Source organism: Humulus lupulus, chromosome 2 (genome assembly GCF_963169125.1).
Source record: "Humulus lupulus chromosome 2, drHumLupu1.1, whole genome shotgun sequence".
Classification (NCBI taxonomy): Eukaryota; Viridiplantae; Streptophyta; class Magnoliopsida; order Rosales; family Cannabaceae; genus Humulus; species Humulus lupulus.
This window is the reverse complement of record NC_084794.1, coordinates 249,109,017-249,181,105: the sequence shown is the minus strand read 5'-3', so window position 1 is coordinate 249,181,105 and position 72,089 is coordinate 249,109,017. Positions and strand designations below refer to the sequence as shown.

Below are 72,089 nucleotides of genomic sequence, written 5' to 3'. Positions count from 1 at the left end.
ACTTTGGCTGGGCTGGACTCCCCCCAAGCCTGGTTGGACGGGAGCGTAAGGGGAATATTGGATTCCTAAAGCCATGGGGCCAGGCGTGGTCGAAGTGGGAAAGGCGACGGGTACTCCGAATGCCCCAATCTAGGCGTCATCTCAGCTGATATACTCATGTGCTCGACGAATAAAGTCGTCGAGTTGTCGACATCCCATCTGCTGGAGGTCATCCCAAAGCGGGGACCCCACACGGATGCCAGCCTGCAAGGCCATCAACTGTTGGCCATCATCAACTCTCTTGGTTCTCGCCACATCATCCTTGAAGTGTTTGATGTATGCCTTGAGAGTCTCGAAGGACCCTTGTTTTATATTGGCCAAGGCATGACCTCGAAGCTCCCCTTCTGAGCTCCTATGAATTGTCTTCGGAAGGCAAACGACAGTTGGTGCCATGATTGAATGGATCATGGCCAGTGTTTCTTGAACCACTCATCTGCCGATTCCGTTAGAGTGATTGGAAACACATGACATTTAGCATTGTCGGAGACACGATGTACCGAAATCAATCTGTTGAACTTAGAAAGGTGATCTGCGGGGTCTCATCCGCCATCATAGGGCGGCATGGTCGACATCTTGAAGCCCTGCAACAGAGGGGCCTCCACAATGTGAGGAGCACAGGGCTCCCTACTTCTTCCTCTAAGTTTGAGTCGTGGCCTTGCCACATGGCCACTCTGAGCATGATTTCAGACTTTCTAGCTTCGCGTGGAGTGGGTCACGATCTCGGTTGATGCTCTACGCCAGGTTATCTCTTCTTCGGGCATTGAGAGTGCCCCGTAGGTCTGATAGACCTCTCCTGGCGTGCTCACGCCCATGGACCTTATTGCACCTCTGAGCATTAAGGTTGTCTCGTAGGTCAGCCTGACCTCGGGACTCAACGCTATCCTCGGGTCGAGCCACCTCGGTCTCACCGCCAAACTCGATATTCTCATCATTTACCGATACACTGATGCCACATTCTCGGCTCAGTGAGACGTTTCTTGGGTTGGCCCCCAAATCGTTGTTCTTACGGGGTTGGCGAGGCCCCGAGGGGACACCACCTCTAGGCCTCGCACGATCTGTATGGGCGCGTCACAGTGGAATGCCCCGAGCTCCACTGGCACTGACAGGCTGGCGGTGTGCTCGGGCCCCTGGGCCATGATCCTTACCAGTTTGCTTTGGAATCTGGTGGTCCTCGAGATCCTGACGAGCCTTCTTTTGCCTTGGGACATGATTCTCGTCATCTTTTCCTTTGCCACGATCTTGTGGCGGCACTGGGGTTCCAAACCTTTTTCGGTGCTTTGTGGACACTCTGGTTGGCAGATCTTGTGCCTTTGCAGCCGGGTGCTCAGAGGGCACTTCGACTGTATTGATAGGTGGCACTCCAATATGGTGCACAGGTGGCACACCAATTGGGTGCCCAGTTGGTACGTTACCATTGGGGTCCACTAGTAGCCCTTGGGCTACAAGAGTGGCCTTCATGGCTAGTACCATCTCCTGTAGGGCAGCGATGTTACCCTCTCGAGCATCGATTTTTTGCAGTTGGGTGGCCACCTGCTCACGGAGCACCACCACCTCCGGTGTCTCCTCCGTGTCCATGGGCTGAGAGTATTCTTCCTCATAATACTCCTGGTCGCCACAGTCGTCTTCGTCGTTATACTCGGCATCTTCGTCATAATCGTCCACCATCTCAGGCATGTCCTAAGGTGGCTGCCGACTGGGTTCCCCTCCTTCAACTTCGGGAGGAGGGAGCACGTCATCTGTAACATTTATTCGAGTGGTTACCATGGCTATAAGTTTTCTGAATGCTTTCTTCAATCTCTCAATGAAAGCACCAAAATGATGACTACCTTGTCTGCTATCAACCTTAAAACGAGAGATTAAATAAATAAACAACAAGAACACAAGTTTTTACATGGTTCAAGATATAAAAGAGCCATATTCCATGAGTCTCTGGTATCAAGTAGGTTGGAAGCTTGTTGAGGCAAGCTCCAATGGAGTTTTCTCAGGCAGCGTTTAGATTGCTCTAAGTATAAGGTCTTTCTCTCTCTAAAAAACTGAATCATTTACAATGAGACTCTCATCCCTATTTATAGAAGTTGGGGTCATTAATTCTAATCATCTGTAATTAATATACATTCTTCCCGTGATTGGGGGATTAATACCATTTTAATGCATTGGGCTGCATTGAATAGAGACCACGACCTAAGCGAGATCCATGGGGCCCACTGCAGAATGGTACCTGCTTTATGGGGAACATGCCCCAGGTACTGTCAGGGCTTGCACACACTTCTCCATGTCAGACAGTGTAGTGGGAGTGCAAATTGTCGAATCGTACAATTGACGGCATTGTGGACGGATCACCAAAAAGTTGTCACACGATCCTCTGGCGCTGAACACCTGTATTGGCTGACACCTGGCATCTATCTTAGGTCCGAGAACCAAAACCTCGAACTTGGGGGACGACTAAGGGAGGAGAGTTATTTTCGACGTTACTTCACCTAGAGAACCCCCAACTCTGAGGGCAGACCTCAGAGGGTAATCTACCTTGAAGGCACTCACGACCTACCAGCTGGCACAAACAGGTGGCCTCATCTAGAAGAACCCTCACCCTGAAGGTAGACCTCAGGGGGAGGTGGGGTAACATACCCCGAAGATGTCTGCGAATGTCCGAGCCAGTCACTGTGAGTTTCCACGTGTCGGGAGGTGAAAATACGGACAATAAAACTCATCTCTCATTGGTTGGAATCATCATTCCATATGGCAAAAAAAAATGAATTTAATGCTAAAAAAATAAATATTCTTGATAAAAAAAATGAATCTTTACTTGTCGATGACTTGATAAACCAAGTCACTATATTGCCATGTCACCATATTTATGGTAACCATCCATGGGTAATAACCATTGAGAAGTCTTCTATATATATATATTTATATCTTGGGTATTTTACATTTATATACCTAAAATTTAAAGTATTTACAAAAATGCCTTCAACTAAATTATTTACACAAATATATGTGACACGTCAACACCATATATCAGTGGCCAGACAAGAATTTTAAAGTTGGGAGAAGAGAGAGAAAGAAATAAGCTTTTTATCCTTAAATAAATTGATGGCAGTATTTTTGTAATTAAAATGGAATTTTAGCCCCGAATTGTAATTAACTAAAATTGTGTATGTAACAAATTCTTAGTTTAATGTTTTTTATTATTTTTTTAACTAGAATTTTAATAATCATATTAATATAAATTTAAATATTATAAAATATTATTATAATAATATTTAATATAAGACTAAATATTTAATAATTATATTTATATAAATTTAAATATGATAAAATATCATTACTATAATAATATTTAATACATTATCCTCATTTTTTTATTATTTTTTGAATTTGTATAAGTTAAATTTAAATTTTAAATTTAGATAAACACTTAGATGGATAATTATTAGACAAACCTAGATAGAAAGATTCAAATTTGATATTTTCTTAATTTTCAAATATATGATTAATCTTATCTAATAAAAAAATTAGACATTTAATATAAATTTAATTAAATCACAATGATTCTGAATTAAGTGATTAAAAATGTTAATCGATAAAATATAATTTTCAAATATATAAATAAAAAGTTTTTTTTTAAATTAAAAAATACTATTATTAATGTATATTGTAAATATTTTAAAGTTTAAATAGATGAGATATATTTGAAGCTAACTTTTTTTAAAACTATAGATAACATTTTGGTTAAAAATTTTCTTTTTTTCTTAAATGTGTAGATGTCATATATTATAATTTTAAAATTTATATAAAAATTATAATAAAAATAAATTAATGCATTTTTTAAATAAAATAAAGAGCATTACATCTTGGTTTTACCTTGTATTATATCTTGGTTTTACATTGTATTATATTTATAGGGAGCGACTACAATGCATCACTTTTTTTTGCAACACCGGTGCATCCTTTTTCTATTTCGACTCTTGGATAGATATAATCCCAATTTTTTTTATATGATGGTATACATTGTAGGTATTTAGAATATCCTGCAAATTTTCAAGAAATTCTGAATAGTTTACGAAGCCGAAAACAGAGTTCAAACTGTCAAATTTTACACGCTACACAAAAAAACAGGCACGCGTGCAACTGACAGTTTAGACCCTGTTTCGGTACCATAATTTATTCAGAATTTCTTAAAAATTTGTAGGATGTTCTAGATAGCTATAATGTACACCATCATATAAAAAAATTTGGAATTATAACTATTCAAGTGCCGAAATAGAAAAAGAATGCACCGGTGTTGCAAAAAAAGGGATGCATTGTAGTCGTTTCCTATATTTATATTTATATTTATACCAACAAACAAGAAGAAAATGTAGAGAGAAAAATGGAGGTGAGCTAATAATAATATCGTAACAATTCCCAATAAGAAAAACAAAAGCCATTGATTGAAAGTGGATCACTGTATGAAATAGTAACCTGAGTTGCTATTTTTCAGATAGGCATATCAGAGATACAACTTATAGATTTCATTACACTGTTTTAATGAAACAACATTTGGAGTTTTGTTTTTTGTTTTTCCTCATAATTCACTTACCTACCTACCTAGCTTTTTTGCAATAATTTTGTTGTTTCTATTATATACTGTTGGGCCCAAAATGTTCGGCCCAGAAGTCGTATCCATTTTAAGAATATTGAAACTGTGCGTTTTGGTCAACAGAGGCTCCGGAGGCAGAAGTCGCGGGTCAGAGGCGACCTGCGCTTCTGCCCTCTGAACGTTTAGTCGAATCAAATACTTTTTGGGAGGAAATTCAGTTATTTCCCCCATCAATCTTGGAGTTAGTTTAACAAACTAACCTCCTTTCATTTTTTCTATAAATACTAAACTCTTATTCAAATAATGGGATTGAAAAAAAATCTGACTTAGGCATCGGAGTGTCTTTCTTGCAGGTAGCCCCGATGGATCAACGACTGAATAAGCGATCATCGTCATCGGAAAGGGATCGGAAAATCAGTTATCGTCGGAAAATACCTCCAAATATAGAAAGGCAAAGTTGTTGCTTCAACAAATTGGCGCCATCTGTGGGAAGCGAAATTCCCTTTTTAACCACATCATCAAATCAAGAACTCTTTCCTTGCAACTAAAATCCACTCGAACCTCGGAGCCATGCCACCAAAGTGCAATGGAGTGTCAGGTCCCGTCGCCCAGGTCGTCCCACCAACGGACGTAAGCGACCAAATCGACAGGATGTGTCGCCTATTGGAGGCTAGCTAGCAGAGATCCGACGAAGCCATTAAAACGCTGACCGAACCTCAGGCCAGGCTCGAAGCTGAGATCACCGAATTGCAAAAAACCAATGAAGCTACGCGCAAGACCCAAGACAACAACAATTCTGACCTTGGTAGACCTGAAGCTCCGATCGTTCAGATCAACTCTCCCCGGAGAAGCGCAATCCACGCCAGAGAAGGGTCCCAGGGTCCCCTACCATCCTCCCCGGCCCATCTTCACCAAGGAGGCAAGGAGAGGAGGACGGAACACTGTGAGACACATACGCGAGCCGGCGCAGAGCCCACAAGAACAACCCAACCAGTCTCTGAGAATGGGCCCCAGCAGACCCCACAATGGGCCGCGCGAGCCTCACCTGCTGAGGATTGTACCCCCTCCATCCGGTTCTTGGACAATTGGAAAGAAGAGATGATGCGAGAAATGTTACAGAAGTTTTCGGATGGAAGGTCCACTCACACCACTAAGCACATGGATTTGGCATCAAGAACCACGGAGAGGTCGCGCCTTTGCAGAGTGGATTCAGAACTAGCCCAAACCGCGGGACTTCGTAATCCCTCCTCTACCCGTGTTTAATGGAAAGGGAGACCCACTCAACCACCTATTCCAATTTCAACAAAAGATGGCCCTAGAAGCCAACAATGAAGCCATACAGTGCAAAGTTTTCTCCACAACTTTCTCTGGGCCAGCCCTGCTAAGGTTCAGGCAGTTGAAACCTGGTTCTGTCAACAGTTTTGGTGATCTCCGCAGAGCCTTTCTCCAACAGTATAATGCTAACCGCGAGGCACCAAGAACGATGATAGATCTTTATCAAATCGAGCAAGGGGAAAATGAACATCCAAAATCATACCTGTAGTGTTTCATTGACCTCGTACACCTGATCCACGATGTCGACTCAGTCACCGCAGCTAATCTCTTCATCAAAAGCTTACAAGTGGGATCTCTCTTACACGAAAACCTCACCATGACACCACCTTATGACATGGCTGAGATTCAGATCCGTTTCGAGGGTGTCTTCAGGGTCTTGAAATTTTGAGAGCATGCACAGAAGAAATCCGCACTTATCTCCGCTCCACCAGCAAATAACCCTCCTCCCCCACCTGCAAGGGATGACAAGAGGAAGAGACAGGAAATGGATCACATGAAAGGAGGTAAAAGGCCAAAGCCAAATCGAGACCCACCGTGATACCCCTCTTTCGAGTACACCATCCCTCAGGAAGTCATTTACGAAGAAAAAAAAGACAAACCCATCTGGTGTGAGCCATACAAAATTACCACTCCCCCTGAAAAAGTAGGTTCTGCCTCTTCCACAAGGATCATGGCCATACAATCGCCGAATGCCACAACCTACACAATCAAATCCAGGCCCTCATGAGAAGTGGATGCCTAACCCAGTATATTAAAGAGACAAGCAGACCCGGCACCTCACACCCAACACTGCTTTTGTCCCAGCACCACCAGTAGCAGACTCCCTGCATACGGCCACCGCGAGCTCACAAGAGCCCCTCAAGCAAATCCCCATGATACACGGGATCGTGGAGCTCACCGAGGAACAAGAGCAGGCCACCAAAATTCACAAGAGGATGGAAGAACAGGTAAAGAGATACAGATCATTAGGCCACACAGTCAACCTCGTCACTTCGGAGGAAAGACGCTATCCAGCCTTTGCAATCACCTTCACCGAAGATGACTTGCGGGGAGTACACCTGCCCCATGACGATCCTCTAGTTATTTCACTGCAGGTCGACCATTGCCAGCTGGGAAGAGTTCTAGTCGATGGGGGCAGTGGGGTTGACATTCTCTTCTGGGAAGCCTTCCAGAAGATGGGACTCGAAGAAAATCAGATCAGGACCTCTACTGCACCAATTTTGGGATTTAACAGCCAGAGGGTATACCCGAAGGGCGTTGTTCAATTAACCGTGATAGCCGCAAAACGCACCTTGCTTGTGGACTTCCTCATCATGGATTCCATCACAAGCTATAACGCCATCATGGGAAGAAGTTGGATCCACCGAATGGTCTCGACTTTGCATCAAGTTATGCGGCGCCACTCACCCAATGGACGGTATACCATCGACATAAAAGGATGCCAGAAGCAAGCCAAGAAATGCTTCCTTACCCTGAAAGAAATAAATGATTCTGGCACCTCCCCTCCTGAAGACAATCCCAACAAATAGCAATCACATTGTGACTTACCAGCATGTCTCAAAGGCCTAGATCTAGAGGAAGATCGCGAAAAGCCCCAGACCACACTTGATGATTTAGAGGAAATCTGTATAGATGATGCTAACCCATCCAAAATAGTGCTGGTAAGTATCAAACTTCCTGAAAAAGAAAAACAGACCCTAATCCAATTCCTCAAAACCAGAATTGGAACCTTTGCCTAGTTTCCGCATGACATACCAGGAATAGACCCCTCTGTCATGAGTCACAACCTCAACATATCGAACAGTTTCCCACCCGTCAAACAGAGGCAGAGGAGGTTTGCTCCCGAAATCAACCAGGCCATCCAGGAAGAGGTACAACGGCTTCTGAGCATAGGATCAATCGAAGAATGCCTGTATCCTAGTTGGCTAGCCAACCCTGTAGTGGTCCCAAAGAAAAATGGGAAAAAGAGAGTGTGCATAGACTACACCAACCTTAACAAAGCATGTCCTAAGGATAGCTACCCTCTCCCGAAAATTGATCAAATGATAGACACCACGGCAAGTTTCGAAAGAATGAGCTTCCTCGATGCCTACTCAGGATACAATCAGATCCCAATGAAGGCAGAAGATCAGATCCATACAGCTTTCATAACAGAATGTGGCTTGTACTGTTACAAAGTTATGCCCTTCGGAATAAAGAATGCAGGAGTAACATACCAGAGGCTGTTGCACAAACTATTTTCTTCATTGCTTGGGAGAAACATGGAAGTATATATCGATGACATGGTCATCAAATCTCGACAAAATTCTTCACATGTGGACGATTTAACCGAATGCTTTGACATCCTCGACACTTATAAAATGAAACTAAATCCAACTAAGTGCGCCTTTGGGGTGTCCTCTGGGAAATTCCTAGGATACGTGGTCAGCTAGAGAGGCATCGAGGCCAATCCAACCCAGATTGCATCACTTTCAGAGGTCAAGGAACCCAGAACCGTCCGGCACATCCAGGCTCTGATAGGCAAAATTGTAGCATTAAGCCGGTTCATATCACGCATGTCCGATCGTTGCCAGCCCTTCTTGCAATGCATCAAGAAGTCTACCAACACCAACTAGGGGACAGAACAAAATAAAGCGCTCGAAGAACTGAAAGCCTATCTGAGTTCTCCTCTTGTACTGAGTTCCCCCATCCCCAACGAAGACCTGTTCCTATACCTGTCTGTCTCGCACTTTGCCGTGAGTTCTGTGCTCTTTCGAGAAGACGCGAGCCGACAGAAGCCAATGTTCTACTGCACTAAGATGCTACTAGACACTGAAACCCACTACAGCATGATGGAAAAATTGGCACTCGCACTCATTACAACAAAGAAGAAGCTACGATAGTATTTTGAAAGCCATACCATCATTGTATATACGGACTACCCACTGAAGCAAGTGTTGAACAAACCCAATCTCTCCGGTAGATTATTAAGTGGGCAATTGAACTCGAGACGTATGATATACGATTCTCACCACGGAAAGCAAAAAAGGGCCAAGTAGTTGCTGACTTCCTAGTTGAGATACAATCTTTTACCCCATATACCTTACCTGAACTGTTGGAATTAGAAGCTGACTAGGCATGGACAATGCATACGGACGAAGCCTCCAATTCTCAAGGAGCCGGGATTGGCATCGTATTGGAAGCACCCTCCGGGCTAAAAATTGAGGGAGCCATTCAGTTAGAAAAATTTGCCACGAATAATGAGGCTGAGTATGAGGCTCTGATTTATGGCTTAGAACTAGCACGAGACATGGGCATTAGATGATTGAAAGTCAGAGGGGATTCAAAGCTCATGATAGAACAAGTGGTCGGGAATTTCGACACCAAGGCACCCCACCTGACTAACCTATTACAAAAGGCAACTGACTTACAGTCACAATTCCATCAGTTTGAACTTGTGCAAGTGCCGAGGGAACAAAATCAGAAGGCCGATGCCCTCGCCAAATTAGCTTCTGCAGGGGAATGTTCTCGGCGCTCCGCCATATACACAAGCCAATCACCGAAAGCTTTGGAAGTTTTCTCAACCTCATCAGAACCTGAGTGCTAGATGGATCCAATCATTCGCTATTTGTCTAAGTCTGAACTGCCAACCCATCCAAAAGACGCTAAACTTCTGCGTCTTCGAGCTCAATGCTACTCCATCATCCGTGGAACGTTATACCACAAGTCCTTTAATGGTCCCTATCTTCGATGTTTGCGTCCATCAGAAGCTAAAAAATTGTTAGAGGAAATCCATGAAGGAGCATGTGGAAACCACACTGGGGGCCGAAGTTTGGCACACAAGGCACTTACAGCAGGGTACTACTAGCCATACATGATGACAAAAGCACGCGACTATGCCAGAAAATGTGACAAATGCCAGCGATTTGCACCCACCATCCATCAGCCCGCTCAAGCTTTACACTCCATAATTGCTCCTTGACCTTTTGCAAAGTGGGGGATGAACGTGGTAGGGGAACTGCCTAGAGCTGTTGGAGGAAAACGGTACGCTCTGATAGCCACCGATTACTTCACTAAATGGGTCATAGCAGAAGCATACATCACGGTCAGCAAAACAGACACCATGAGCTTCGTGTGGACGCACATCATCTGTCAATTTGGGATACCATGGGAGATAGTCGTTGGCAACGGAACCCCATTCCAAAATGCCAAAGTACAGGAGCTGTGTGACACATACAAGATAAAACTGAGTTTTGCTTCTGTCACATACTCACAAGGCAACGACCAAGCAGAAGCTTCCAACAAAGTCATTTTTGCCAACATCAATAAAAACTTGGAAGATAAAAAAGGTGCATGGGTAGAAGAGTTACCAAAGGTGTTATGGGCATATAGAACAACAAAAAGTTCCTCTACGGACGAATCTCCCTATGCCATGGTGTATGGAACAAAGGCTATCATCCCAACAGAGGTGGGCCTGCCTATGCTTCGAACAGAGCTAGCTTCTGATCTGACAACAAACAACATACAGTTGACACACAACCTCGACCTCTTGGAAGAGTTGCGAACAATAGCACAAATAAGACACGAAAATTACCAAAAGGCTGCAGAACGCTACTACAATAAAAGAGTCCACTCACGCACGTTTAAGAAGGGAAACTAGGTTCTGCGTAAAGTCACTGGCAACCCAAAGAAGCTAGAGCCAAACTGGGAAGGACCCTCTGAAATCATGGAAGTACTAGGGCGAGGGTCTTATACTCTTAAAAATGTACGTAGTAGGAAAATCGTCAATCGTACTTGGAATTCAATGTCTTTGCAACAATATTATTGTTGATAGTTGTACTGTATAGTTCAAAAGTAATACAACAACTTTCCTTTTTGCATTATTTTAGTATATTTTACATACTCAGCTTTTGCTGACACAATTTTGCATATGGAATCCTTACTATCATAACATAAAGAGGACACACATGTGACAACTATCAGTTTACTCACTCCGCACTGAGAGATACTACCAAGCACATATTTTAATATATCCTTACCTACCCATATGAGAAACAACATTATTCACGTGCACTTAAAACCACCTACCACTTCTGCTATAAAATAGCGACTATCAGGACATTTTTGGTTATCATTTTTTCATCCGTTTAAACATTCAGCCAAGATACAACAAGAATCTTTAATCCCAATGTAGCTGTTTTCTAAACTTAAGGGTCCCTTCTAACAAAAAGAGTGTTTATTAGCATACGAAAGGTAGTGCATGGTAAGATGCAACAACTCGTTTCACACACGCAATATGCATACACAGGCATGTCACCTCTGCCATTACACTCGATATTCTGCCCACAAAATTTTGGGTTTCACCTAAAAGCATTCTAATATGACTCGACTAAGCTAATGGGGAGCTATGGCCAGCCATTTCGCAGACTAATCTGGCCTGACTATGCGGATTTGGCTGTCCATCTAGGGTACACTCCACCAACTACCCTGCCCTCTTACCCTGATAAGAGGGGCCCCGCCGTGTAGTTTAATCTTCCCTGACTACTGCAGCAGAACCAACAGACACCCCACCTCGGGTTCACCCCCCAGTGTGCACTAACTAGTTTAGCAATCCAAGGCTGGGAGGAACTTTTCCCGCAGTCGCACCCGCTTCCCAACAACGGCTGCCTCTGTTGGATCGAAAGACTACCCGAGCAAGCCTTGCCACATACACCTCGGTATGGGTGCACTGGAAAGATGTCTGATCCAGGGTTCTACCTTTCTCAGCTCTGCCTCGACGCCCAGCCTTGCATGCTGCGTTCTGCGGCCGAGCTGAACCTCACCGCCCCCTCTTGCAAATGGTAATGCATCTGCCTTGATTTTTCATGCACTCAAGGGACTGACTCAGATTCTATTACACATACAACACGACTCTCTCAAGGAAAGCAGGTTCAACGCAAAACAACAAAGAACACTTTACAGAGTACGACACCCTCGCGATTATGATCCAGTTCAATAAATGAAAAAACGGGGGACTACCTACACACTCGACTCTCTTAACCATAAAAGCACGACGACAATGCTAGATTAATCATAAGCCCATAGATAGTCAATGATAGCAACTAATCATAAGCTATTATTTATAAACGATGTTACATTAATAATGATTCCCAGTTATATATAAAATATTACTTTCTTTACTATATACAAGGGTTATCTTGGGAATATCTAATCCCATTCAATACGACGCGTATATTCTGCCATCGCACTCTCTAGCTTCAGATGGCCTAATCCATAACGCTCACATGATATGTAATACGGAATACCACTTCTTACTAATTCATCCAACGCCCAAGTTGAGTATAACCACTACGGCTTATCAAAAATTCGCCTAAAAACGACACGTTTACCCACTCACGATGTTCACCTGCAACAGAAATATCATCAGCACAAACCAATCACCTCAACACTAAGCAAAGTCGCTCACACAATACTTAACTGGACATTCTCTCCCACCATCTGTACGGCTTCTTACTGTATCCCACACGCAATGGCATAAAGGGTCTATGAAGCCTCTTATCAGCATACGTCAACTGACTCTCACCTGCTGCAATACTTCAGTTATTATAATCTCACAAACAAAGATAATAAAGTAAAACGCACATTCACTCACAAACAAGACAACTAAGGTGAAAAAACCCTCCAAGATTGTATTAATAATTTCCACAGTACATCTACACATATCCAAGCACTAAAAAAAAAGGCAAGGAACGCATATACAATCACCAAAAAACAAAAAAAACAAGAACTGTGTCCATCATTCTATGGCACCTCTTTCGCCAGCTGGTCTAGCCTATGCAACTGGAACAGGCTCTATCACCATCTGTTCGGAAGTCTCTGCCACATCACCTTCTTCCACCGGTTCCCCACTGGCATTGTAAACTGAGCCCAAAGCGTCGCCTTTCAGCTTCAGTTTTTCAAGATGATGTGCTGGGTAGATGATTTGCAGATCCCCGAGCTCATTCAAATATTTATCGACATTATATTCTCCCATTTTCACGCCGATGCTTTTGCAGTACATCTCCAATTTAGCCCATTTCTCCTCTGGGGTCTGCTTCTTATTACGGAGTGCCAGATCCAGGTATTTTGCAGTGTCCACCTCGGCAATCCTCACGAACTTCCGTTCGGTAATCTCATGATCTCGGATGCGCTGCCTCATGGCTTCCACTGCCGCCTCTTCTGCCTCCTACAAAATAAATCCATCACTTCATCAAAACATGCAACATATTACTCAACCATATTTCCATTATACCAATGAATACAGAAAAAACGCATACCTCAGCCATTTCCCTTAATTTTCTCTCGGTTTTCATGACAACCTCATCTTTCTCCTTCAACTTCTTTTCTAACTGGAGTTCCATCTCCAGCTTCTGCTTCCGCGCATCTGCGACGCCCATTTCCAGCACCTCCAATTTCTGATGTAGCTATTTCTTTTCTTTCTCCAAAATCTCTTTATCTGTCTGCAAAGATACTACATCTTCCTGCAAATCATTTATCATGCTGTCAAGCATCTCCATCTGGGCATCGTGCTGTACGCAGAATTGGCTCTTCTCCATCCATTTATTGGTCATCACCAATAGATCCACTTTCAGTTTTTCACGTTCCACCTCGAGTCCAACAGAACTTACTAGCTTCTCCTTTGTGGCTACAACCTTCTATTTCACCTCTGCCAGCTGCGTTTCTAACTTCTTGATGGCCTCCCTACCCGCTCTTCTTCAAGCATGACCGCCTGCTCCTCCAGCTTTGTGCTGTTCTGAACAGCCGCTGCATACTCCCTTCTAGCAGCAGAAGCACATACGTAGCTCTGCAAAACATTAACTACACTTATCACCCATCAAACAAGACACGTACCACACGTTACTCACTCTAGTACATATTTGAAAACCATGCTCGTTTTCAACAAACTTACCATCCATATATGGTCTGACACTTGTTGCAGCAAGTCACCTTGCCCACTCAACGACCCGATAGCTTCCGCAGGAAGATGAGGTCTACTTATGCACAGTATCTCCTCCATCACCTCTGTTGACGCAGAAGGTACATATTCGGGCACATCTCCCGCTCGCTCGCTTGCTTCTCTTCCTGCTAGTGCAACAACATAAACGGGGGCAACCAGCTCCCCACCTCCTACTAGCCTTGACACCATAATACTATCAGATGTCAATGCGGTCGTTCCCACTCCAAAAAGATATGGCATAGAAGGGCGTACAAGTAACCTATCTCCAACTTCTTCACCCAAGTCACTTGGCATATACACTGGTGTCTACACTGCAGAGGACGTTAGTTGCTCCAAAAAAGCACTGGGAGACTCAAAATTACTTGTACCCTTCGGGGATACAATGATGACCTCTCCTAAATGAGAATTAGAAGTCGCAGTTGATGTTACATGAACGTCAACACTTAAAATATGATCACCTACGACCTCGGTAATCCCCGATTTTTGACATATAGAGAGAGTCTCAGGAGTAACAACCTGGCCTGCGTCAACTGGCTGAGAAGGACTGTTCATAGATTCAAAACCACCCCCGAAAGCATCCTCCAAAAGACGGTTCTTACGGGAGGCAGAAGAAGGGCGTCTCCCCTCTGATCCTTGCCTGTGACCAACATCAGAGCCCCCAGCCAAGGCAGAAGCAGAGAGCAATGCCTTTGATGATCTTGCACAGGCGCTAGGGGATCTCGCCTCAACTGGAAAATCGCCTTGCACACCAGTAACAGTCGCCGCCTTTGACGGTTTGGCCGATGTAGGGGATAGAGCCGTAGCATGCGTAGCGCCTTGCGAACCTGCCTCCAAGGAGGATCCAAGTGCAGGTGAAGAAGAGGATGATGTAGGTAAAGAGCCAACGGGGGCAGACCCCTGAGGCTTCTTGCACAATGACAAAGCTTGCCCAGTCGGTAACTTCCCTGGAGTAAGCTTAGGGATTGTTAGAGGAGAGCCTCTAGCGGCAGAAGCAGACCCCCTCGGGATCTGAAGCTTGGACGAAATGCATTTCCCATCGTTCGAGTCTTCATCAGAAGACTCCTCTCGCGACTTCCTCTTCCCCAGGGCATCCTTTGGTAGAGGCACCTGTTGGAGAGGTTGAATCTGCAGAGCGTCAGAAGGCGTAGAGGATCGTCCGTGTATACAAGAAGACCTGCGTGCCAAAGCAGATTTATCAGGAGGCGATTCTATAACAGGGGTTAAACCAGAGCCATCTCTCTTCTTATTTTCAGGGATCCCTTGACGCTTGGAACATGCAAAAAAAGTCTCAGAGCACGCCCTCTCGTACTTGGTCTTTGATAATGTCAAAGTTGAAGGAGCGGGGGGGGGGGGGGGGGGGGGGGATTTTTTCAAAAACACTCCCAACTGCTTCGCGCAAGTGGCTGTGATTCTGGCAAGGGATATGTCGCCCCTCTGAGTCCTGACTCACAAACCACCAAGGTCAGTTCGGTCCATGAAACAAAGCCGAGTCATGATCTGCATACAGTAGGGGTTCATTACGCCTTTGGTACTGATAGCGCTTTCTTTGGACTCATGAAGGAGCCCTTTCTCTGTCAGCAGGCTCTGTCGTTCAGGACTCATACTAACCTGAGGCCACGCGAAATCTGGTGCATGAAATAAAATAGCAATGCATAGGACTAGGTTAATGGATGATCATTTAAACACAATATGCGTGCACGAAAAGAGAAAGAGAGCAAAGCAATGTTAGAACTCACCTTTGATGAAAACCCTGGCCAAGGGGAAAATTTCTTGTGGCAGAAATTCAGGATACCACGCACCTCCGATTGCGAAGAAGTACTTGTCCCAATTCCTATGAGAGCTGTCGAAGTCAGTGAAGATTGTTCGGTCTTTTTTGGGGGAAAGATAGAAGGTCTTCCAATGTTTACCTTCTATTGCTTTATTAGTCGACTTGGTGAAGCATGCGTAGATGTCGTCTGATTGGATTTCAACATTCCTAAGGGCTCCAATCATCTGAGCCCCGACTATAGATTGGATAGCGTTCAGAAGGAATTGAGAGATGTGAGCTCCAGAGTTTGAAATTATTTGCACTAACAGAGCAGGGAGAGGAAAACGAAGCCATTCAAAGTGCCTCAGACTCATAACGATTTCGCTGGGTTTGACCACATCTCTGAATCGCCATTCCTTTAGTTTAGAATCTGTGAGTATTCGAACCGTGACATTGTCTGGAATATCAAACGACTTATGTATGCGTTCGTATGCGGCTTTGTATCCTTCACGATCCACAGGCTCAGGAGATGAATGAGAAGACATGGTCGGGAAAATTGGGAGGTTTGCTGTAAGAATTGAAGAACAATTAGTTTTAGGGTTTTTTCTCTCTTAGTTATTCTCTGGAAAGCTAAAATGGAGTTTCAAAAAGTTTGAAATGAGAATATTTGAACCAGACCGATTAAGTGGGAAACAAAATGTCTAAATCAAGAGTAGTACTCGATAGTTGGGCTTGCATTCAATTCCGAATGACGAATGGCAGGAGTCTATGTGATCGTGCGCCTGCAGGTAGCCTCGATTAACGGGAAGTGACGGTTTTGGGCGAAAACTTTGGCACTGAAGAGTCAGCCCAAGTCTCGAATGAATAGGCATGCTTCATCCGATCGAAACTTGGGCCGGGGGGGGGCATCTATTGGGCCCAAAATGTTCGGCCCTTAAGCCGTATCCATTTTAAGAATATTGAAACGGTGTGTTTTGGTCAACAGAGGCTCCGGAGGCAGAAGTCGCGGGTCAGAGGCGACCTGCGCTTCTGCCCTCTAAACGTTTAGTCGAATCAAATACTTTTTTGGGAGAAATTCAGTTATTTCCCACACCAATCTTGGAGTTATTTTAACCAACTAACCTCCTTGCATTTTTTCTATAAATACTAAACTCTTATTCAAATAATGGGATCGAAAAAAAATCCGACTTAAGCATCAGAGTGTCTTTCTTGCAGGTACCCTCGACGGATCAACGACTGAATAAGTGATCATCGTCATCAGAAAGGGATCGGAAAATCAGTTATCGTCGGCAAATACCTCCAAATATAGAAAGGCAAAGTTGTTGCTTCAACATATACATACATATATAACAACTCCAAATATTTCAATTCAATAATTAAGAATGCATGCATGCTGCCATAAAATGAAAGCATACACTAGCTCTAGCTTTCTAGCTTTTTCTTTTTCTCATAAATATATATCTTCAATATAATAAGTGTGTAGATAACAATTTTTTTTGTTTTAATGGTTTTTTTACTTTTTTAATGTTGATTTTAACAGATTATTCTTATATTTAACGATAATTTATAAACACTTAAACTTAAATAAAATAATATAAATAATTAAAATAAGATATTTTTGAGATATTTTACAATGATAATTATTTATAAATAATAAATAATTAAACAAATTAAAATATGATATTTTTCAGATATTTTACAATGATAATTATTTTAAAATAATAAATAATTAAACAAATTGAAATATGATATTTTTGAGATATTTTACAATGATAATTATTTAAAAATAATAAAATCATACATTTTATAACTTAAATTAAACTTAAACTCACTTATTAGAATAATATCATATTAAACATCTTATATTTAGCGGTAATTTGTAAACACTTAAACTTAAATAAAATAAATAATTAAAAAAAATGATATTTTTGAGATATTTTATAATGATAATTATTTAAAAATAATAAATTCACACGTTTTATAACTTAAATAAAAGTTAATTAAACTTAAACTCACTTATTATAATAATATCATATTAAACATATAATATAATCTACCGTGAATTAGTAACAAATTGTTTTTTAAAAAAAACTAGCAAGAAACTTAAATTTAAAATCTACATATAATATTTAATATTACATTAAACATATAATATTTTATCTCTTATTGTCACTCTCAAATTCAAAAACTAGAACAAACATAAACTTAAACCAAAATAAATAAATTATTTAATTAAAATAGGATATTTATTTCAAAATGTAATGACATTAATATTAATTTAATAAAAATAATTAATAAATTCTATAAATAAAACTAAATAAATGTGCATATTGCATATATCTAATATATATATGTATTATATATAATGATTTTCAATTTTTGTGTATGTAGTACTTTTTGCTGATGTTGCAAAAGCAATTTTGGTTTTTTCAAAAAGCATAAATTGCTCGAAGTTAATCTTTTCATAAACGAGATTTTCTACTCACCTCTTTTCTTGCTCCCGATGGTTCCGAGACCCTCCAAGGGTGATGTTCCTTAAACTTTCAAGCTTCATTGTATATAAATAATATAATAGATAAATGTGAAAAAATGAGTTTGTTATATTTTGTAATATACTTTGAGAGTTAAAATAAGTGGACACATGTATTTTGTAACCATTTGTAATTTCCAAAAATATCACCTATTAATGTGTAAAATGAGAATTACACATTTCTAAAATTGAATCTCATGAGCTATTATGTTGAATAGTTGTCGGATATATGTTTTTAACTCTCAAATACGTGAATGGAGGTTACAAAACATGTGTGAAAGATTTGGGACAAGCAAAGAAAACTGTGACTGCCTAGTCATTGTGCGTCGCACCAACCATTGTGTAGCACTGTGGCGCCCAGGTGCGCTGCCAAGCAAGAACGATTTTCATGCATTTTGAACATTGCAAACTTTATAGTAACTCTCAATTCCTCCTTTTAATTCCATAAGCACCCAATTTAACATTGGTAACAACCAAGGGAGTTGGTGGAGTTTGAAATTCAAAAGTGCCTCAAAACTCTATATAAACGGAAGCCTAGTGCTTACTTGTTTGACACACCATTTCTATCCAGAGAGCTATTTTCATTTGAGAGTTCCCTTAGTGCTTAAAGAATATGGGAAATAAACTTTTGGAGAAAGGTCTTAAACTTTGTTCAAGTTGGTAATCCCACTACTCCACACTTAAGGTTGTGTGAGTGTAAGAGTATTCTATCTTTCTTCTTTGTTCTTATTTCTTTTAGTCTCTATATTTACTTATATTATTTTGTTTTGAGTTGTATATCTTTTCTTCTTATTTACTTGTATTTTGTAATAGAGTTGTATCTTTATTTAATCAATCACATTGTCCATTGTATCCAGTTGTCTAGAGTTGTATCTTGTTTTCTTTCATATTTCCATTGAAATATATATATATATATTTCTCTAACATTTACCACTCATATAGGTTGATACACTAATTGTTGATTATTAGCCTCTTTGCGAGCTGACTAATCTTACAGTGTATGTTGTAGGGCCTCCTCCACTGTAACTCTTGTTTTATCTTGTTAAACTCTCACACATTGAAGTTCTTCCTCGTCCTTAGCTAGGGCTTGCTGCACCTGCTCAATGCCATAGGGGGCATCAATAATGAGTTGGTCGAATCTTATTCTTTTTGCACAACTGCTGGCTTATTCCCTAGTCGTAGTGAGGGTTCTAGAACTCCAATATTGGTCGTATAAATCTTTAAGAAGGCATCCTTCAAATTACACCGTAAATTTTTTTTAATCTTCTCAATAAAAGCATCAAAATCTTTTCATCGACAAATGATTTAGAAAATGACAGTAACTTCATGTTTATGGGAATTAAATATTTTAGAAAAAGAAGTTTATATAATTCGATTCTAAACAATTGACATACGTTTAATATTTTATTGATCTTCCTCTGGGTAGAAGTTTTTGAAGCATTTTGGCATATAAACAATATTAGTCCCTTTGTACACTGTAGTAAAAAAGTCTAAAACTAATTCTCCTAATATCAGATAGTTACTCATTTGTTAATATCAATTCAAATTTAAATTAAAAAGAAAAAGGTGATTGACGATGAAAAAACCTAATTTTTTTATAGCTAAAATATCTTCCGTCAACATTTTTCGGAAGTCGTAAGTACTGGCCAGTTAAATGCATGCAAATGTGGCAGCACACAATTGGTCCATAATATATTTTTTATTTTTTATTTAAAAAAAAAATAAAAAATCATTTAAAATCCAATAAAAAACTAAAATTATCTAAAATTAATTTAATTTTTTTTAAATATGATTTATAATTAAAAATGAAACCCATTTTTCTAATTTAATTAAAATAAATTTTAACAAATTATTAAAGTTAGATTAAAATTCATATAAACAATTTTAATTGAAATAGTAAAAATAAAAATAAAAAATACGTAGGAACTTTTCTTAAAAAGGAACTTAGTATTATTTCAAATTTAATATATAAAAATTTAAATTTAAATGAAATAAAAATCTAAATATCCAAAATTAAATACATTAACTTAAATTTAGTTTCTTTTTTTTCAAAAATAAAAAATTATGACCAATAAGAGCATGCTAAGTATATATCTATTTGAAATTTAACAACATGTACCTAAGTTGCAACACAATACCTAAGTTGCAACAAAATGTTGACTTAACATATATTTTTTTTAAATAAAAATTTGGTATTAATGTGCTACAAAGAGAAAAACTTAGGTATTTTCGCCGCTAATTATCAGAAGAAATATCTAATTATGTTACCTAAGAGAGTGTCTGCCTCATTATTGATGAGTTACATCGCCTATGTGCTAGATTTTGGTGGGGTGGTGATATTACTACTTGTAAAATGGATTGGTGTAAGTGAGACAAATTGTGCTGGCATGATAAGTAGGCATAGGTTAAGCTTATTTCCTCTCCATAACTCATATGGAGATACATTGTTCTTTTTCATAGGAATTCGATTTAATATATAACACACAGAAAGCAAAGCTTAACCCCACAAATTGTAACACAATTTAGCATGTAAAAGCATAGAGCTAATTGTCTCAAGATAAGTCATATTCTTTCTTTCAGCTATTCCATTTTGTTGTGAAGTGTATGGTGTAGCGCATTCATGTATAATGACATGTTGTTCACAAAACACATTGAAATCATTTGAAAAATACTCACCACCTCTATCACTTTTAAGAGTCTTTATTCTCCTTTCTAATTGATTTCCACTTCAGCTTTATAGGTTTTTAATGCATTCAATGCATCATCCTTACTCTTAAGTAAATACACATAAGTATATCTAGAGCAATCATCTATAAAAGCCATGAAGTATCTATTTCCTCCTCTAGTCAACATGCCATTCAATTCACATAAATCACTATGTATTAAATCTAGCAAGTTTGAACATCTATCAACAATTAGAAAATGTTTCTTTACCATTTTAGATTTAACACATAATTCACATTTATCATGCTCATTCACATCACAATTAATCAATCCACATTTAACAACTCTTTTAATTGTGCTATAACCTATATGAGCAAGTCTATTATGCCACAAAGTAATAGAATTAGAATTACTCACATTACAAGATTTAGATGTCATATTATTATTGTCATTATCAAGAGTACATAGTTTGATCATTCCATCACATGAATAACCCTTTCCCACAAAAGTGCCCAATTTAGTCAAATTGAGTTTACCGAATTCAAACACCATTTTGATAACAAATTTACTCAATAGACTTCCACTCATAATGTTTCTAGTCATATCGGGAACAATGATTAGAAAGTTGTAGAAGATGAACCAATTTCCCTCATTGTTGATTATGAAAAAAAACAAAAAATGAAAGTAATTAGAATTAGAGATTTTGATTGTTGGGAATATATGGCTTTACTCTTTGAAAATCAACAATTAATAATAGAAATGATACAATATTCCAAACCCTAGATGTTAATCAAGATCCAAATTCAAAGTATGAATTGAAAATTTTGATAATCAAATAAGCATGTTCATGATATGAATATTAATCTTGAATATTAAGATGAACTTAGATAAATTTAATCTTCAACACTAACAATGAAAACATAATTGAATGAAAAAATACAAGATTAGGGTTAGATTTGTATTGAGCAACTTGAATCTTCAAACTTGGGGAACTTCTAAGGCTTATACACAATAAGAATATTGTTGTCCAAAATCTCTATTCCAAGTCTTCCCTTATTGCTTGAAGCTTCAACTTAGTAGAATGAGATTTTGGATTTAATAAGCCTTTGAAACTCATGCAAGTCAAGCAAAGCTTGATGAGTTTCTTAGAGAAAACTTTGGTCTTTAGAAAGCTAGAGAGAGAGAGAGAGTTAAAAAGTGTGATAAAGACTTTTCAACTTCAATAACTCATATATATAGTGTAGGCATCATCGTTAGTCTAACCAATAGGATTAGACTATTTAAAACACATCATTTGGAGCATTTTACGTAAACTATGCGACCTTAAAGGACTGCCCAGTCAATGTATCGCCTGCATGCTAGCTGTTTACCGAGTTTTTCGGAAACTAGAATTATGAAGGATTAGAGAGCGTAAAAGAAAGGATTTAATAAAATTAAACAAGATTTTTACGTGGTTGGGGCGTTAATGAGCCTTAGTCCACGAGACAGTTGTATTAGAGCTTAGAGAACTTTTGACAATGGAGTTTTCTACAAGTTTGAGCAGAGTAACTGCTTACAATCAAAATCTCGGATCCCTTCCTCAGTGCACCACTATTCGTATTTATAGGCACATGAGTGCACTGGGCTTGGGCCGGGCTAATCCGGGCCCAATAAGGGTGTAAGTGCCATTGGCTTCTCTGATGGGAGCCCAATTCAAAGGATTGAAATATGAAACATACATTAATCAAAGCCCATTGGGCTAGCCCAAATCATATCTTATTCTAAGACATGCGACAAATTGGTGTTTCAATCTGGGTGCTATGGGCTGAGGATGATTAGGGGGACAAGATTGGTCAGGGTAGTGGCGGCGCAGTTCTGAATCAACGGCGTACAATCTCGAGGTAGTCTCTTCTGCAGGATAAGCGTGGGAACAACACCCCATGCTTCATGGAACGATGTCAGTATCTTGGACACTTTATTGCGCCAAACTCGGACAACCCATCCAGGTCCATTTACCAAGGTCCTCCTCCATTCACCAGGGTCTCGTTTCATTTACCAGGACCCGGGTTCCTCCACGGAGATCCTGGTCCAATCTTGGATTTGGGAGCCGCGACCTCCTTTACCGTATCTCAAGGAACATCCCAGTACGCGGTCCCGGGTTTATACAACTTGCCCTAATGATGGTCCCAGCTTAATCTCCCGGTAGCCCTTTGAGCCTTGCCGAGACTTGGGCTGCCAATACCCATTTTCCCTTCGCCTAATGGGCCTGGTATAGGCCTTAACTCCCAGGAAAGCGGCCCATGGAATTACAGTGTGGATCCGTACATGGTGGAAGAAACAGGGATAACGCTAGTGATGTATCACATATCAAGTGATACGTTGCCTACTAGCAGGCGATGCATCGCCTGCTAGGGCTTTTGAAGCTTTCACATTTTGGCGATGCTACACCACTTAGGGGGCGATGCCTCGCCACACCCTCTGACTTTGGGCCCCTCCAATGGTTATAAAATTTCTCTAAATGCTACCAAATTTTTTGGGAATGTTTGGATACCTCATTGTATCACTTTAGACCCATAAAAGTCACTTTTAGATGCCTTATACACAATCTCATATTTTCACTTCTCTTTAAGGGAAAAACTGTAAAGTGTTTTGCACCTCAACGTGTAAACATCGTAACCATTATATTTAACCAATCTCATCACCCATAACTAGAATCCGGAAGAATTATCTTCTTGAAATATTGATATATCATTGGCATTGTCAATCTCATCGACATCTATGTCTGAAAAATCTCACACATTCCTTGCAATATAAGTGTTTACCAATCTCCAATCATCCCCGTTTTTGTCATCTTTTAGATAATATACCAATTTTTCTTGGGATGCAAGTATGAAAGGATCACCCTTGTAACATTCATCCTTCATGTGCATGCTTGTGAAAATTGGATCTTCTATTGTTCGGCTTGTGTCAAACCAGTTACACTTAAGAAGTATAACGCTACAACCCATCATGTACTAAAATTCGATTATTTCATCCAACAATCCATAGTAAGTTACAATCATCCACACTTGGGACCATAATACTATTGTTCTGTGTTTTTAGCTTTAGATCCCGACTATGAACAACATATTTCACCCCATTCACCATATACCCAGATAGAAAAAGACGGTAGAACTTGCTTTGTTTGCAAGAGCGTACAATTCATCGGAGACCTCTGAAGGCATTGACTGTCGTAGTTGATTGATCGAAAAAAATAAAAATACTATTAAATTGATAAATATTTATTAATCAATATAATTATAAGAAACTGCTGAAATACTAACTCGAGTTTGCAAGAGCGTACAATTCATCCACAGGACTGATGCACACATAACGAATAATGAATTATTGTATGCATCTCGCGTCTTGACACTATCCTCCCAAAATTCTTTCAACTCGTCAACTAGAGGCCTCATATACACATCAATATCTTTTTCAGGTGAAGTAGGACCTGAAATCAATAGTGACAACATTAAAACTCTGGTTTCATGTACTTCCACAGTGACAAGTTGTATGGGTCTAGGATAACAGGCCACATACTGTAAGAGTTTCTCTGGTTACCAAATGGATCGAAACCATCTGTAGCTAAACCAAATCTCACATTTATGGGTTCTGATGCGAAAGTTGGGTACGACTGATCAAACTGCTTCCAGGCCTTACTATCAGCAGGATGTCTCATCACACCATCTTCATTAGGCCTCTTAGAATAATGACACCTCATATCCTCTGTAATATATCGAGAGTTATACATCCTCTTCAGTTGTGGTGTCAATGGAAAGTAATGCAACACCTTATGGGGAACTCTCTTCCCTTTCCCACCAGAATCTTGCCAACGATATTCACCATGTAACGACCCGGATTCTCAAGACTCGATAATGCGGAAATATAAATGTTTTCATTTAACAAAATGTCTCAAAAACCAGTATAAAAAAAACTTTTTAAAAATTCGTATGGCCATACTTAACATTTAGTTACAAACATGTTTTATAAAGATTAGAGTGAGCCTAGTTTAGGAAAATTACACAACATTTCCAAAAATAAAAAGGCTTCCCAAAAGGTCGGTCCACATGTACATTTGCAAGGAAGACTCCAGCGCTCACTGCTCTGCCTTGCCCTTGCTCTTACCTACAACATGAAACAACTAGGTAAGCGAAAACGCTTAGTAAGATCAACTTTCAAACAAAGCAGGTAGAGAAATAGGGATCCGGACCCTACACAATCAATTTCAAGAACGCCAAAGCGTCCTGGCAAACTTATGGTCATGCCTGATAACCAATGATAAATTAATTCATAACTAGATAAAAATCCTGCACTCAGAAAAATCCCAGAACAAGCAGATATATTATATCACAACTATATCTTATCAACAATTATATCCCTGCACTCAGAAAATCCCAGAGCAAGCAGGTATATTATATCACAATATAATTCGAGACCAACGCTCGACAATTTCCCACAATTCATGCGTAATGCGCCCTTCAACATAATTGCTAATCTGTAAAAGAGAACCGAGTCTCCACACTAAGATCTAGCCAATAAATATTCTCATCAAGGGTAACTATCGTGTTACCTAGGGCATCGCTACTTATCCAAGAGTGTAATCCAATTTACACGGTTTTACGGAGACATCTATGTTAATCAGTGGTGCTGGTGAGCAGTTGCCCCTAGGGTGTTCAGCCTCACTCTATCTTGGCAACCCCTAGTATCTCTAGGCACTCTCACTGAATGGCCAATATTCACGGCTGCTATCTAGGAATAACTTATCAGAGCACTTGCTCGGATTCTAACCGTCCAATGATTAAGTAAGCATGAGGGCCCCTAGGTCCCATTTATCTTGGCGCCCCTAGGTTTAACCAGCTTATCCTCATCTCATGGCCACCCGTCGCGGTAATGAACCGGACATAAATAAAATCAAGCAGTGTGACGGGGATCAACCGTCTAGGATATGACAGACTTCTACCGTTCATATTTTCTAAATCAGCACTCACTAGACTAACGTCTCTAAGCAACTTTCTATGACAACCTATATATATGCATGTATCCCTATACTAACATACAAGACAATAATCATTTCATGTTGCAGCCATACAATATAAGTTGACTTACTTGGAGTCCTTAGCGCTCAGCAGGTTTTCACCCTCCAACGTTCAGTCCAGTTACGCTTAGCCAATACTGTAGTTATCCATACAGTATACTCGGATTAATTATGGCACTCATAATTCATTATTATTATTTTGGGCAGTTTGGTCATTTTAATAAAAGTCATTTGTAAGGATTTATAATCCTTATTTGGTTTTAAACCTATTAAGGAAAGTTATACAAAATATTCGAGACTAAACCCTAAGTCTCGGGGAGACCTATCCTAAGGTCTCGATACCTAGGCTCGGGTATCACAATGGTATTTCCCCACAACCCGCTAAAAATCTTATTCTTTCAAGGTATCGCTATTAACCCGCACTTTCGACTAGTCGGTTAAAATATGTAAGATTTTAGCCGGTATTACATCCAGAAAATACAAATAAATTCCTTGATTGTTTTTAAAGAAAATAAACCCTTTAAATTTTCCTTTTAGTTTTCTTAAGGTTTTAATATCTAAAAACCGATTTAAGAAAATTGCCTAATTTGTCTTAATTAGGAAAACCGTTATAAATTTCTCATCTTGTCTAATTAACTTCCAAAATCAATTAATCAATTTTACTTACTAGAAAAATAATTCATTTAATTATTTTCTCAAAATATAAGGTTTTAAACCCTCTTTTAATTTATTAACTATTAATAAATTAAATCTCTTATTTTTAAAAAGAATAAAAACTCTTTAATAAAAATAATTCATTTAAACTCAAAGGGGTAATTTTAGTGAAAATATGATTTCAAGACTTACCATTTTATATCTTGAAATAAACAAAATTTTACTTCTTACCTTATGTTCCAAAATCTCATTTTTACACTAAGTGTGAAAAGCCTATTTTTTCACATTTTTAACTACATACTTCCTTAGTTCATAACTTGAAATTTACTTACCCAATTGTTACCAAAATTTCCCAATTCCATTTTTGTTATGCCATTTAGGTCTTTGTAAAATCTTAGGTCAAAATGAGCATTTTTGATTGGTGAAATCATTTTCCAACAATGAGGTAAAAATGACCTTATTTTCAAGTCCTTATTTTTTTCCAAACTTTGACAGTTAATAACTTTCAAACCGTTCAATATTTTCTTACAAAATTTTACAGTGGAATAATAGGTTATGCCAGCAATATGTCCACACAATTTTAGAAAAAATTGGGTTCATTTTCCCTATACAGTGGCTGTCCAAACTTGGTTCCGAAAATAAGAATACGAAAAAAACTGTTTTTTACCTAAACTTTGAAATAGCATAACTTACTCATTTCTAAACATTTTTTAGTGTTTCAAAAGCTCAATTTTATGTACTCAATCTCAACAACATCACAGTACAATTTAATTTTACAAAACCAATATACAGTGGCTGCTTGACCCCTTGGAAGTCACAGCTTAAAACATGTTTTGTTTTAGGGTATCCTACAAAACCCTTGGGGGTTTTGGTTCCCATTTTCAAAAATCAATACACATGCATCATAAAAATTATTAAACAACTACCATAACCTTATTACATCACCAACAAGAAACTTTAAGCATTAAATATACAAAATAATGCTTAAAACTAAAAACCCTACAACAAAATCATCAAAAGTAAACTTTTTACCTTTTTGGTGTTCTTGCTTAAGGTTTGGACCTTCCTATTAGCTTTGGCTCCTCCAAAACCTTTCAAAAACCCTAACCAACTTCCCCCAACAACATAGGTAATTAGCTATTTGAATCTCTATGATTAAAACTTTACAAAAGCCTAGATTAGTGAAACTTTACCTTAGGGAAAAATACTTCCTAGACCAAGAATTAGCCTCCAAGTTTTCCTTGGTGTTCTTGAGGTTGAATATTGAGAGAACACTTTGAAAGGTCTTCAAAAATCAGATGAGTGAATGATAGAGGGAGAGTGGTCGGTTCTTAGTGTGGGAATTGCTCACAAAACTCTTCAAAATATCACAAAGTACTTAAGTGCTTTTCTACCCACTTGCCCACTTGACTTCTTCATTAAATGGGATTTAATCTTTATAATATTGGGTTCACACCACTCTAAAATACCACATGGCCGGCCACCCTCTTTATTTTATCTATGTTATATATAATTTTTTTTTTTAAAGGTTAATAAAGGTTTCATAAGAAGAAAAGTCCAAATTGGCTTTTGACACATTTTTCACTCTTATTAAGTTTTAATCACCAAACTTAACATTAATTAATTAATTTAAATGTCTCTCACATTTAAATTAATTGATCACATAATAAAATTTAACCTAAGGTCCATTCATGGAATAAAATTCTCCATTTCGGCAAAATTAGGCATTTACCACAAAATGCCTTAAAATTTCCATTTTCTTTTAGGTTTATTATTTTTGACCAAAATTTAACTTTTATGAATGTATTTTATGCCCAAAATATAATTGCCATGATTTTTCGTTTTATTTTCCGAGATTTTTACCCGATTAGGGTTTTTGTGTCGGTCCAGGACCGAAAGTCTTATCTTGACTTTTAAAATCACAAAATTCATATTTTGGCTAGCAACAACTCATGGAATACTTACAAACAAAATATAATATTATTTAAAATAATATTCTTAACCCGGGGGAAAAATCCCGACCCGAGTCGTTTAAAGGTACCCGAAAACGTAGGACGTTACACACCACATATAGGAAAAAATCCCAAACTCAAATGCTCTTTCCAAAAGAGTGCACAATCATGTTTGCAAGCATCCATCGTATCGTATCCTAATCCAAGACTTTGCAACTTAGCTTTGGAATAGTAGTGACTCTTAGGTAAGATTGTTCCCACATGCATTGCATCAATTAATAATTCGAGCAAACCATAAAAATAATGGTTGCTACACTTATTAATCACTTTCAAATGCATGAGCTTCACTAAAAATTTCAATGTCGAATACTTTGTACAACCAGGGTATAACTCACTTGACATCTCCTTGAAAAAATTATTGCACTTGTCACGATTATTGTTATCATCTGGGGAGGGGGTCATTAAAGGTTCCAGTTGGAGAGGTACTTGGCTCTCCATCGGTGTCGTCTTCTGCTAAAATATCAGCCAACACATTTGCCATCTCGTCACCGTCCCCCATTGGGACTGCATCTGGTTCCCTACTTACCAACTCTCTGTGGTAATACCATACTAAGTATGATGGTTGGATGTCAGTGTTGAACAAATGCATTCTGATTGCATTAGGGGTGTGGAAATGAGCATTCCCACATTTCTTACACGGACAATGACTTAGACCCTGATAATCAACGTAATTCTTAGCAACTTCATCAAACTTAACGACACCATTTTTATGTTCAGCTGATAGGCGATTTCGAGCACTCAACCAACTTCGGTCAGGTGGCATCATCTATAATAATTAATTAATAATTACTAATTCACCTATAAAATTAGAAGTTAATTATTATTTAATTTATAATAATTCATTAATTTAATCTATAATTAATAATTTAATATAGGAAAATGTATAATCTCTGTGCCGATATCCCTATCATTGAGGGTTGTGGTCAACAGTCATCAATCATAAGGATATTGGGACAGAGATAACAAAGTAATTTCTAATTAATACTAATTTATTTGTATGTTTCAAAAATTAATTACTAATTTATTTGTTTAATAATTTTCAATTAATTATAAAATACGAATTGACTCTAATTATATAATATTCATTACAATTTTAGTTTCTCAATATTTTGACATAACATATAACCGAAAAAAATAGTTAACTTAATTAAATTTCACGAAAAATTCGGCAACATAATGACTTAATATTACGATTCCCAAAATTTTAAAATCCCGCACTCAGAAAATCCTAAAACATTCATAAGAACACATAAAATATTTATAACTAATCAATTACTATTATTTTAAATTTTTTATATTTTAAACTTACAAAATTCAAACATATATAAAATTTCTAACACATACACAAAAAAATAAATTACATACAAAAAAAAATATAAAAAACATACTTTTTAACAAATGAAGGCATCGAAGCGGTGGACTCACACCGATGGTGGAGGAGCTTGGACACAAAAAGAGAGTGTGTTAAAAATTTACACAAAAAATTAAACAATAAAAAAATAAAATTTCCTTTATGTGGTGGGGGACTCGGGGGCCGGCGGTGGGTGTGGGGTGGCTCGGGTGCTGTGGATGTGGAGGGGCTTGGGTGGGGAGTTCTTGGCTGGGTGTTGTGTGTGCTGGGTGGTGTGGGTTGGATCGGGGTTGGTGATGGCATGGGCTGCAGAAATTGCTGAGGGAGAGGGAGTAAATCAAGAAGAAGAAGAATAAAAAAGTGAGCAAGGAGGCGCGAGCTTGTTGGGAATTGTGCCCTTAAAGAAATTGTAGTTGACAATGGTTTTAATGAAATAAATGAATGAATTGAGATATTGTATGTATGTAGCTTATGTACTATATTATTGTTAATAATATTAAGTAAATATAAGAAAATTCTCAAGTTCATCTATGTGGTCTCAATCTTCTCAATCTCATATTGGTATGAGATGATCGAAATTGAGATAATGGACTTAAATAGTTCGTAGTAAAATAAAGTTATGGAATCTTTAGATTAATTACTACAAGTATAATCCACTAGTATTATGAATACATGTGACCTGGATCCGGGTTACTAGTGTAGTAGGACACTTTAGTAGAGGTACTTTACATACTGAGAGTATGTAGAACTGGACTAGATGTGATTTAATAATACTTGTTTGAATACTGTTTCACAGTATTATAAAACACATCAACTAATGATCATATACAAACTGATCTTAATCCTGAAGTTACTATGAACTCCTATATATGTCATTGGATCCTTTGATCCATGCGTTGCGGTTTTTCAGAATGATCAGGCTAAGAACTATTGTTTTGGGGACTCAATGATGTATATGGCTGGGGACATAGCTTAACATATATGGAATCTATACCTTCTTATAGATTGAATGATGGTTGCCTATCGAGTTAGCTTTTGGAACTGAAAAGGTTATTGACGTCAAATTCATAATCAGATTATGAATTAACATTCACTAGTAAAGTCAATGGTACACTAGGAATCAAGATATAATTTAAAATGGTAAAATGGTAATTTTATTCCCACTTAATTATGAATCATCAATAGAGGATTAATTTATATGTAATGATTATATCAATTGATACTTTATGGTTACAATAAAGTACTCAGTAAATATATGTCTTTAATTCTCAAGAGTGCAGTCTCATATTAAATTTATAGTAGAGTAATCATGAGATTAATAAATATAATTATTGAATCAAAGAGTTTTGGTTCATAATCTTGTATTTATTGGAGCTTGGAATTATTGGTCCATATGTCATCAGAGCGACTCTATCAGCACTATTCAATAGAAGAGTTGATACAAGAGTCAAACTGTGAATGGGTTATTTGAGAGAATATTTATTCTTCGGGATAAATATGCAATTATATGATTATTGAAGTTGCACAATTTATTATTACATTAATGTAATTTTCGAAAATGTGTAGAAATAAAAGAAGTTGATTTTAATCAATTATTTTATTTAAGTGTGAAAGGATAAATATGGATAGTCAAAATTGGTTTCCACTACTGATAGTGATCAGTTATTGGTTTTTTTATTTTATTTATCTAATTAATTAAATATTTTGAAAAGAGTTTTTAAAATAGAATGTAAGACTTTGTTTTTAATTATCATTTATTTTATTATTATTAAATATGATCAATTTTATTATTATTATTATTATTAGTATTAGTATTAGTATTAGTATTATGATAATAATACCTATATATTCTATATGATAGAAAATAAGAATAGAACAGTTTTTACAGAAAAGAAAAATTGATCATCTTTTTCACACAAAAAGATAAACATTTCTCTCTAGCCTATAATCAAGAGTCTCATGTGTTGAGAATACTTTTGATTCACAAATATTGATTCTTGATCTCTATGTGCCCACCCACATCATGAGGTGTAGAGAACGTCTTGGAAGATCTAGGTGTGAGTACTCTAGCGAGGATAGGAAGATCGAAATATATATGAAAAGATTCAAGGATTCTTGATTGGCTACAGAGGTAAATCATTTCGTATTATTTTACATATACATATTTTGTCGATTAACATATTACATATTAAAGGATCCTCATATAAAGCTGTTTATATGAAAATTTTTGTTGTATACAATACTACCATTACCGCAATTTCTGTTGCGCACTAGGAACTGTTCCTAACAGGGTTGGGGTCTGATATTGCTACGACTTTGGCTGGCGCGCTTTGGGTCGCTAGTAAAAATCGACTTCTCGCCGGAAAAAATGAAACTCGAAACCCTAAATAAAAATGCCAACGTTTTGATTAATGAGACTTATGCGGACGTGTGTAAATTGAGGTAGGTTGGACTTTTGTCGGCGCATTATATCACCGGCAAAATTTGTTCCGCCAGCAAAAGTAGAATCAACTCTAACAGTTGATGAGACGATTATTGTGAGATCGTGATCAAATAATAGAAATTAGAACACTTTAACGTTTAACATTCAAGAAGAACAATATTACTTACTTCGATTGTTGATATTTAAACACTCGTGACTCAATCAACCCAGTAGTTACATTTTATCTAACTAATAATTAGCTAACGCTGTAACAAATTACTAGTTCGTAGTTAGATTAGCAACGTTACAAACACATCATAATACTTTAAGTACTAACAGTTAATAAGAACAGTTATTAATGTTAGATAATATGTATCTTAAAGCACTATACATACTATCAAACTTTTGATTACTTCTAAAATAACATTTAATTATCAAAGGTTACTACAAACTATGATATCATTGTGAGATCAATACCGATCAAACCAATTTAACTTCAAATAGTTAAAACAAAACACTATTAATAAGTTAATATGTTAATCTTGGAACAATTTGGAAGAAATCAAACCCGTGATTACATTTTCCAAACTCAAAACATATAAAATGATGCAAGTTAAACTAAAAAAAAAAGTGTACAAGTTCAAAAAGAATTGATAATTCCAAACTAGAAAAATTTTGCCGGCGCAAAACAATACTTTTGCCGACGAGGTTAAGACATTTCTCGGCGAATATTGGAGACTTTTCCCAGCAATACACATTCTCGCCGCCAAAAGTCTTGACGAAAATCCACTCAAAATTTGATTACTCTTTGCCAGCGCATTTGGGGAAAAGCGTCGGCAAAACATGCTTTCGTTGGCGGGAAAAAACGCCAGTATAAAACAGGACTTTCCCCGGTGAGTATCACTAAACGCGCCGGTAAAAGTGAACCTTTCCTGGAGACACGGTGAGACTCACCGGGGAAAGTCCCATTTCTTGTAGTATTACTATAACTTCTTGGTTTTATTAATATTATTATTATTTTATCTTTTCTAAAAATATACTTATCTATCTTTATTTGTAGATTCATAACTGCTATTTGATATTTGGATGCTATACAAGAAGGATGAGGATTTGTAAATGCAGAATGTGTCTTTAATGGTCACACTAGATTAGAGTTATTCACTTGGTCTTTCTTTGCATATTAGTGCATAAGAATGTTTAGCAGTTGTGACTGCTTTCTCTCAGATATCTTTATTTTTTCAATGCTCTTTGTTAGAGAATATTGCAAGTTTGTTGTCTAATTTTCAAAAAGTATTATTAATTCATGTTCACCATCATGAATTAACTATGCATGCTCTTTGGGTAGATTAAAAACTTATAGAATGTTGACATTATAAATTATTTTCATTGAATAAATTTCATTGCGACAAAAAAAAAGGTGAATTTCATTAGTTTTTTTTTTTAAGAAGAGAATCTTGGCTCGGAGATATATAGTTATCTCAATCCTAAAAGATGATTAAAGATTTGTGTTAAATTGCTGAAAAAAAATTGTGTTAAATTATAACCATAACTCGTAACTTTGTCATAACTCATAACTTTAAGTCATAATTAAGTTATAAGCATAACAATGCAGCTTCTAAGTACATCATTAATTTTTATTTTTTCCATCTTTATATAGGACCATTTATGTCCCATATAAATAAATAAATATAAATCTAACCTGCACTCTCATCTTTCTTGTGTCATCCAAAACCTTCTTCACTCCCTATACTATCTCCTAGCTTAGATACATAGTTGATAAAATTCCACATCATAGCTATAAAAAGGATAGACACTATCGGTACAATAAGACAACACTATTTGATGTTGTGTACAATTAGTGTATCAAGTCAAGTACCATATTTTAATATGTAGAATCACGTTATATATAGGGCCACCGATTCTAACCCATCTAGTACGGAGACGGAACGGGTCACACTCACTGTATAAATATTGTTATTGAATTTTGTAGCAGCTTTTGAATTATATTATTTAGGCTATAGGCCCCAATAAAATAAAATAAGAATTTTATTAATCATAAACACTGGCTACACGTTGGTTGTATTTTTTATTTGTAAAAAATGGTGTGAAAGTTGGGTTAATTTTGTAATTGCAATGAATTCTTAATGTTTTATTGTTTAGAGTATGGTCTTTTTTGTAATTTCACAATTCTTGACAAACCATGCGCGTACTAGTGCAACCTATTTTAACAAAGCATAACACATTAAAACATAACAAAAACACATTACTTTGCCATCAATTTCACAAAATAAATTCAAATGAGATTGTCGCAGAATCAAAAGTTTCATGAGATGGTTAGTTGAAAGTGAAATTTTGTCCACAATGTAAGACAGTAACAATTGTTTTGACTTAGCTTAATTATACTTGGTCTTAATTACGTTTGGTAAATCAGTTGTATTTATTTTTTCTGTTATTGGGTCGTATTCCTTAGGGTCCTTTTTTAGCTCCACTATATAAGTGAGCTTTGTATTTCTTTCAATTTTTAGAGGAAATCAATACATTTTACAACTTTCCTCTCCAAACACAAATATCTCAAATACAATATCATTTCATGGTATCAGAGCATATACAACTCCTCAATGGCTTCGGTATACTGTCCTACCTCTTCTACTGCAGATTCTTCTACTGTTACTCTGCCTCCGACCTCAACTACTACTCCGACTATTTCTCCCTTAGCTTCAGCGATCACTGAGCTCCCGACGCTCCCTAGCTTACCCTCTGTTAATCAACCGCTTGTTGTGAAGCTTGATGATCAAAATTTCTTAGTATGGAAAAATTAGTTGCTGAATATTGTCATCGCCAACGGTCTAGAGGATATTCTGGATTGTCTCGCCCTTGCCCTCCCCGTCTGACTGATTCTGCCTCACCACAGATTAATCTCGAGTATACTACTTGGCAGTGGTACAATCGGTTGCTTATGAGTTGGATTTATGCTTCCGTATTTGAAAATATTCTTGGTCAGCTTATTAGTTTTGGTTCTGCTTCTGAAATCTAGTTGGCTCTGGAACAACTTTATTCCGCTGCCTCTTTTGCTAATATCTCTGAGATTCGGACCTCTTTGCAAACACTAAAGAAGGAGGGCCTTACTGCTCTTGCGTATGTCCAACAATTTCAATGTATCTGCAACATACTTGCTGCGATTGGCGAGCCTGTATGTTACAAGGACCATCTTCATTATTTTCTTCATGGGTTAGGCCCCGAATACAATGCTTTGTCACGTCTCTGCAAAACAGATCTTATCAACCCCGTATGGAAGTGGTTTACAGTTTGTTACTTAGCCACGATGCTCTTCTTGAGCGTCAAATGGCTGCTGCACAACTGAGCTCCCTTCAAGCTAACATGGCGAATATGTCTCTTCCAAAATCGAAGGCTAAGTTCTCTGCTCCTTTCGGCTCTTCATCTCCCATACCATTTTCTGCTTCTAGTTCATTTCCTCGACCACGGGGACCACCCCCTGGCTCATATTCTCCACACCGCTAGCCTTGGTCTTCATCTTCCTTCTGATCTCCATCCAGACCTCTGTGCCAAATTTGCCTTAAACCTGGACATACTGCTAACAAGTCCTATCACAGAGCCAATTTACAACATTATCCTTCTTCTCCTGCTCCACGCAATTTCAATACATATATTTCTTCTTTTGGATTTGTTCCTCATTTTCCTCAGGCAACACCTACCTCTGTTATTGATCCAGTTTGGTATATGGATTCGGGAGCCTCGCATCATTTCACCCTAGATTTAAACATGTTGGATTCTGTTGTTCCTTACACTGGTACTGAGCATGTGACCGTTGGTAATGGAAAGCAAGTTCTGATCACTCATGTCGATACGTCTTCTATTTCTACACCTACTTCCCTTTTAAGTTACATCATATCTATCATTCTCCCTCTCTCACAAAAAATCTACTTAGTGTCTCTCGTTTGTGTGCTGATAATCAAGCTTTTATTGAGTTTTATCCCCATTTTTTTTGGGTCAACAACCAGGTTCTTCTGTGGGGACAGCTCGATAATGGTCTCTACAGAGGCAACTCTTCCCCTTCCAGTCGTTGTGCTGTCTCTCCTCAAGTTCATGTAGCCTCCAGTAATCCTACACACTTATGGAATTTTCGTTTGGGTCATCCCAGCAAGGATGTTGTTAAGTCTGTGTTATCTCTATGTAATTTGTCATCCATTTCCAGTTGTAGTTCTGATGTTTGTACTGCCTGTCAATTGGCAAAATCTCACTGATTACCTTTTATGTTATCCTCTTCTCATGCATCTTCTATGTTTGAACTTGTTCACACACACTTATGGGGTCCATCTCCTATTAATTCCATTATTGGGTTTCGTTATTTTATTTTGTTTGTTGATGATTTTTCCCGTTTCTCATGGTTTTATTTGTTGAATTCGAAAGATCAAGCCTATGATGCTTTTCTTACTTTTCGCACAATGGTTCAAACTCAATTCAATAGCACCATCAAACGTGTCAGATCTGATTGGGGAGGTGAATACCGTCCCCTTCACACCTTTTTCACCAGGTTAGGAATACGACATGAACTCTCTTTCCCTTATACTCCCCAACAAAATGGGCGGGTTGAGCGCAAAAATAGGCATGTTGTTGAAACTGGCTTGGCTTTGCTTGCCCACTCTTCCATGCCTTTAGCCTTCTGGCCATATGCTTTTGCTACCGCTGTATACTTAATTAATCGCCTTCCTACGAGAGTTTTGCAAAATAGATCTCCTTACATGGTGCTTTATAATAAGCAACCTTCTTATCAACATTTCAGGTGTTTTGGTTGTCTGTTTTCCATTTTTGCGTCCCTACAATCATCACAAATTCGAGTTTTGATCACAGCCTTGCATTTTTCTAGGCTATAGCAGCAATCATAAAGGTTTTCTATGCTTACATTTTGAAACTGGTCGTATATATATTACTCGACATGTTGTGTTTAACGAATCTGTTTTTCCCTTTGTTGCTTCCCTTTCTTCTTCCCCTCTTCCTTCTCCTATTCCTGACATTTCTTCTCTTCCCTTCCCTTCAGTTTCCAAACCAAATACATCTGCTTCTCCACACTCTTCAAATTTCTCTCCTTCTCATTCTCAATCTTCTTCTTATGCGCCTATTGGTTCTCCGTGTTCCTCCTCTTCCTCCCATGGTCAGCCTTCTGTGCCTCCTACTTCTTCTACTTCACTTAACATTCATCCAATGGTCACACGATCCAAAGTGGGTGTTTTAAACCTCGCCTTTTTTGTAATATTGCTACCAGTGTTCCCATTAAACCCTCCTCTTATGCCGCTGTTGCCAAGGATCCATGATGGGTTACTGCCATGAACTTGGAGATTCAGGCTTTACTCTCCCAAAACACCTGGTCTCTTGTTCCTAGACCACCGAATTGTAACATTATTGGTCCCAAATGGGTATATCGAATCAAGCTTTGTGTTGATGGTTCTGTGGATCGTTTCAAAGCGAGGCTTGTGCCAAGGGCTTTGCTCAAACTCATGGTTTGGACTATCACGAAACCTTTAGTCCCATTATCAAACCGACAACTATTCGATTGGTTTTGAGCATTGCTGTCACTAGGGGTTGGACTATGCGGCAATTAGACATTCAAAATGCTTTCTACATGGTGATCTCCATGAAGATATGTATATAGCCCAGCCCCAAGGGTTTCAAGATGCTTCTCGGCCTGACTATGTGTGTAAATTGCACAAATCTTTATACGGCCTCAAACAGTCTCCTAGGGCCTGGTTTCTCAAGCTTAGCTCAGCTCTACTTAGTTGGGGATTCTCTGGTTCCAAGGCTGACACTTCAATGTTTATCTACAAGTCTTCGACTCACATGTTGGTTGTCCTTGTATATGTGGATGATATTATAGTTACTGGCTCCTCCTCTATTCTTATTGATGATCTTCTTCAGTATTTAAAGTTGCATTTTGCTGTTAAAGATTTAGGCTCTTTACATTATTTTTTGGGGATTGAAGTTCATTCTACAGGGGCTGGTTTACACTTGAGTCAGACGAAATATATAAGGGATGTTCTCACTAGAACAGGAATGTTGGATTCTAAGCCTGTAGCCACGCCTTTAGCCTTGCCTTCCTTGTCAGTTCATGATGGCTCCCCTCTCTCTGATGCTACTCAGTACCGTAGCATTTTGGGGGCCCTTTAGTGTTGCACTATCACCAGGCCCGATATCTCTCATGCTGTCAATCGTCTTTGCCATTTCATGCATGCTCCCACCGATTCACACTTGTTTGCTGTCAAACGCGTCATTCGGTATTTGAAAGGCACTACACATCTTGGCCTCTCTCTTCAAACGACCTCTGTTCATGCTCTTTATTGCTACACAGATGTCGATTGGGCTTCCTGCCCCGATGATCGCCGGAGTACCAGCTCTTATTGCATCTTTCTTGGCCATAACTTAATCTCCTGGTGCTCTTCTAAACAACGAGTTGTATCGCGCTCCAGTACGGAATTTGAGTATCGAGCCCTTGCTAATGGAGTTGCTGAAGTGTCCTGGATTCAGTCCTTATTACTTGATCTTCACCTTCGGTTGCCTACACCACAAGTGTTATATTGCGACAATCTTAGTACTTTGAACCTTGCCTCCCATCCTGTGCTGCACAACAAGTCGAAGCATGTTGACATAGATATTCATTTTGTTCAAGAGCGTGTTGTAGCAGGGCAGCTTGTTCTTGCTTTTACTTCGTCTGATACTCAGCTAGCTGATTGTCTCACCAAGGCCTTGGTAGCTTCTCGTTTTTAGGCTCTCAGAACCAAACTATGCGTCCTTCCTAGGCCGCTACGTTTGCGGGGGATGTAAGACAATAACAATTGTTTTGACTTAGCTTAATTATACTTGGTCTTAATTACGTTTGGTAAATCAGTTGTATTTGTTTTTTCTGTTATTGGGCCGTATTCCTTAGGGTCCTTTTTGACTGTGTTCTGCTCCACTATATAAGTGAGTTTTGTAATTCTTTTAGTTTTTAGAGGAGTTCAATACATTTTACAACTTTCCTCTCCAAACACAAATATCCCAAATACAATATCCTTTCACACAAGATCAGAAGCAACACCATGAACGCATGAATGCTCTTTAGTCTTTTCCATAATAACAATTGGTTTCTACAATATATTAGATCGACCACAAAATAATTTTGGTCAAGTCTTGATGTCGATGGTAAAACATCAAAATACTCACACAACTAAAAATATTGTTGAATTGGTTACAAGATATGCTAAGTAATAGGAACAAGAACAGAACCATCATATGTACACATGCAAAGGCCTTTTATGGTCATGAATTTTTCAATTATCTACACATATGTAGCAACATAGCATTAAAAAACAAAAATACGTCAGATAAGAAAGTTAATATTGGCTTAAATGTGTTTACTCTTGGCATAGACCTTTGAAATAATAAATGATCATTTTAACTTCTTATTAATTACATGAACAATAAATGTGCAAGAACAATTTAAATATTTTGAGTAAGAACAGACTCTCCAACATCTTGTCACCATAATTTTGCTATAACTTTTCAGAAAAAATATTTACTCTCAATATCAAATAAACAAAACATTCTCCATATTTAGAAGTAACACATTACAAGATAAGAATAACTTGCAAATAAAATAGATTCACACACATAATTTGAAGGGACATTAATTAGCTCCCATTTTGAGCAACTGACCTTTCTAATGCATTCTTGTAATATATTTTAGTCCATTGAGCCAAAATATTGTTTTGGACGTAAATGCAAATACAAGCCATGATTAAGGGCAAAATATTGTTATTCTTAATGACTACAACTCTAAACAAATTACTGTGCTTTCACCTCTTTATTTCCAGTGATTTTAATAGGAGAAAAGCATAAAAAGAATTAAATTATATCAAAGAGGAGTCATACTTGATAATAAATTGTTTCTGTAGCAAACAATTAATAAATCAAGAAGTAGAATAATCATCTTGAATCTTTACAAAGTAAACCGCTTAACTGAACGATATTAACGTGGTAGGAGGAGGACTATATGAGAGGACACACCAATTGTTCTCTTTCTATGATGGAGAATTTTAAATATAATAACCTTTTTTTTCGGTCTCTCCGATGCTTACGTTGGTGTTGGTACACAGATTTGTCATGGCGACTCTTTTCCTCCTTTTTACAAGGCCCGATCTATGCTAGTTCTAGAAGAAACAACACATGCGAAAAAGGCCGGTCATTCTACCAATCCATCTGCTCTTATACTGACTAATGATGATCCTTCGACTGGGAATTCACGTGGAAACTCATCCCAAACTCGCAACAATCGCAACGACTACCGCACCGACTACCGCAACAACTACCGCGGATCCAACTATCGCGGTGGCAAAGGAAAGGGCCGGAGCGGTGGCTGTGGTAGTCAACCCTTCACGTACTCGGCACCGCCACAGCCGCAACATTGGTTTTTCCCACCGACTTTGACTGGACAGTGGCAACCTTAGGCTACCCCACCATGCCCGTACCCCACTACGGCCCCCTGGTAGCGGCCGACCACTTCTCTCCGCCCTCCTAGTCTACTTGGGCCGAGGCCACAACAGGCCCACATGGCATCCACAACTCAGTCAACACGATCCTCTTATACTCCTACTGATATTCAAAATGCCATGCACACTCTTACGCTTACACCTCCAGATGAGCAATGGTACATGGACACTGGAGCAACGTCTCACATGACTACTAATGGAGGTAATCTCATGTCTTATTTCAATATGAGCAATAATCGTAATATTACTGTTGGTAATGGCCATACTATTCCAATTCATGGTTGTGGAAATGCATCATTACCTCATCCTCACCCTCCTTTACATTTAAATAATGTTTTGCATGCACCCAAATTGATTAAAAATCTTGTCTCTGTGAGGAAATTTACTATTGATAATAATGCTTCTGTTGAATTTGATCCATTTGGATTCTTTGTGAAGGATTTTCAGACATAGAAACATTTAATGAGATGTAATAGCTTGGGTGATCTATATCCAATTACCACTAGTCCTTCCAGTGGTCCTTCCACACCATCTACTTTTGCAGTTCTTTCTCCTGAAATATGGCACAATCGTTTAGGGCATCCTGGAGCTAATGTTTTAAGATCTCTTTGCAAAGACAATTTTATTCATTGTAATAAATTTCGGGATAATTTTTTTTGTCACTCTTGTCTTCTTGGGAAACAGGTTAAATTACCATTTTATAACTCTTTATCTTACACTTCTTTGCCATTTGATATTGTGCATAGTGATCTTTGGACATCACCTACTCTTAGTAGGGGTGGATATCGTTATTATGTTTTATTTCTTGATGATTTTACGAATTTTTTATGGACTTTTCCCATTGCCAATAAATCTCAAGTACATTCCATTTTTTTTATCATTTCGAGCTCATATTAAAACACAATTTGAAAGAGAGATAAAATGTTTTCAATGTGATAATGGCAGGGAATATGACAATGGCCTTTTTCATAATCTTTGTCAATTACATGGAATGATCTTTCGATTCTCTTGCCCTCACACATCACCTCAAAATGGAAAAGCCAAAAGGAAAATTCGTACCATAAATAACATCATCCGCACTCTCCTTGCTCATGCCTCCCTACCACCCTCTTTTTGGCATCATGCACTACAAATGGCCACTTATCTCCTCAACATTCTTCCCAACAAAAAGCTTGCTTTCCAAACACCCACAAAAATTCTCTACCAAAAAGACCCTTCCTACTCCCATCTTCGAACTTTTGGGTGCTTATGTTATCCTTTACTACCCTCTACTTCTATCAATAAATTGCAAGCTAGATCAACACCATGTGTTTTCTTGGGATATCCATCAAATCATAGAGGTTATAAGTGTTATGATACATCGAGCCATAAAATTATTGTTGCAAGACATGTCCTTTTCGATGAAAATACTTTCCCATTTTCTAAATTGCATACTCCTACTACCACTACTTATGAGTTTTTGGATATAGGCTTCTCATCTTTTCCCTTACCTTCTCACCCCACGTCCAGCACTCCTGGTCCACATTCTACTACCTCACTTGATGATCCACCCATCACTACTACTACTCCCACTACTGATTCTCCTCTTCGGACCCCATCAATTCCATCCACCTCCCACACAAGCTCTTCTTTGCCTCTTCCTAACTCCCCCACAAAACCATCCCTACCTCGTACCTTGTCACCACCTCTTACTCCTTCCTCCCCCACTCCACCCAACATGCACAACCCCCCACCATCCCCAAACCTCACTCCGTTGAGCCTTCATGAAAATCCTCCACACTCTCCTCAAATGACTACAAGAGCCCAACATGGAATTTTTAAGCCTCGCAAACTTCTTAATCTTCGTACTTCAGCTACGAATTCTCTTTCTCCCTTACCCACAAATCCTATGTATGCCTTACACGATCATAATTGGAAAATGGCCATGCAAGACGAATACGATGCTCTTATTGCAAATAAGACGTGGGACTTGGTGCCCCGTCCTTCTAATGTTAATATCATTCGAAGTTTGTGGATTTTCAGGCATAAGAAGAACTCAGACGGTTCATTTGAGCGGTATAAAGCCCGCCTTGTGGGTGATGGTGTCGGCCAGCGAAATGGAGAAGATTGTGGTGACACCTTCAGTCCAGTAGTCAAACCAGCCACTATTCGAATGGTCCTAAGCATTGCCTTATCTAAATCTTGGTGTCTTCATCAGTTGGATGTCAAGAACGCCTTTTTACATGGAAATCTCGATGAAACTGTCTAAATGTATCAACCTCCTGGCTTCCGCGATCCTGTACACCCTGATTATGTTTGCTTGCTCAAGAAGTCTCTTTACGGGCTTAAGCAAGCCCCTCGTGCATGGTACCAGCGTTTCACCGATTGTGTGGCTACATTGGGCTTCTCCCATAGTGTTTCAGATCATTCCTTGTTTATTTATCGCCGTGGTAGCGATATGACATATATTCTTCTTTATGTGGATGACATTATTCTTACGACTTCTTCTGATGACCTTAGACAGTCCATCATGTCTAATCTTAGTTCCGAGTTTGCAATGAAGGACTTGGGTCCTCTCAGCTTTTTTTTGGGTATGTTTGTTACGCGACATTCAGGGGGTCTCTTTCTTTCACAAAAGAAATATGCCGAAGAAATTATTGAGCGAGCTGGTATGTCTTCCTGCAATCCCTCCCCTACGCCTGTGGACACCAAAGCAAAACTTAGTATCTCCTCAGGTAATCCCTATCATAATCCGACTGAATATCGTCGTCTTGCTGGAGCCTTACAATATTTAACTTTTACACGGCCAGACATTTCTTATGTTGTTCAACAAGTGTGTTTGTTTATGCATGATCCGAGAACACAACATATGTCTGCTTTGAAGCGAATCATTCGCTATATTCAAGGCACTCTTGAGTTCGGTCTTCACCTTTATCCCTCTTCGCTTAGCAAGCTTATCTCCTATACCGATGCGGACTGGGGTGGATGTCCAGACACCAGACGGTCAACTTCAGGTTACTGTGTATATCTTGGGGATAACTTAATTTCTTGGTCTGCTAAACGACAACCTACTTTATCTCGCTCAAGTGCTGAGGTCGAATACCGTGGGGTGGCTAACGTCGTTTCTAAATCTTGTTGGATTAGAAACTTACTTTTGGAGCTACATTGTCCTGTTTCGAAAGCCACTTTGGTCTATTGTGACAACGTCAGCGCTATATATCTTTTAGGCAACCCCGTTCAACATCAACGTACTAAACACATTGAAATGGATATACATTTCGTACGTGAGAAAGTCGCTCGTGGTCAGGCTCGTATTCTTCATGTTCCTTCCCGATATCAAATAGCCGACATCTTTACTAAAGGGCTTCCGCTACAACTTTTTGATGATTTTCGGGATAGTCTCAACGTACGCCAACCTCCCGTTTCGACTAAAGGGGTGTATTAGAATCTGTACATAATATTCTATTTTAAGTATATATATATTCTACATTTATGTTATAATAGGGTCAACTTTATCATAGTTATATTATAGCCATAATATCAGGCTCTACATGTGAATATAGCCAAAAGTTTAACTTGTATATTTTGTATATATATTGAATGAGAATCAGGAAAATCGAGATGGGAAAAATCATATTTCTATCAAAATCATATTTCTATCAGTATGTGTGTGAATAATTTGTACCATTATAGGTATCCTTACACGATAATTTAAAAGTGTCAGGTTAGTGTGAGTTCTTTTTCCACCTTCCAACTTTGTATTCTAACCCTACGATTTTTCATAAATGAATTAACGGTGGTGATTGCGCAGCTAATTTCACAGTGTAACCATTGGATTGAAAGTGAAATATTAAACGGCTTGGATTGGATGTCGGCACACGCTCCGTCTCAGTACGGGGCGGGACTAAATCCATGTCCTATATATATAGTGATAGATAATAAGAAACATTAAGACTATATATCTTTGTCATGTGTGCAAATGCCCAGTACCGACAGGCAAGGGGGAGAACTTTATAGTGTTTAGCAAGAGAAAGAAATGTATGGAATCCAACCATAAATATTATGAAGGACTTGAATGAATCACAATAAAACCAAAACTTTACTCTCAATCAATAACTACTCAATAAATAGAACATTCAACTACACAAAACAAAACTTTGTTGCTGTTGCTGTTGTTTTTGTTTTTGTTTTTGTTTTTTCTTTATCTTACTAATCTCTATGATTGATTACAAACAAAAATAATAACTTATATATATTATATAACGTAACGACAAACATGTAAAATGTAATTAAAATAAACAAACATCGAGATAGACATTAACTTATCCCACGCTTCCCTTGGTTTTGTAATTATCACAAACATCCAACTTTTTTTATCCAATGTATCATGTTGAAATCATCACCATAAACAAAATTAAAGATATATATATTTATATATATATATAAGCAAAAAATAATTATTAATAGGATGAAGAATACGAAGGCACTTTTTTTTTTAATTTCTTATTTTGTTTACTATTTTTTTATATATATAAATATTCGAAAGACAAATGAATATATATATATAGTAATAATTGTTATTACATGCTGAGTCGCCTTCCACCACCACTACGCCGCCGTCGGATCTTAACTTCGCGGTGACGGCGGCCTTGGTCCGGCGCCGATAAGAGACTAACGACTATGTCAGTGAAAGCACTAATGATAAACTTGTGAGTTTCTTTTGGATTCAAAGCGAGAAAACACAAGAGAAGCTCATGGAGGTACTCCAAGTCGGTTCTCCCATCCACCAAAACATCCCGAGCTTCCATCATTTCCTGCATTGAACGCCGGAAGTCAACCAAAGGGTCAACGGAATATTTTGGAACCTCGACGCCGCCGGCGAATCGGGTCGCCGATGTTTTTCTTTCTGCAATGGCCGGGGGTGGGTGTGGTTTGGAGGCTTGATGTGGGGTTGTCGACTCGATTATGGTGTTTGAGTAGCCTGGAGAGGAGAAGAAGAACCTCGGGGAAGCAAAGACGGTGGCGATATCAAACTCCGGCGGTGGTAAGATATCTGAGTCGCAGAACTCGTCTGGGGAGGAGAAGAAGTGGTCTGGGTTGGAGCTGGAGGCGAAGATATCATAAACTGATGAGTTGAAGGCTTTGATAGGCATAGAAGACGAAGATGATGATGATGTGGTATGAGTGTGGTCTTGGTCTTCAGTGAAGGGAGGTAGTGGGGACTGAGTTGTTGGGAAACATTTTGAAATGGAGAAGCAAATTGGGAAGCTTTTCTTCCAGAATATGGTGGACATGGTGGGTGGTCTCCTTAAGAAAGAAATAAAAACACAGAGAAAGCGAGTCAAGAACAGGAAAATGAGAAAATATTGTTCTTAAGTTTTGAGACTCTAAATAAGTAAGTATGAAAAGTAATGCAAAGTTTGGCTTTACTAATTCTTTTTCACTTAGGTAAGAAAAGCTGTGTCATTAAGCAGAGCCAAGAAAATAAAATATCAGTATTTTTTTTTTAGACTTAGTAGTTGGTGTGTAGAATAGTACTGGTACTACTACTAGAGATTAATTGACACACATGGCCAAATTGGATTATATATTAATATATAACTTTATATTCTTGTATGGACTCTTTGGTTAAGTACACTGTTTCACTAAACAACAAAGAAAATGGCCTCAGACTGCTTGGATTATACGTAAATAAAATAACTTTGCGTAACATTTTTATTCCACGAACTACGACTTATGAGTTTACCACTGTTTTGTTTTCCACCAAATAAAAAATCAAAATCCAGAAATCTAATGTCTGATTGTTTATATTAGCTGTCTAAGATCACTAGTTCAAAGTATCTAATTAAAAAGTAGGGTTGGATATTAGGTGGTAACCTAACAATAACCAAACTTAGATAAATACTAAGAAGTAGCATATTAATTGGACTGAATTAGAAGATTTATGTGTATTGAAAGTGATTTGTTGTGAATGCGGCTTTAGTTTCCAGTAAGAGAAAGAAGAGAAAAAGGGTAACTTCTTGGCTCCGGTTGTGCGTCCTAGCGCATTGACCGTCTTATAGCTTGCTTGGAGGTTCGTGGTGCAGCCTCCCATTTGGTTGTTGATCGTGTTTCCGACAACAAATTTTGCCGTTTTGGGTTGAGTGTGACATATCTAAAGATCGTGGGTCCGGCTAGCGCTAGCTGCTCTTCTATTTTCGACATCACCTTTCAGCGGAGCTCGCATGAGTCTTCTCGGAAGTGTACGGGGTGGACTTCTCAGCGGCACTTGGGGTGGGTTTCACGGCCCAAATACGGCTTCTGCTCGGAGTTTGTTGCGTCCTTAATTTGGAGGATCTGCTGCTAGGGTGCAAATTGGGGGTTATGTGGGTTTGCATGGTTCGGATTTTTTGGGTCTCGGATTTGGAAAATACATACCAAGCCCGCCCGAATGATACTCGGATTAAGCTCGGGTTCGGATTCGGATTTAACCGACGGTTGCGGACAGATCGGTGCAAGTTTCTGATTGTAATGGACTGCATTTCGGGTTTTGGCCGAGAATGGCCTTGCTCAATTTTTTTGAAAATGGCCATTGTTTTTTTAATTTTTGCATTTTGACAGTTTTCTTAAACAATTTTGTTCAGATATTTTTTTGTTACACTTAAAACTTTGACATCTTCTGAATTTTAAAAATTTTGATCATTACTTTCAAAATATAGTACAATTTAATAAAATTAAACAAAAGTTTCAAAAAGTTAAAACTTCACTTTAATACATTTCATAATTTAAATTCAAACAACTAAGTTACTAATATCTAAGCTCAAATTACAAAAATAAATTGTCCAAGTCCAAAAAAAAATCTAAATTCCATAAAATGTCATTGTCCATACCCATATTGGACTAAAATAGTAAAGATACATATACAATTCCAAAATACAAACCAAATGACCTTAGCCTTCATTCATTCATCATCCTCCATATTTCTTTCAAAAATCTCCCAAGGTCCTAAATCCAAACTTTTTATCTAAGTCAATAATCTTTGAAAGTAAAATAAAATGACAAAATTAGCTTTTGAGCATATAACAGAAAGTATAACTCTATAAATAAAATCATACAAATCAATTTTAATATGTTTGAATAACTAGCATAAAAAAACAAAATTACTCATTTAGATTATAAACATATTCGTACTCATACAACAAATTAGCGAATTCAAACATACAAAAATCAAAACCCAAGGAGTGAAAGGTGAGACAAACCGATTTAGCCATAGAAAAATGAAAAACTAAGAAAATAAAATAATAAAGGTTAGGAAATGCTAAATCCTGTAAAAAACATATGAAGAAAAGAAACAATATCAATATCAAAACTGAGCACACATACAAACACAAATCATTAACATCCACCCATCATCAAGTACACAACCTCAAGGCTCAAACACACACTGAATCCCTAATATCATATATAAACAAAATCAAGTGAGAAAAATCAAAGAGCCAGAGATCTAGGAGGGCCAAATAATAGCGAATGCATGTATAGAAAACATAGCAAAATCTCCCAATTAAATCAAACACTGTTGACGCCGTTTTTCGTCAACTTAGAGAAAAAGAGCAATTAAACGAAATATACCAGAGGAAACAAATAATATAGACACGATTTTTTACGTGGTTCAGCAGTTAAAATTTATCTAGTCCACGAGTTTGTGTTATTAACTTCTTGGAATTCTCTGATAGCTTTCTAGAAGCAATTGTATTGAGTTTTTCCAATATTCGTCTTTTTCTTCTCTTACAAATGAATCGTTCCACTCTATTTATAGAGTGGTTTACCGAATCTCTTCCCACAGATTTCGGGGAGTTATTCTACAAATCAATTAAAATAATGTCATTAAATGCATTAATTACTACGTACGTGGTAATATCCCATGATATTTTGGATTTAATAACAAATTACATCAAATCCCTTAAACATAGGGATTTTATAACAATAAACATGTTCACACACAGCTTGCGAGCTTGGTAGCTAGATTCACACGCCTTCAAGACCGTTTACCTATTGCGAGCTTGTCACCTTGGTTCACCTATGTTCTCAACAAGTGATGTTGACGAGACCACCCTCTTTGAGCTTACAATACTCGAGCTTGAATTGTCTTGCTTGAGGGCAGGAAATAAATCAAGAAATTTATACAAGTGTTGAACCGTTGCCACTGCGAGTTGCGAGCCTAACTTATAACCTCGGAACACCTCCGAGACTACGTAGTTCTCGAGCTCACCAATCCCAATGTTGTCACATTTACTGCTCAGCGAGACTATCTCTGACTTCCTGATCACATGACGACTGTGCTAGTCTCGAGCTTACACCTTACAAACCTGATTATTGAGATCAAAATTCTCATTCTCGAAATCGGGGTGTAACAAACACAAAATCTAAAAAAATCTCGTTTATAAAGAAAAATTCAGAAGAACAAAACAAATTTCAAAGATCAAGAGAAAAGAGTCAAAAACCCCAAAATAATATACCCTAGTTAAAGAATATTCATAGGGAAAGATGAAAAATCTAACCAAAACATCAAAACAAAATCCAAAAAAGAGCTAGTGTTCACAAACCCACAACACACAAACCAATGAGTCAAATCTGATCTCCACCGTTCAGAATGAAGACCCTTGTGTCGTGAGCCTGCCTGCATAATTTCAGCACGATCAGAGCACTGATGCCCTTTGATCAACCCAAAAGTTGAAAACTGCGTATAGAGAGAGAGAGAGAGAGAAAGTTGTGGCATATAAGGAAATTAGAATTACGTTTAGGGTTTGGAAAAGAACATTTATATATGAGTCTATTAATAATTTAATATAAAAAAAAAAACTACGTATATTCAGATTTGCATAGAGTTTCAAGTTTAAACCTGAAACTCGAAATATATGAATATTCAAAACCCGAACCCGACCCGAATATACTCGGGTTCGGATCGGATTTAACCCGACAGAAATAGATTTTTCACTTATTCTGGTCCGTAGGGCTCGAGCTGAGCGGGTCAGTCGGTTTTCGAGTTTTTCGGGCCTAATATTCACCCCTATATGTCGCGGTGTTGATATTCTCCTTATTTTTTTATGTCATTTCTGCTTTTTAATTTTGATGTTGTTTTTGTTTTATTATTGTTTTTTTTAATCTATTTTTTAGATTGTTTCTCTATGTGGATATGGTAAAATCCATCCCAAGTGTATTTATTCCCCACTATCTTAAAAGATAGTATGATTTTAGTTATGGACCGTGTATATTATGCGAGTCTCTATTAGTAATAAGAAACATAAAGAGTACCTTAGGGTGTCAGGTATTGCTAATGGACACCAATGGTGTTTAACATTATCCTACATGACATTCTGTCATCGGTATAATTTAGTACCAGAAACTATATATTTTAATTTAGATAAATGCTAAAGAGCATCTTAGGGTGTCCAACACTCTATACAGTTATTGGTGCAAGTCAATATCGCAAACAGTTATTGGTGCAAATTAGTAACGAGTTCCACATATTTTAATTTAGAGAAATGCTAAAGAGCACTCTAGGGTGCCCAATGTGGCGTATTGCCCCTTTGGCACACCCATATGGGCTATATTATAATATGAGTTGTTGGGGTTTTATACCTAATTAAATCTCAATTTCTTTGTAATCTCATTTTATTATCAATAAAAGAATATAAATCATTTTTTAACTTGGTCAATCACTTTGCTCACATGTTTTATTTTCATGAATATTTGTTTAATATAAACTTCTATTAAATCCTGAGCATATAGTTAATCATATTTATAGTGACGTAATCATAGTGGAATATAAATATGATTATATATTAAAAAATAAGTTAGTCATAAGATTAGTCAATGCATAGGATTTACACTGACCTGCCAATCTACGATATGATCTACTTACACATTGTAGTGTTATGTTCTTTCAAGAACATTAGCAAAGTAGATAAGATCAAATATATTTGTTACATCGAACTAGACTGATATTGACAGTAAATAAGATAAGTAAACATACTGTTATCTATTCTAGTCATATTATATAGTTGACCATATGTCAATTCAATCTTAATTCTGAGTGGTTAGTATTCTAACTGATTGTATTATTTGAGTTTTTTTACTTGTTCGTTACCAACTTACCCTACGGACTAGCCCATACTTACATCTTGGGAACTCGGTAGTATAATTGAGTGAGAGTGTTAATCATAGATATGAACATCTATAGCTTCTAATTAAGAAGTAAGACGTTGGTTTCCTTTTAGTTTAGTTCGAGGTGCTAAAGATCTCATTTCAGTAATTAATATTAGTTTACTGAAATATCATTTACAAGGTACTAAGTGTTTTAAGGATAAAATACAATGAAAGGGTAAAATGGTATTTTAGTCCCATCTCATTGTAGACTGTCTATAGAGGATTGAGTGATAATTATGGTTGTAACAATAAATAACTAATAATGTATCTATATTGCTTATAGAGCGTTCTAGGAATTCAAGAGTATAATTTTGAGTCTTTAGTGGAGTCATGAGGAATTAATAAGTAAGTAAATTTTATTTGTTAAATTTATGATAACTTATTGGAGCTTAATTTCATAGGTATGTGGTCCCCACAGTACCTTGGATAAAATCATCTAGATAGTCTCAATTAATTGATTTATTTATCAATTAGAATTATCAAAGTTGACCATGTCAATTTTGGATAATTTCACAGAGTTATGCAATTTAGAGAAGAAAAGAGATTATAGGACAGATTTATTAATTAAGACAAATTGGTTATTTTATAGAGTGTTGAATTTCATATTTTTTAGGTTTTATTTATTAATTTAATTATATTTGTATTTTTTAGGGATATATTGTAAATATATTTATTAATTTGATTTAATTAAATATTATGTTATAAAAAAATACATATTATAGGTTTAGATTTTAGATGATATAATTTTATTTATTCATATATATATGTTTTTTTTTATATGAATGTATGTATAAAAAATGTGAATATGTATATATGATTTAATGTGGATGTGAATATTAGAATTTAAATAATAATTAGATTATTATGTTAGATAAATATAATTAAATGTTTATAATATGATTTATGTTGTTGATATGAGATATAAATCTTTGAAATCAATTATATGTATGTTTTGGGACTGGTTTTGTAGTTTTAATGCATGTTTTAAATTTTGGGATATGTTATATTATAGTCGTTATGCAGCCGAAATTTTAGTAGTTTTAGAAATATTAAACATTACAATTTAATTTTTAATTAATTTTAAAACAATTAATTATAAAAATAATAAAGTGTAAATTATAATAAAATTTTTACAAATATAAAACTTTATTAGTATTTTTTTTATAAAATAAGTAGAAATTAAAATAGTAATCTTTAATGGTAAATTAATAAATATAATATATTTATAAAATACAATAATATATATAGATAGAATAAGTAATTAAGTTAACTTTACTCTAATTTAAAATTAAAATAATAAAAATTTATTGATAATTTAAAAAAAATAAAAATTATTAAAAGAATTTGATAATTATTAAATAATTTAATAATAAGTATAATTAAATATTATTTATTTATATAATGAATCTTTATTATGCATTCATAACTAACAATAATATATATTCATAAAATTTGAAAAGATATTCATAAAAATTAATAATTTATTCATCATAAGATTCAACAAGATATCATAAATTACTTAAAAAAAAATTAGTGCTTTGGTGATACAAAATTTATTACCAAATAAATGTAGTTTTTATGATTATGGTTTAATTTGTAGAAGGGCACTAGTACCTGTGCCTCAAGCGCCACCGGATCCTCTTCACAATCAGAGGCATCACCGTTTCCGTCCACCATAGTTGACCCTCCAACGATACCACCTGAGGCTTTTTGGTCCATGATTCAACACTTCAGTCAAGCCTTTATGACCCAGAACAACAACTTCCAACAAATGCAACAATATTTGCAAACAACAAATTCGAGCATCCAACCTCCACAATTTCAGCCTGTCAACTTGGACATTAACATTATATAGTCCATGATGGCAAGCTTTCAACCACAACAACCACAGCAGCCACAACCACCACAGCCACCACAACAGCCCGACGATAATGACTTTGAAATTGATTTTGATGACATTTAGTTTTGTAATATTACTATTTTTAAATTATTAATATTTTGGATTTTTTATTTATTTTGGAGACAATACTACTTATGTTTTGTTATCTTACATTTTGGAGACTATGGATATTGTTAAATTGGTTTTATTATTTAATTAATAAATAAATTTTATTATTTAATAAAATAAGTTGGTTTTATTTATTTATTTATTTAATATTTAATATTTTATTAAATAAAATTTAATCAATATAATTAATTAAATATATATTTTTAAAAGTGTATACCTACAGCGACGACATGTCGTCGCCGTAGGGTGAACGCTGAATAAAACAAATTTGAGTTTCCGTGAAACTGCAGCGTCGCCATGTCGTCCCTGAAGGCATATAACCCAACTCACTCTGCAGCGACGACATGTCATTGCTGTTGATGGAGAGGTCGACGGACCTACAGTGACCACATGTCGTCGCTGTAGAAGTTTTTGAAATTTAAATTTTCAAATTTTGCAACCACCAACAGCGACGACATCTCGTCCCAATATCCCAGTTCAACCGAAAAAAAAGGATTTCCTACTGCGACGACTGCATTTTGTTGTCGCCGTAGATTGCTACACATACGGACCTACAACAACGTCGTTTTGGCGACGATATGCCGTCGCTGTATACCTACAGTGACAATTTCTTGATCTACAGCGACGACAAAAGTCATCGCTATATGCTCTTTTTCTTGTAGTGATAATACATGATTTGAATTTAAGTCCAGTGGGCTTATAATTAAATGGGAAATTTCACGGGCCTATAGCCCATGAGAATTTCAACCTAAGGGTTGTATTTACCTATTATTTTATTGATTTTTTAATAAAATAAGTGACCTAATTTAGCCTATAAAAGAATTCTAAGTGAGAGTTGAAAATAGAAGAACAGAACATCTAGTTTTTGATACTCTAGGGTTTTAGACTCTCTCTACAACAAAAGTCTTTTTCTAAGCCTCTATATTCTCTTCTCTTCGACTCTTTGTATCTATCTCATGTGTTGAAAAGTGTCCACTCTAGACTAGGTGATTCTAAGGATACTTTAGAAGACTGTGAAGAAATTTGAAGATCGGTTCAGTTTCTTGGTGATACCCTGCAACAGAAAGGATACAAGGATTAAAGAAACTGAAGGAATGACTTATTCATTCCGCTGCATATAATGTCAGTGTTCTTATCATTATCTCTGTTTAATTCAATTATAGAAATATGTTCTAGGTTTTCTTATATTAATTTGTTTAATATATGATTTACATGAAAATAAATAAGATCATGTATAAGTAATTCCCACCATGAGCATGCCTTGGTGCTTGATCATTAGTCAAGTCTTGCACCAAGCAACCTCACGAGGTAAGGTAGTGGCACTATTATAATTATGTATATGCCTCCTAGACAAAAATCATATATGTTCCCGGGAAGATCTTTATATCTACAAATGCAACTTAAGGGGAGGTGACTTAGTGAAGCGCCATGGACACCAACAGATAGGGGCTCAAGCTGTAACGCCCTGGTTACTCCAAGACCGTTACTGTGAACTTTAAACCGTGCTTAACTCGCTAAATGAGTCATTTGGTTATAAACGTGCATCTAGGTGTTATTAATAGGCTAAGGTGAAAAATCTTCATCAAAAGGAAATGATAAATTTTATTTAAAACATAAAAATGTACATGGGCCCATAAAAGTGCTTACAAGTTATTTACAATCCAAAATATAGGGTTAACCCCTAGTTCCTTTGAGAAACACGTTGGCCGTGGTGGTCAAGCGATTGCATATGTACACATCGCCACCTAAGCTCTCCACTCAAGGCTGGGTGAGCTTTACTTTCCCTTTACCTACACCACATAGCACTCGTGAGCCAAGGCTTAGCAAGAAAACTCATTACTGCATGTATACAATATCAATGAATGCTTATGATAATCTCTGTCTGCACCTTGCGCCGCGGCATACCAACCTAGCACCGCGGCCCTACCTGCCCATCAGCTAGAAACCCCTCTTTTATCCCATCAAACTCTTATCAAATCAACCCAAAAACCACAACCAATCACCAACACATCATGTCCACTAGTTTAACCACAAAACCCAAGCTTTAAACCATTTAAAACCTCATCAAATTCCCACTTCTATAATCAAAACTCTCAAGCTCAAAACTAACACAAAAACAGAGCAAGGAACCAGAAAAAGACATGAAATCTTACCTTAAACTCAAGATTAAACCATCTTCAATGGTAGAACACAATCCTAGACCCTCAAGGCTTGATTCCCTAGCTTGAATCCTCAATTGGAGCTCCAAAATTCCAAAGGAAAAAGAAGAAAAAGATGATCGTGGGAGAGGAGAAGGAAGGCTCTGTTTTACTTCAGCTTATGTCCTTCTACATTTTTCTATGGTTGAATATATCCCTTGGTCAAATGACCAAAATGCCCCTAGGTCATATTTATTTCCTTAACAGCCTCTAAGGGCAAAATCGTCATTTCCCGTCTATCTCGTTAATTATAATTAACGTCCTCAAATTCCCGGTATTCTCAATATTCTCAAATGCTAATAAATCATACCTCATTACCCTTTAATTCCCGGTAATGTACTAATCATCAAATTACCCCGAGACTCACCCCGAGCCCCGAAATTAATCCCGTTATGACCAAACCGCTAACTTGAATTCAAAGATCGTCTCGTGTCGAATAGCTCGAACAAATCCACATTATAATGTGGCCTCATCAATAATTCACCAACATGCATGAAAATATACAAATATGCCCTCAACGGGCCAAATTACCAAAATGCCCTTATAATGAAAAGTGGACCCACATGCATGCATTTATCATCATATAATAATATAGTTCACATAATCATGCATATAATCATTTAATGGCATAATAAATCAATTATGACCCTCCCAGCCTTCTAATCCAACATAAACCTCATTAGGGATTTTGGGGCATTACAACTATCCACTCCTTATAGAAATTTCGTCCTCGAAATTTACCTGAACAACTCAGGATACTGATTCTGCATATCTGACTCCAGCTCCCAGGTCGCTTCCTCGACCTTGTTGTTCCTCCATAATACCTTAACCATAGGTATCGTTTTATTCCCGAGGACCTTGTCCTTTCTGTCAAGTATCTGGACTAGCTGTTCCTCATAGGAGAGATCTGCCTCAAGCTCCAGATCTTCGTAACTCAAAACATGAGTCACATCAGATACATACCTCCGAAGAGCTTAAACATGAAATACGTTGTGCACGGCTGACAATGCTGGTGGTAAGGCCAATCTGTAAGCCATCTGACCAATCACTTCTAGGATCTCAAATGGACCTACAAATCTAGGGCTCTGCTTGCCTTTCTTCTCAAATCTTCTCACCCGTTTCCATGGCGAGACTCTAAGGAAAGCATAGTCTCCTACCTGGAACTCCACGTTCATGCGTTTGGGATCTACATAACTTTTATGTCTACTCTGAGAAGCAAGCATCCGATCTCTAATCTTCTCAATAACCTCATTGGTCTTTTGAACTGCTTCAGGACCCAAGTATCTCCTTTCTCCTGTCTCATCCCAATGAATGGGAGATCTGCATTTCCTACCATACAACATCTCATAAGATGCCACCCCAATGGTTGACTGATAGTTGTTGTTGTACGAAAATTCTATCAAAGGTAGATACTTACTCCAGGACCCACCAAAGTCTATCACACATGCTCGCAACATGTCCTCTAATATCTGGATCGTCCTCTCAGATTGTCCATCTGTCTGAGGATGATAAGCAGTACTAAACTTTAACTGGGTTCCCATGGCCTTCTGTAAACTCCCCCATAACTTGGAAGTGAAAGTGGGGTCCCGATCTGACACGATCTTCTGGAAATACATCCAAAAACTCATAGACTAGTCTGGTCTCTTCTGGTCTCACTGGCATGACTTGAGTGGTGTCAACCCCATTGGCCAAGAATCCAATGCAACCTCCTTGCAATAGATCTCTAGCCCTCAAAACACATATCATAGGTATACGAGGTCCATGCACAGTGCCAACAAACTCAAAAGGATCCTCACCTTCAGGCTCAAAGGTCACCATCTTCCTTCTGAAATCTATGGTTGCCCCATACTTCACTAACCAATCCATACCCAGAATAATGCCAAAGTTAGTCATAACTAACTCTATCAAATCCATTAACAACTCCTTACCCTCCACTATCACTGGCAAAGAACTGACCCACCTCTTGGATACCACTAACTCCTCAGTGGGTAACAAGGTCCCGAACTCCACAGCATAATAATCACATGGTCTACACAGTCTATCAATAATTCTACTAGCAACAAAAGACTGTGTAGCACCAGAATCAATCAAAACAATATAAGGGGTTCCAGCACTAAGAAGTTGATCTGAAACTACTGAGGGTGAAGCCTCAGCTTCTGCTTGAGTCAATGCGAACACTCGAGTTGGGGCCAAGTTGTCCGCCTTTCTGGGTTCTTCTTTTCTTGATTTAGGGAAATCTTTCTTGAAATGTCCCACTGCCCCACATAAGAAGCAAGCATTTGCCCTACACTCTCCCATATGGCGCATCTTGCACCTAGGGTGTAATGCCCCAAAATCCCTAATAAGGTTTAGGAGCTTGATTAGGAGGCCGGGAGGGCCATAATTTATTTATGATGTTATTAAATGATTATATGCATTTTTATGTGAATTATATTACAATATGATGATAAATGCATGCATATGGGTCCATTTTTAATTATAAGGGCATTTTGGTAATTTTGCCAGTTGAAGGCGTAATTGTGTATTTTCATGCATGTTGGAATTATGAGTAATACCACATTATATGTGGATTTGTTCGAGCTATTCGACATAAGACGATCTTTGAATGCAGGTTATTGGTCTAGTCATAACAGGGTTAGTTTTGGGGCTCGGGGTGAGTCTCGGAGTAATTTGGTGATTAGAACATTACCAGGAATTAAAGAGTAATGAGATATGATTTATTAGTATTTGAGGATATTAGAAATAATGAGAATTGGAGGGTGTTAATTATGATTAACGAGATAGGCGGGAAATGATGATTTTGCCCTTGGTGGCTGTTAAAGGTTTTAATTAGGCTTGGGGGCATTTTAGTCTTTTCACCCTAAGGGTAAATATAACCAAGGAAAGCTGTAGAAACCTGCCAAAACAGAGCATCTTCTTCTCCTCAACCGATCACCATTTTTCTTCCATTTTTCCTTGGATTTTGAAGCTCCTTTTGAGGAACCAAGGTAGGGAATCAAGTCTTGATAATCTAGGGTTGTGTTCCACCATTGAAGAGGGTCCTAAGCTGAGATTGAGGTAAGTTTTTAACCATAGAATCTCTGGTTTCTTGCTCTGTTTTCTCATTGAGTTTCAGTTGGGTTTTTGGTTTTAAAGTTGAGTTTCAATGGGAGTTTTTGGCAAAGGTTACTTGGGTTATGATGCCTAGGTCATGTGTAGATGGTTTTTGGGTTCAATTGGGGGTTTAAATGGAGTTTGGAAGCTTGTTTTTCAGGTTGGGAAAGAAGGAGTCGAAGGAGGGAAAAACCAGGGCAATTCTGCCTGGTTCTAGCGCTACAACGCTAGCCAGGGCAAATTTCCCCTGGTTGTAGCGCTGGGGCGCTAGGGGGGTAGTGCTACCCTGTTTTTCCTGATGCATATTTTGGGCACTTTTGAGGGTTTTTGGCCCGGGATTTCAATTCCTAAGGCTTGGAATTGAATCTACTCACCATTTGGGTACAAATCGGGGTCCTGGAGTGAGGTTTAAGTCAACACTACAAGAAAAATTGCTTTCAAGAAGACCAAAAAAGTATTATAAAATACATACTATTATACTTTTTGATGCGTTAAGAAAAGCGATGTTATCGTAGGTCTAAATAATTTTCATAATACTTTTTTCAACTTATAAAGATGTATTATAATAGAGTATACGATGACATTTTTTTCACATTATAATAACATTTTTATAAGCTTTACCTATTATTATGTATATTAGTTGACATAACATATTTTTCTATATGCTTATATAGAAGTGTTATATTTTACTGTACTATAATACTTTTTCGATATTATCTAGATATTTAGATAAACCCAATTGTGGTATTTACTATCTTATATAACACATTTTTTACTTACACAAAAATGAAAAAAAAAACAACAAATTGACCCTGGACCAAAAAAGTTATTGTAAGTAATTTTTTATATATTACTTAAATAAACTACATATTTTACAAAATCATATTACACGAACAAATTTAATGAATCGGAATTCCATTATTAGATAAAATTACATAAATATTTTAATCTTTCACAAAACTTGACTTGTATTTGTTAGGAAAAATTGTTTTGCCTCAATGGAAATGATTATAATATTACAACTCTAAGCAATAATATTACAAATAAAAATAGATTGATTAAATAAGGTTACAACTCTATAACTGAAAATTACAAATAAACAAAGAAAAAGAAGAAGATGATGATGAAGAAGAGAATAGTGAGAATACAACTCTAAGCAAAAGATTACAAGTAAAATAAAGTGTTTGAAATAAAGAAAAGAAGATTACAACCTTTGAACAAGAAATACAAGTAATAGGAACAAGAGAATAAGAAGAAAACAATGCAATAGAAAGAAGAACAGAAATACAAGAAACTCTCACTTACACAACCTAAGTGAAGAGGGTTGGGGATCACCAACTTGAACAAGGTTTAAAACCTTTGTCCAAAAGCTTATTTCCCCTTAACTCAAGCACTAAGGGATCTCTCTCAGATATTGGAAAAGCTTTCTAGAATTATCAAGTCTCAAGGTGTTTCTAGCCAAGTGCTCTAATGGATAGAAATGTTGTGTCTTACAAGTGAGCTATAGGCTCCTATTTATAGAGTTTAGAGACACCCTTTGAATTTCAAATTCCACCAACACCCATAGCTGTTACCAATGTTTAATTAGATTAATATGGAATTAAAAATGAGATTTGGGAGTTATTTGGGTTTTTTGAGCCGTTCAACAAAGATTGAAAAAAATGTAAATTTGGTCAAATTTGGCCTGTGGCCGCGGCCACTGGTCTCTGACCCACAGGCCATGGCCACTGAATGTTGGTGGCCGCGGCCACTGACCAAATTCAGCACAAAAATTGTGTTGTTTTTCCAAACGGTTCCAAACCCTCCCAAATGATTTTGTAACTCCCAAAACACATTATTGGGGTTAAAATCATATCTCTAACAGTCATATCACATATGGCTTTTATGAAATTCATCTCAATATTGTGTAACAACAATTTACACAATAAAGGGTAATATTTGGAGGTTACAAATTTGTAACACCAAATATGTTACATTATTTGGATATATCTCATATATCTAAATATTGTAACTCTCTATTATATGTTACAATATGTGACACACTTTGTCACATTTGTTTAATCTAAAACATTATATTATAATATAATATAATTTTACATTATATTATAAAATAATATAATAGTATTGCCCATGTCTTCCTAATGCAGAATGGTTTGTTCCATCCTGAGAAATAAACAATAAAGATAATATAAATTAGCCATGATTAAACCAAGAAAAAATTTCACTAAATATAAGCTTTCAAATCATGGAAATTATTCTCTACAAGTGCTTTATCAAAAAAGAAAAAGTAAAAGCACAAATCATTTTTCAAGTCCATTAACCAAATAAAAAGTCCAATTTTCACATTACAAATGACATATCTTGTGATTAAACTAATTCATGTCTTATTAGAAGATGAACTTATGTCATTTAATATATACAACTTGTACAAGTTCCTATGGGTGAGTTGGGCATAATAAGATACAAGAGGTCTTCTCCAAGAGGTATTTACATATAAATTGGAACTCTTCACCATGAAATGAAATAAAGTGAAATCTAAGGTGTTTGCAAAGACTTGTTCTGTTCAACAACATAAAAATACATGATGAACTAGTTTTATTAATAAAATTGATAGGCTACATTTATGGCTATATGTATAAATAGGTTACATAACAAATGGAGCAAAAAATCTCCAAAAAACATAGAATCCCATAATAAAATAAACATACCTCTTTGAGAAAATTTAATTATGAATTTAATAAACCTCTTTAGAAAAATATTCATAAACAATGTAATTCAAAAAGCTAAATTCATGATGTCAGATACACAACATACACATTGGTGAAAAATATCACATCTCGAGCAAGAAATACTTTACTTTTGGTACACAACACAAGCAACAAATTTGATATTTCTTTATACATTTTTCTTAGAGGCATTGTAACAAACACATTATGTGAAGAGTCATAATTAATTACAAATATTTATAGAGAAAAAGCAAAAACCAATATCACTTCCTGGTGTAGCTAGGGACAAGATGGACTACCTACTTCTAAGACAAGAGAGGCTTCTATTCTTAACTAGTAATTCCACCAATTGCTAAAAGTGAAATGATATATAGGAAACTAAGCAAAAAATAAAAACACAATGCCTCTATGATAAATAAAAGAATAAATGAAAGAAACATATACTATTATATAACAATGGTGAAGAAAAAATTTGTTCGGTAAACATTAAGCCTATAATGAAGAAAACTATAGAAAAGTATATAATAGAAATAAAGAAAGAAAAAAGCACTTGATCTTTTGAATTAAAGTGTAACATTAACATCTATACACTATATTATGTCTCTAAGGCATTTCACCAAACATATGGAGTGCAGTTTTTTTTATTGTCTTAAACCATAAGCATTGTTGTATTAAACTTAATCTTAACTTCATAAAGTTTCAAACTAAAATGAGCAACTCAACTAAGAATCCAATCTCATAATCAAGTTTTTCAGTAAGAACTTAAGGAAATTATTTTTTTCAACATATTAGATTAAGTTTGGACTTATGCATCTAGAAATTGAATGAAGCCATAACAAAATAGTGCTCACTTTTGTTGTACAACTCTGAATATCTCAAATGGCAATTGAAAGTCAACAATTTGTTCTCTTTGTTTCCAAGTTGTAAACAATTTAAGCTCTATATAATTGTCATCATTTGCAAGCCACATCTTTAAACGTACCACATCATTCCAATTACCAAAAGTAAAAAAAAAAAAATCGAGCATTCCCATCCACAACAACAAAATTTTCATTGATATATTTGAACTCAATTAAAATTTCTCTTATATAGAAATATATATACACATTTGTATACCAAAGGCATTGAGCATTAATTATATTGATTTATATGCCTAAAAGCAATTATGTCCTATAGCAAAATAATGTAGTGGCAGAGAAATTAAGTATGTAGAAAACAAACCTCACCCCTAGAAGTCGCATACTGAAAACGTTAAGTTATTGTCTTTCCATATCTTGGCCGTCCATATAGTTACATAATCTTCATTCTTTACAGCCATTTGAATCTCCAAACAAGCCATAAATCACCAACCTAAAAATAGATTTCTTCATTATATTAAAAAAATAAAAATAACCATAGAAAAAAAGACACCATTGTTATATTGATTCAACAATTTTTTTTATTAATTTATTTTTAGGGATGCAAGTTGTCTAAGCTCTAAACTCCATATAATTACTAATAGAATAATGTAAAGCTATTGAACACTATCAATCAAAGCACTTATGGTATTCCATTATAAAGATACACATACTTAGAACAATACTTGTTAATTATTAATTGTTGGCTAATATATATATGTATATTTTTATATGCGAATGCAGGAACGAATGGATACCTTGTAGTGTTAGGCACAAAAGAAGTCAAAGGAGGACACAAAATATATAATATGATTTGGTGCAAGAAAGGACCCAAAATGATTTCTTTAATATATCAAACAGAAGGCAATTAATGTCTAATTTTCAAGTCGCAATCCCAGATTTCAGAACCTCAGGAATAATCTTGGAAATGGCTCTATGAATGCCAGAAATAAAAATAATAATAAAAGGCAGGTAAAAATTGGAGAAGTGAAAGAGGAGATAGTAACCTGGAAAGCTTCGTTGGCGATGAACAAACTTCTAGAACTGAGATTTGGAAGAGGACTCATCCCTCTCCATGCTAAAGAAATCAAGCTTGATTGAAGTCATAGCCATGGCGAAGTGGTGGTGGTGGAGCAAAAGAAAGTTAGAGAAAGAAAAGAAGAAAGGCTATGACTCTTTGTGTACCATCGGTGTGAAATGATAGAGAAGAGAGAACTCATGATCCATGGGAAAAAAGATTGAAGAGAGAATGACTAGGGTTTTCTTTGTGTGGTCAAATGGAAACGATCAAAAGTGGGGAGAAGAGAGTTAGTGAAATATTAAAATTTGCCACCTATTTATTCATTTTCCGCTTTTTGTCTTTTTTTTGGAATTTCATCTTTTAATTTGCTGCTTTTTCTTTTATTTGTATTACTTTACCACTTTTTACATAATATCTATTATAATACATTTTCAAAAGACATATAATTATGTCTTGTGGAAAGTAGATTTTGGTGTAGTGCAAGACCCTTTTATTGTTAATTTTCATTAATGGAAGTTATAATTAGTTATGACTAGGTGACCGTTAAGGGATCAAATGATCGATCGTTCTCAAGGGTCGTTCAATTATTATTTCTCGCTCGAACCAGAGGTAAGAAAGCTGCACCCAGTATGTGATGCATGTGATGCACGATAAACATGTGATTAGGGCATGCCATGAATGTTGAATATGAGATTGATCAGAGCTTGAGTCTCTGTGTTTGTGCATGATCCTAATTATGTTAGCAATTGTTAAGTAAGCATGTTGAATGCCCTACATTTGGATATTTGATATATGATATATGCCTGGTTGCATTGCTTACTTGTGTGTGGCACTGACTCACTAGTCAAAATTGGCAATGGTGTCAGTATTAACTGTGAAGGTGTGACTCACTAGTCAAGTTCGGTAGTAGTACTAAGCACTAGTCACATGGTATTGACTAATAAGTCAAGAACGGTCTTAGCGTGTTTAATGCAAGCCAAAAATATTAGATCTAATCGACATCTACATTGAATGACTCATCGTGAGCATTAATGTCTGACTCACCATAAGTTCGATGAAAACTAAAAGTGCTTGTCTAGCCTATGGCTAGTCACTTAGAGTCAGGGCCAGAAGGCCCAGGTGACCGCATCGTCACATGGCTGTGGGTGCTAAGCCCTGTAGTGACTCGCTCGACAGTCACTCATCTAGTTTAAGTTAATGACTTGCTCATCAGTCACTCATTATGGTTAACAGAACCTCAAGTGTTAAATCACTCATCTGATTAGAGTTATACGCTCCATTATGGTTAACAGAACCTTAAGTGTTAAATCACTCATCTGATTAGAGCTATACGCTCCATCATGGTTAACAGAACCTCAAAGTATTAAATCACTCATCTTATTAGGATTGACTTGATAGTCATCCATTCAGGAGGGCAGGATTCATCATCATGGATTCCCCATCATTATCTGAACCTATTTTCATGCATGAATAGGGCTATCATTGCTAGGCATGCACATTATGATTTTGTAACAAGTTATTACTGTTCATGAGCATATTGAGTTTTCTTGCTGGGCTTCGGCTCACGGGTGCTATGTGGTGCAGGTAAAGGCAAAAGAAAGCTAGACCATCCTTGAGTTGGAGAGCTTAGGTGATGATGTATACATATGCGGCTGCTCGACCGCCACAGCCGAGGGTTGAAAGAGGAACTAGGGTTAAACCCTATTTTGCCGCTTAGATCGGCTGGTTGTAAATATTTTCTTGTAATTAACCTTTAAATTATATTTTTGGGATCCCAATGTATACGTTAAACATTTTAGTGAAACGTTATATCTTAACCAAAAAATTTAACCCTAAACTGCTAATCATACTTAGTTACACGATTATGGCCAAATGACTCGATTAGCGAGTTTAGCACTGTTTAAAATGCACGTTGTAATAGTCCCTGGAGTTTAGGGCGTTACAACTTGGTATCAGAGTGAGCCAAGGTTAAGGGTTCCTGAAGACAAGCTGGGCATGTACACTCGTCATCAAAGATAGCTTCACTCAGGGAATGGCAACCATTTCTGTAGTTATGTGCTTAACTGCTTAAATAGAATGTAAATGCTTTACCTGTACATTGTATTGGGAGCATGAGATTCTGATAGAGCCTGGCTCTTGACTAAATGATTACCTGCTCCATGAATATATATATAATTGTGATATTTACATACTGGAGTTGGAGGCATGGTGTGAATGTTGGAAGAGCAGGGATTATGATTGATGTATGAATGCCATGGGCATGTTTTTAGCACTGCAGTGGGTTTGTGATTGTAGTGTGGTAAGAGTGTTTCCATAGGGGAAAGCTCTTGATATGCTCATCATGTTTAATGGGTCAAGTTATTGACTGCAGATTCAATCAGAAGGTGTGTATTCAAGGCAAATAATGAGGCCTAGTGGTGGTTATACAGAGGCTGAGAGTTTCAGCCAGGGGTTGAGTTCTTCATCTGCCCCTCAGAATTTCCAGCAGGTGCTTACATATGTGCAAATAAGATTGCAGAGGCAAGAGGAAGAGATTAGGTGTTTGAAGCAACATCGGAGTCTGTCGGGGAGCACCTCTTCCTTTGTTATGCCAAGAGTGGCACCAGTTTTGGCTCAGCCTAGGGTTGAGAACAGATGGGAATTTCTCTGTGGAAGATTCCAGGAGTATTACCTCTAGTCTTTGAGGGAGGCCTAGATCCATTCGGAGCTGAGCAATGGATGGGCATGATCAGTTCTATTCTCGATAGTATGAGGCTGGTAGGTCATGATAGGGTGATCTATGCTACATTTGTATTACGGGATGATGCCCGGACATGGTGGGAAGTAGTATCCCAGACGAGAGACACAGCAGTGATGGACTAGAAAGAATTTAGGCAGCTGTTCAATTAGAGATATTACTGTGATGCGGCCCAGACTGCTAAGATGAATGAGTTTCTGAATCTCGTTTAAGGCAATGGAATAGTAACAGAGTATGTTGATAAATTTGATGGGTTGGCCATGTTCACTTTTGATATGGTACCCACAGATGTAGCTCGAAAGGAAAAGTTTATTCAGGGACTAAATCCCAGAATAGCTCAGGGCATTAGAGTTGCCCCAGTGCATGAAATCTCTACCTACGCTCAGGTGGTAGGGAAGGCTCTTGCTGTTGAGAGCACAGGAAATCAGATTAGGCAGGAGAGTGCTGGAGAGCATGGAGCTCAGGCAGCGATACCTCCATTTATTGGACCAAGCAAGAAGAAGGAGTGGAGGACCTGCCCAGAATGCAATCGGTGCAAGAGATGTCATCTCGGAGAATGCCGAGTAAGGGCATGTTTCTTATGTAAAATGTTTGGGCATCGTAAGAAGGATTTCCCAAGGCGAACGAAGGATGAGCAAAAAGGGATGGACAGCTCGACTCCAGCTCAAGTGTTCATTCCGATGCAGTCAGAGTTTGAGACTGAGACTGAGACTAGTTCTTCAGGGGTGGCAGGTCAGCTTTCTAGTTCTGATTTTGTATTATGGTGAATGGTTTTGGTACCATGTTGTTTCTTTGTTTGATGCTTCTAGAGAGGCATAGACTTGTTATGCAGATTTCATGGTTATGTTATAAAGAGAATGTGATACTCTTAGGTTTGAGAGTGGGAAAGACCCTTGTGGTAGTTGGCACTGTGCATGGATTTTGTATGCTTACGACATCTGTATTCAGAGCTAGAGATCTATTGCAGGAGGATGCATAGAACTCCTAGCTAGTGTGGTGGATACCACTTAGGTTATGCCAGTGGGATTAGGACAGAATGGATTAGTCTGTGAAGTTCTGGGTGGATTTCCAGGTGTTATCCCCAAAATTTGAAACTGATGATGTGGCCATAGAAATGACAAGTGGCAAGTAATGGTTGGGTGACCTGGCAAGGAGAAGAGTTTTGACTACTTGAGAGGTGTCATGACCGACCGGGTGAGTTGATAAATCCGACCAGGGGTGACACTACTGCCCAGGAGTGACATTACTGCCCAGGAGTGACATTGCTGCCCAGGAGTGACATTACTGCCCGGGAGTGACATTACTGCCTAGGAGTGACATTGCTGCCCAGGAGTGACATTGCTGGAATGACATTGGCCGATCGGTCATGCACATGTCCGACCAGCAAGTGTATGACCGACCAGCACTGGCATGTCCGACCAGCACTGGCATGTCTGACTAGCACTGACATGTCCGACCAGCATGCATATGTCCGACCAGCACTGGCATGTCCGACCAGCACTGGCATGTCCGACCAGCACTGACATGCCCGACCAGCACTGACATGTCCTACCAGCAAGTGCATGTCCTACCAGCCAAGTGCGTAACTGGTCAGTAGAGGTATGGCCGACCAGAAGGTGATATTCATCAACCAGGTAGAGCATACTACGTCAAGATTCCCAGAAACGGCTTCAACAAGAATCGGTCTGGGCATACGCGGGAATCTCTCATTCTTCACACAAATTGGGGGTTCTGTTGCATTTTGAATATTTTTTGTAATTTAAATATAGTACGAATAATAAAATATCCCGATCCTAGGGGATATCAATGTATGATCCTAAGCCTATAAATACATGGCTTATGGGATCAAAAAAGGACTTTTGAAAATTTGAAGTTTTGGTCTGAGTTTTCTAAAAAGAGAAAGTGCTTTTTCTTGAGAGAGAACTCTTTTGTATTCTGAGAATTTACACTGAAGAAACTCAGTTGACACAGGTTCATCTGATCTTGAGTGTAGATAAAATAATCATATCTCTAAGTGGATTAGGCTATTACCAACATACTGGGGCTGAACCACTATAAAAATTGTGTGTGTTATTTACTTTCTTTAAAAAACCGTCTGTGTCGTTTGAATTCTCTTGAAGGTTTGTCGTTTTCAACATTCTCACGTCGTTGGTCAAAAACGCAGTCAACATTTTGGTGCTTTCATTGAGAGCCTGAAGAGAAAAACAGACGGTCCTTGGGGTAATATGGCGCTTAAGAACACCAATGCAGCCTCCAAGAAGGCGGGCTCCTCTAAAGAGCTTGCTAGGTCAGAAGGTCCTAGCCTTCAAGATCGTGAGTCTGAGCCTAGAGTGGTGCTCGAAGATGTAACCCCAGAGGTTGAAGAGCGCCAAGAAGCCATGAGCGCCTTCCAGGAGGAAATGGCACAGTTCAATGCCAGACAGGAGGCGTTCGCTGGGGAAATGACTAGGCAGAATGCCGCATTCGAGCAGCAAAGATGGGAAATGGACGCCAGGAGTGAGGAGGTCCGTCGACAGCAGGAGGAGGCCGACAGGTGACATCGCAAAGCTGTACTCGCTCTGGAGGCAGCTACGCAGCTGACCCGGGCCAATGCCTAGGCTGCACCTGGAGTGGCAGCCACCCCAGGGGCAAGGACCACAGAAGCTAGTCGCAAGAGAACTGATAGACCAAGCAGAGGTGGTAGTAACCCACCTGGTCGTGAGGAGGATGGAGTCCAATCGCGCACTGCCTCAACTCAAAGGGGGAACTCCAAAACCCCCTCAAGGAGCCACCGATCAGAGACTTCCAGATCAGGAAGTCACAAGTCAGGCAGCGAGAAGACACCTCCTGAGCAGGAGCACAATAGAGCTCCTCGTGGCAATGAGACTTCCCACTTCCAAGATGGGCATGGGCGTGATGAAGCTAACAGTCATCACACTAACCATTCAAAGGAGAAGAATAATAATAACCATCGAGGAGGAGAAGATCGCCCAGCTCAGACAGGAAGGCCACCACTGCATCCCAACCAGCACAATGGCAAGGAGCACGTTCCACCCAGCAAACCTTCCGAAAAGACTCAGAGTACAGTGTTCGATCGGTTGGAAAAGCACACTACTCAGAAGGACGTGAGGGACGTCATTGCTGATAGAAGAAGGACCATCCCGGTCGAAGGGCAAGAGCCAATCTGTCCTACCAGTCGAGTAGAAATACTCAATGATGGTTTGCCGGATAGGAACACCCGACCAGGCGGTCCCGAAAATGAGTCCCTAACAGTGGCCCTAAGCATCCAAGCCCAGCTTTATGCTTTGACAGCAGCAGTCCAGAGTCTGTCAAAACGACCAGCTGCGATTGATCCAGTGGACCACAGGAGTGGCAACCCTTTTTGTGCTCGAATTAGAGCAGCTCAACCACCAGCAAAATACAAAGCACCGGTACTGCCAGTTTATACAGAAAAGGCAGACACGATTAGGCATGTTGGGAAGTTCGAAGATCAGATGGAGCTGCTCGGGATGAGTGATGACTATCGCTGTAGAGTCTTCCCCACCACATTGTCCGACACTGCCCAAGAGTGGTATTGGAAGTTCAAGCCTAACTCCATCACTTCTTGGGAAAGTTTTAGAAATGAGTTTTGCAGGCAGTTTAGTGCTGCTTAGACCCCTCCTGTTTATGCCAATCACTTGGCAGATATAAAGCAAGGGAAAGATGAGTCTCTCAAGAACTACATACAAAGATTCATGAGAGAAGCTAACTGAGTTACTGTGGTTGGAGATGAGGGGAAGATGGTGGCAATTTCTTCCGGCATTATCTACCAAAGTCCTTTGTGGGACATCATCTATCGCCATCCAATTTCAACATTACAACAGTTTTTAGACCGGGCGGACAAATACATGAAGCTGGATGATGCAATTGAGAAGGGAGAGAATGGGTTGAACAAACCGAGTGGATCGACTGATCCCCCCAAAAATGGCGGACATGATCAAGGTGGTGGTAAGAAACGTGGAAATAATGGGTCTGACCGCCACAATGAGAAGAAGGCTAAGTCGGGACCAAATGACAAGCCAACTAAGTATGAACCTCGATTCACCAACTACACCACTATTTCGGCGAGCCGAGCGGAGATCTATTTGGCCAGTCATCAAGAGGTCCCTTACCAGAAACCCCCACCAATCAAGAAGGAGATGAGTAAGAGAGATATGAACAAGTTCTGTCGCTTCCATGGAGACTATGGTCACGAAACGAATGAGTGTAATCATCTCAAAGATGAGATAGAGTTTCTCCTCCGGTCGGGGAAGCTAAAAAAGTATCGAGCAGAGAAAACCCAAGGAGAGGGGAGCAACAACAATCCTGGGTTCAAGCGGCAACGATCCCCACCTTTGCAACCTGAACCTGTGGACTTCACACTAGATACCATATGTGGAGGACCACATCTTGCTGGAGATAGCAACAAGGCGAGGGAGAGGTATGTTCGCACCCTTCGTCACGAATTGGATGCGGCATCCACCTCCGAAATTATGACAGTGGAGGAGCGACCACCAAAGAACCCAAGATATGAAAGTGAGTCCCTCACTTTCACTGAAGAAGATGCTTGACACGTGAGGTATCCTCACAATGACCCTCTTGTTGTGACAGTCCAAATTGCTAATATGAAAGTGAAGAGATGTTTGGTCGATACAGGAAGCTCTGTGAATATTATTTATAAGTCATCCTTCGAGAGGATGAAGCTATCTATCAATGACTTGAAGCCGTGCTCTCAAGTCATTTATGGGTTTACTGGAGAAGGATTGTCACCAGCTGGGACAATCAAGTTGCCAATCACGACGGGGGAAGCTCCCAAACATGAAACCGTAATGATCGAGTTTTTGATTGTTGACTGCCCGTCCGCCTACAATGTGGTTATTGGTCGACCACTGCTCACAAACTTACATGCGGTAGTTTCAATCTGGCACCTTTCCATGAAGTTCCCGACCAGTGCTGGCATAGGCTGTGTCCAAGGAGACCAGAGGGAGGCTAGGGAGTGCTATAATGCCTCGGTAGCTAAGGCAAGGAAAGGGACCAAGGAGAGCAACATTATTGTATGTGTTGAAAGAGAGGAGGTGGACGAGATGGATGTCGACCGAAGTCTTGCAGTTGTAACCGATCAGGAAGAGATGTTAGAGGAGTTTGGCCAAGAGAGCACTCTTGGTTTAAAAGAGTAGAAGACCCCATCCGGTGATGAAGTCACCAAATAGGGCGTTGCCCAAAGCAAGGGAAGGGACTTTGATCCTCGCTTTGGGGATTATGAAAGTGATGTGGGACCGTCCGAAGAGTTAGAGGAGGTCCTTATAGATGAGAATGACCCGACGAGAGGGGTCAAAATTGGAAAAAAGTTGAAAGCAGAGGTGAGACCACAACTGATAGAATTCTTGCGAAGGAATCAAGATGTCTTCGCCTGGTCTCACAAAGATATGGTGGGTATCTCACCAACTGTGATCAGCCACATGCTCAACGTGGATGAAAGCTATCCAGCAGTGTAGCAAAAGAGAAGATTGCTTGACAAAGATCGAGCCAAAGCTCTTAAGGAGGAGGTAGAGCGGTTAAAGGAGAATGGGTTTATAAGGGAAGCATATTACCCTGCCTGGGTTTCAAACCCAGTATTGGTGCCCAAACCCAATGGAAAGTGGAGGACTTGTGTAGATTTTACTGATCTGAACAAAGCATGCCCAAAGGATTGCTTTCCTTTACCGAGAATAGACCAGTTGGTAGATGCAACCTCTGGTCATGAAACATTGTCCTTCATGGATGCATATTCGGGGTACAACCAGATCAGCATGCATCCTCCTGATGAAGAGCATACCAGCTTCCGAACAGATATAGGGCTATACTGCTATAGGGTCATGCCCTTCAGACTGAAGAATGCAGGAGCTACCTATCAGCGTTTGGTGAATGGTATGTTTCGCGACTTAATCGGCAAGAGCATGGAGGTGTACATAGACGATATGCTGGTGAAGTCAAAGGAAGCTGAAGGGCATGTGCGAGACCTAGAGGAGTGCTTTGCAATACTGAGAAAGTACAGCATGAAGTTAAACCCCCTCAAGTGCTCATTTGGAGTGGGTTCTGGAAAATTTCTTGGGTTTATTGTGAACTCCCGAGGAATAGAGGCAAACCCAGAAAAGATAAAGGCTCTCATTGAAATGAAGTCTCCAGCTAGAATAAAGGATGTACAAAGCTTGACTGGGCGGATTGCAGCTCTAAGCAGGTTCGTTTCGAAATCAACGGACAAGTGTGTCCCGTTTTTTAACTTGCTTAGAGGAGGCAAGAAGTTTGAGTGGACGGCAGAATGTGAGCAAGCTTTCCAGGCCATCAAGGAGCATTTGGCCCAACCTCCTGTTC

At 37.9% G+C, this 72,089-nt stretch overlaps 3 protein-coding genes and 1 long non-coding RNA gene across 4 annotated transcripts; 2 read left to right on the top strand and 2 right to left on the bottom strand.

The window, feature by feature from the left end:
* Positions 1-6,825: 6,825 nt before the first annotated feature.
* Positions 6,826-7,482, top strand: LOC133815347 (uncharacterized). The gene has a single exon (XM_062248199.1). The coding sequence runs from the start codon at positions 6,826-6,828 to the stop codon at positions 7,480-7,482; it is 657 nt and encodes a 218-aa protein (XP_062104183.1).
* A 35,664-nt stretch (positions 7,483-43,146) lies between these two features.
* Positions 43,147-44,322, top strand: LOC133815346 (uncharacterized mitochondrial protein AtMg00810-like). Its single transcript, XM_062248198.1, has one exon. The coding sequence runs from the start codon at positions 43,147-43,149 to the stop codon at positions 44,320-44,322; it is 1,176 nt and encodes a 391-aa protein (XP_062104182.1).
* A 1,135-nt stretch (positions 44,323-45,457) lies between these two features.
* Positions 45,458-46,280, bottom strand: LOC133815345 (transcription repressor OFP12-like). The gene has a single exon (XM_062248197.1). The coding sequence runs from the start codon at positions 46,169-46,171 to the stop codon at positions 45,458-45,460; it is 714 nt and encodes a 237-aa protein (XP_062104181.1). The 5' UTR covers positions 46,172-46,280.
* Positions 46,281-60,482: 14,202 nt separating this feature from the next.
* On the bottom strand, positions 60,483-63,270 carry LOC133816633 (uncharacterized). Its single transcript, XR_009885386.1, has 3 exons — positions 62,991-63,270; positions 62,309-62,437; positions 60,483-60,524 (listed from the first exon to the last, which is right to left on the bottom strand). It is a non-coding gene; the product is annotated as an uncharacterized LOC133816633 (long non-coding RNA).
* Between the last annotated feature and the right edge of the window lie 8,819 nt (positions 63,271-72,089).

Excerpts from the sequence above, each read along its gene's own strand:
- LOC133815345 (XM_062248197.1), bottom strand. The coding sequence starts at position 46,171 with ATGTCCACCATATTCTGGAAGAAAAGCTTCCCAATTTGCTTCTCCATT.
- LOC133815347 (XM_062248199.1), top strand. The coding sequence starts at position 6,826 with ATGATACACGGGATCGTGGAGCTCACCGAGGAACAAGAGCAGGCCACC.
- LOC133815346 (XM_062248198.1), top strand. The coding sequence starts at position 43,147 with ATGTATCAACCTCCTGGCTTCCGCGATCCTGTACACCCTGATTATGTT.